Here is a 55,029-nt window from a genome sequence, read left to right on the forward strand (position 1 = left end):
TCTGCATAACAATGAAAGTTTATGGAATATTTCCTGATAATATTGCCTAAAGGAAGCATATATAAAGTGAACAGGATTGGTCCGAGGACAGATCCTTGTGGAACTCCATGACTAACTTTGGCGTGCATGGAGGACTCATCGTTACCATGTACAAACTGAAATCGGTCTGATAATTAAGACTTAAACCAGCTTAGAGTGGTTCCTTTAATGCCAATGAAGTGTTCCAGTCTCTGCAATAGGATCTGGTGGTCAATGGTATTGAATACAGCACTAAGATCTAGTAAAACCAGTACAGAGACAAGTCCTTTGTCTGATGCAATAAGGAGGTCGTTATTGTCGTAATTTTCACCAGTGCTGTCTCTGTGCTATGATGAGCTCTAAATCCTGACTGAAAATCCTCAAATAAACTATTGCTCTGTAGAAAGTCACACAGCTGTTTAGCAACTGCTTTCTCAAGGACCTTAGAGAGAAATGGAAGGTTAGATATAGGTCTATAGTTGGCTAAAACATCTGGATCAAGTTTGGGCTTTTTCAGAAGAGGTTTAATTACAGCTACTTTAAAGTACTGTGGTACATAGCTTGTTGATAAAGATAGATTGATCATATCTAGTATAGAAGTGCTGACTAAGGGTAAAACTTCTTTAAGCAGACTAGTCGGGATGGGGCCGGTTGATGGTTTAGATGAAGAAATTATTGAAGTTAGTTGGTAAAGATTGAGGGAAGCAAAGCAGTCTAAACATATATCTGGTTTTACAGCTGTTTCTAAGGTTCCTGAGTTTGGAGATAAGTTGGTGCCAGTTGAGGGCAGGTCATAGTGAATTTTGTTTCTAATAGTTAGAATTTTATCATTAAAGAAGCTCATGAAGTCGTAACTACTGAGAGCTATGGGAATACCTGGCTCAATAGAGCTGTGACTCTGTCAGCCTGGCTATAGTGCTGAAAAGAAACCTGGGGTTGTTCCTATTTTCCTCTATTAATGATGAGTAGTACACTGCTCTGGCATTACGGACGGCCTTCCTATAAATTTTATGACTATCTTGCCAAATTAAATGAGAATTTTCCAGTTTGGTGGAACGCCAATTCCTCTCAAGTTTCCGCAATATTTGCTTTAATTTGCGAGTTTCAGTATTATACCATGGAGCTAACCGTCTTTGTTTTAGTATTTTCTTTTTTAGAGGGGCTACAGAGATAGAGTGTCATTCGCAGCGAGCCTGCAGCACTCTCAACAAGATGATCGATTTGGGAGGGACTGAAATTAGCATAGGAGTTCTCCATTACTTTGTGACTTGATAATGTATTTAGAGCTGATGGAATCATATCCTTAAATTTAGCTACAGCACTATCAGACAGACATCTTGTATAGAAATTTTTGCCCAATGGCGTGTAGTTCAGCAATACAAACTCAAAAGTTATCAAACTGGTCAGATAAAGAGGGATTCTGTGGAAACACTATTAAGTGTTCAATTTCGATACTGTATACCAAAACAAGGCCGAGGGTGTGGTTAAAACAGTGAGTCGGTTCATGAACACTCTGAGAGAAGCCAATGGAATCTAAAAGAGAGATAAACGCAGTACTGAAGCTGTCATTCTCAACGTCCACATGAATATTAAAATCCCCTACAATAATAACTTTGTCCGTTTTAAGGACTAAAGTTGACAAAAACTCTGCAAATTCAGATATATATTCAGATATTCAGAGTACGGACCAGGTGCTCGGTACACTATAACAAAAAGAATTGGTTGCAGTGATTTCCAACTTTGGTGTGAAAGACTAAGAACAAGGCTTTCAAATGAGTTATAATTTAGTTTAGGTTTAGAGCTGATTAGTAGGCTAGAGTCGAAGATAGCTGCAACTCCACCTCCTCGGCCTGTGCCTTTAGGAATGTGAGTATTAATATGACTGGGAGGGGTGGATTCATTTAGGCATAACATATTCTCCATCACCCAGCCAGGTTTCAGTAAGACAAAATAAATCAATATCATAATCTGATATTAGTTCATTTACTAGTACACCTTTAGATGAGAGAGATCTGATGTTTAAGAGTCCACATTTAATTTTACTATTAGTTTGCACTATTGCACTTGTGATTTTAATTTTTATGAGGTTTTTATGCACAGCTCATCTTCTGTTTACCTTTGACTTAAATCATTTCAATGGTCTGGGGACAGTCACTGTCACTATAGGGTTTTCACTAAGTAACTCCTGAAATGGAGGAGCAGAGAAGTGTGTTAGACTGCGACTCTGCGTAGGGTTTTGGGTGGGTAACTGCTGAAATAAAAGGGCAGAGAAGTGTGTTAGACTGCGACTCTGCCTCCTGGTCTCAACTCTGGGTTGTCATGGATTTGGTCCACTAATAAGCTTGGCCAGATTTCTAGAAATGAGAGCTGCTCCTTCCCAAGTGGGATGGATGCAGTCGCTCCGAATCAGACCAGGTCTTCGCCAGAAAGTCTGCAAATGATCTACAAAGCCCACATTGTTTGCTGGACACCACCTCGACAACCAGCGGCGGAATGACGACATGCGGCTATACATGTCATCACTGGTCAGATTTGGTAGGGGTCCAGAGAAAACTACGGTGTCCGACATTGTTTTTGCATATGTACACACTGACTCAACATTAATCTGAGTGACCTCCTATTGGCGTAACTGGGAGTCATTACCGCCGACACGAATAACAATCTTACTGTATTTAAGTTTATCCTTAGCCAGCAGTTTGAAATAAGACTCAGTGTCGCCCGCTCTGGCCCCAGGGATGCACTTAACTATGGCCGCTGGCTTCGCTAACTTCACGTTTCTCAAAATGGAGCTGCCAATGATCAGAGTTGGTGTGTCGCTGAGTGGGGAAAATCTGTTAGAAAGGTGAACATGTTGATGGTCACCCCGTGGGCTTTGAATGCTTACGACTATTCCTCAGTCACCCAGCCACCCCTTCCTGGCTGCTCAGGGGACGGCTACCACAGGCTAACTCAGGCCATTCTGCACTGACTACCGGGGACTGGCTAGCTACAGTAGCTCAGAACTGATCTACCAAGGTGCGGAGCCGGGCTTCTAAATCACTGAGCCTCGCCTCCATGTCTAAAAATAAACTACACTTATTACACGTACCATTACTGCTACCACCAAAAAGATTACAGTTATTAATAAACATTCCTCTGTGTGTATTGATAACTGAAAATTACTACTATTGGGTGGGATTAAACCTGAGCTGCTATATTCACTAATGCACTGTAGTATTAGCTAGCTAGGCTGACGAGCATGTTCTTACTCATTCTTCCTTGCTGTACTTGTCTTTGGTGCATTATCCCATTATTATTCCTTTTGTTAGCTGTATCTGAATGATCTAGTAAACTGCACTGCTGTGTCAGTCACACTTCTACAACTTGCAAGCAGCGGTAATGGTTGCAACAATTAATAAGCCCTGTTCAGACCACACAGCACTGTTTGAAAAAGCACAGCCTTCATATTCATTTCATTGAGATTACTGCATTTGCAAATGTTGGAGTCCTATGCACATGGTTTTGCAGTTCAGCAAGAAAACCTGGCTCAACTTTTCTCCCAACACAATGTAATTTGGTAATGCGCTGTGTTGGCCAATGAAAAGTGTACATTCTTGTGTTTTATCTTTTTCAGCAGCACCTTAAAGACAAATTGAGTGCAATTACCTGGTAAATATGACACGGTCAAATGATAATATTTATTGACCTCTGTGACAGTGTAGGGATGCCCAAAGTAAACATTGCAGACAACAGAGCCTGAGGGGTATTTCTTTTCCCTCTGTTTTAGAGTGTTATCACCCTGATGCCCTGAGGTAAGTTTCACTTTGTTTTGAGAAGCTTTTCTAAGTGTGCCATTAATCCCTGCTCCTCCCCCTTATATTGCTGACCTTCCTCCCAATGGAGTGCCGGGTGAAGGGGTGGGGCAGTTATGATAAGCTTGTCTTTCCAGGTGTGAGTGACAGCAGTCAAAAGGTCATTTATGTCTCCAAAAGCTCCATCATACCTCAGCTTCCAGGCAAACAAAAGTCAGTGTTAGCAAAGACGAAAGGAGCAAGAATAGAAATCTCGTGTGAATGCTGTGGGATGAAGAGATATTACAAATCATAAATGTAATTGAGTGTTTGCGTTTGCTCATAACATTAATATTGTTCTGTGGTTTAATATGGTCTTATGTATCCCATGAGCTGTGCTTTCAACATAATATTGAGTTGGAGTTGAGCGGCTTCTTCTCATTTACTGCTAACTCCAACGCAACACAATATATAATGCAGCATGGCAGACCACATACCAGAGAGGAAGGGAGCCAAGCATGATAATACACTGCTGCGGGTTTGGTTAATTACTCAATTTAACAATGTAGCTAACATTGTGTTTTCAATTATGCGTTGCTACATATTCAGAGTGGTGAAGTTCATTGTGTTCTTTTTCCACTCAATTTGATTGTTTTAAACAAACAAGGCAAAAATATTCAGTAGCGGTGCAAGGTTTGGCACTGGGCGAGTTTGCAATGTATCTACAAAAGAAAGCATATCATTAACACTGGAGAGTCTGCCATGTTTTAAACAGAGTGATTGTTCACTTACAGATGGCTTTATAGCTACGGTATGTAGTGGAAACTTGAAACAGTGAAGGCTGTGTAGAACTAGATTAGAAACCTAAGCCCTCATTAACAATCATTTAAACCCATGTTTACAACACTCAGAGTGGTCATATTCAATGGCTCCACCATAATGATGATGAAACAAAATGATGCATTTATACGATGTTTCCCAATTGGACAGACACATGAAAGATGCAGAACACTGTGGTGTGATTGGAGATGGCAGGTTGGGCACTCATACCCTGTGTGATCCCGGGAAGCGGGGTAGAGCCACTGAACACAGAAGCCATGGGGACACAGACAGAAATAAAAAATGACTATGCCTGTTGGGACGGTTTGATGAGTCCCTTTGTTTGTGTTTGCATTCAGTCAACAGCATTACCAGAATGTGTCCGCTCACTGTAACAGTGGTTGCCTTCATCTTTGTTCAGCCATGAGTCACTTAAGACTATATATCTATCAGCGCCATGACGAGGCACCCAAGCAGAAGAACATGAGGCTTGATTGAGGATGAGATAAAGGGGTTACGGAAAGGAAGGCTGGATAAATAAGACTTAAACTTGGAGAGCAGTGGCTGAGTTGTGTTTGATGCCTTGGCAAAGACTGGTGCTTGACTAATGTGGCGTGATACACTGGGTACTGAAAGCATGGCCAAGGGTTCCTTCCTGGGCATGAGTTTCTGGGTTGGAGCTTCTGCTTAATTGGACAGCTGGACCATTTTCCCCACATATTTTCACAAAAGAGGAAGCTGTGAGCTTCCTTTCTTCTCTCTCTAATGATTTCTGCATCCCTCTTTGCTCTTCTCCAGGTTTGCTTGCCCAATATTGACATTACTTTAGCGTGGAGTGCTTGCTATCAGTGCTGTAATCAGAGATTGATAGATGGATATGTGTAGTTTCTCTCTTCTCTCCAGGTAACAGCCTTACTCACTAGACCATGACAAGCCCAGCAGTTATTGATACTTTAGCTAAGAGGGTCATACAATAATACCCTCTTCTCTTTCTGCAGCTTGTAGGAGTTCTCCCTACCTAATTTGGAGCAGAAACTCTTCGTAGACAGTGACTGCCCTATATTAACTTACAGGAATGCAGGTTTTCTACTTATGAGCGAAACTAAACACACCACCCTTTCATAATGACTTGTTTTTGTCTGCAGGGCACTCATTTTGATAAATGCTTTATGTGATATGAAATTTGATCTGTTATATATTTTTGTATGTTAAGTGTTTACATCAATGAAATCTTAGGGTTTTAGCAAAGCTGTGATTGTGGTGAGGGATATTACAAATAAAACATTAATCTTAAATGCTACTTGCACAAAGGTTTATTTATGAGCTGGATGTTAAAATTCTTGTTAAAATTATATAGCTGCACCTGGCAGACTGCAGCAGAAGTAAAAAATGTCTTTAGGTGTGTTTAAAGACAATCACGGATGAGGGAAAATATAGGAGGATGGGAATGAAGGGCGGAGTTGTTATTCTTATGTGAAAAAAATGCAAAAGAATAATTCTAGTTAAAAGGTATATACTATGTACTATACTATATATATGCTTTTTTTTATTCTTTAAAAAAATACATTTGAATGTAATATAGCTAATTAAGGTTCAACACCATAGACTGTATAAATTAAGTCGATGTAGCCTCCCTGACATCATCACTTGGTTGACTACCGTTTTGAAACTTAGAGTTTGGCATATTGGCTGTTGCCATATTGTTTTTTGGAACCAGAAGTGACCATATTTGGACGGGAGAGTGGAGCTAGCTAGCTTGGTTAGTAAAGTGCATCCTACGGCGCATCTGTAATTCACGTTAACTGTGATATTAATCGGAATGCTAATTTTGGCTAGCGAAAAACAGGCTTAAAACAAAATGTACTTACCAGAAAAAACTTACAGCCGACTACTTTTACTACAACAAGACATTTTTATAATTGAAATGTTACAATTAACTTTAATGATCTGAAAACACACTGTGAAAGCATCAAAGTTCTTAGATGAAAACACAGACAGCACCCAAAAGCAAATTCACTGCTAGATAAATGTACACAGTGCAGCGCATACAATTCACCTCTATCCTGATTGACAGGCCTCCGTGGAAGAGGCTTGACAATCACAAGGTAGCCACACATTAAATCATACCATTCATTATCATCTATTTCACTCTAAATAGGACCAATATTTACAAAATGAACATACATGCTGCATTGAAGAATATTTGAAACTAGATATAGAGACCACAAACTCATAAGAAAAATGTTTACTATGGTAATATATTAAGTCAAAAGTAGGGTCATTTTGTCATAGACTCCAATGCAATCAGGCTTTTTTTTCAACCAGTGGAGCTGCCCCCTGTTGGCCATTAGAAAGAATAATGATTTAAGGCACTTCTGGATTGGCTTCACTTTTCAGACCCAGAGGTTACAGCTTGGTCAACACCTGGGGTGATTGGGCAGGTTGTGTCACATTTCTTCTCCGTGAGCAATGAGGTGCAATTTCCTCTTGACTAATTAGCGTAGAATTGGTGCTGTTTTAGCAACCTCCCTGGGGCCTCAGCTACGTGAGCTTCTAGCAGAAGCTATAGAACACTGGAAAGGGTCTGAATGAGTTTAAACAGACACAGAACAGACAGGGGCAGAGACGTGTGAAGAAGAAAGAGAGGAGCAACAGAAGACATCAGCTGGAGGTTGTTGTTGTCTGTTGGTTGTATATGGGGCAATGTGGGCTGAAACACAAGCCCTTTCTCTGATCTCCTTCATGTCAAAGCAGCAGCTCATAATGACCTGAGAAAGATGCCTGTCACTTCAGGTAATGTTAAGAGCGCTGATGGAGCCTTTGAGCCACGCAGCACGCCAATAATGACCCCTCTCTAAGATGCTTCTGCACAGTGACAAAGTGAATCAGCATTGTTTGGTGTTCAGTTGTAGACACAGAGTATTCTCTTTCTTAAAAAGCATCAAGGAATGAATGATTGTGTCCTATGGTTCTTTCTTGTCAATGAAATATCACACTTTTGCTTCTTCTTTTTTGTTGCTATCCATGTTTTTTACCTTTACGCCCCTCCCTTACTTCTTTTGTGGCCCTAAGTGATTTAGAGTAGGTAGACTGTATTCAGTTAGGACAGAACAGTCCAAGGCTGAATAGGGAATATTGGGTTTATGTCAGAGTCAAGGTTCTGATTGAAGGTATAAATCTGGGTGGACGGATAGAGGCTCACAGATCCCTTTTGTTTGACCTCAGCTTAACACCAGTAGCCCCATTAAAAGAGGTGCCCCAGATCGATCAATCAAGCCCCTCTTTCAACCAGACTCCCCTGCTATTGACAAGGTCAGTTAATCCAACACTAAATGTCAGAACACACAATGTTTATGGGCTCAACTGACACTGCTGATGTGCACATTCAGGGGTCAGCTGTGGCAAGCAAAGTGATTTGATTAAAATGCACAAAGGACTATTACAAGGACATTCAATGTGTATAATCTTTGGGAAGCAGTGAGCAAGGTAAACATTAAAGCATAAATGCTTGCTTACAAAATGATTTAGTTTCCACCAACGTTCTCTTCGCCAAAGCCTAGCTGGTATTCATTTAGAAAAATGTATGTCAAAGTTTAAGTCTCCCACTTTGACCATAGTTCACAGTCTCCTACTAACAGTAAATGTTAAATGATTTGGTTTACCATGACCAAGCAGTTTAAGGTTTCCTAAACGTAACCACACTTTAACCATGGAGGAGTCAGAAATGGTTATATGAATCATATTTGTAATGGTCATATGGATCATTTTGAAAGGAAGAGACAAACTATGTGGAGTAGAAGAGTTTTGTTCATTTTTTGACTTAACCGATGAGGGATATTGTTTTCAAACGGAGTTAGAGGCTTAGAGGTTAGGCTTAACCCAGAGTGACACAGTCTCTTCACTGACCCCCTTCTTTTCTGATCAAAGACTCAGCAGGGGTATAATCCCAAGTCTTCAGTATTGGTTTTTAATGAAGTCTAACCTTTAACCCCCAATAAGCCCCAGCATACCATGACAATAGCCACTGAGTGGCAACTGAGTTTGGCTGTCATGTTGGCTGTTGTTTAAAATTACAGTCAGACAGTCACATTTTTGTTCCTCATGGAGCAAAACCATTAAACAGTATTGATTATTATTTTTAGACTCTGTATAGGTTGGCAGAGATGGATTTATATTTATTTATTCATTTAGCTGACACTTTTATCTAAAGCGACTTACAATTGCTATTTACGTCAGAGGTCGCACGCCTCTGGAGCAACTAGGGGTTAAGGGTCTTGCTCAGGGACACATTGGCGGATGGCTTACAGTGGGAATTGAACCCTGGTCTCCCACATCATTGACAAGCATGTTATCTACGCGCCATCACCACCCCTATAAACAGAGGAAAATGCCCCTGCCTTAAGAATAGTGCATCAGCAGGTTAGGACTTCTTGAAACTGGAGAAACAGTAGCTCCTGTGTGTCTTGCTATCTACTTTGCCATTGGCACTGCCCACAATGAGGGGAGGAGGGAAGAGCTTTGAATCAGTCACACGTTTGCCTAGAAGAAGTTATTGTTATGTCTATTTCCACAAAGTATACCATTACATGTTGGGCTGTGGTTTTGTGCTTTATGGTTCTTTCTCTCTCTCTTTCCCAACCTTTTCTTCTTCACACCTTGAGCTACATAGGGCTTGCTGTGTTAACCACCAGGGGTGTGACAGTGAGACAGAAAGTGAAGTGTATGGTCATGTCAGTTCAGTTTGTTATAGCGAGAAGGAAGTGAGCTGTGTGATGTCTGGACTGCTGTCACTCTGAGCTGAGTCAATAAACAGCATCAGTGATGATGAGTTTCAGCTTGTCTGTCTCCACCACACACACACACATACACACACACACACACAATGTTAACAGAAACTACCAACACTTTGTAACTCATTCTCCTGATCTTTCTATCATTATACCATCTTCCCATTCCCGAGACAGTGAGATTCTGCTCTGACATATAAACTTTGCAAACCTGGGTGTTTCATTCTCAAGAGATTTATTACTTTTGTACAGTAAATCTGTAAAACGGCTGCAGTTTTTCAAACCTTGTAAAACATTCAATTTATGTGACAGATGTTAGATTTAATGATTGAGTAAAACAGCCTAAACAACATAAGTTATGAAAATAGAGTATCCAGAAAGAGCAGGCTGTATTTCAGGTTTAGTTGTGTGAGTCTCACTGTTGTTGTATTGCTTCTTGGCCACAGTGTATTTTTGTTTTAGACTTTCTATTTGTAGTATAAAACAGGGCTTGCTTTGGTTTGATAACATTGAATTTCTGAATATTCTGAGACAGAGCCACAAAGTCACACGTGTAAAATGTTTCATTTAAAGAAAAGTATTTTGTGTGCCGTCAGGTTCAGCATAGATAATCATCAGCAAGCCATTCTGTAAGAGGAATAGTTTACAGTTGCCAAACTCAGTTTATGACAGGATATTTGGAAAAGTCTAGAGGATAATACAAGTGTGATGGTTTCTGTCTAAAGAAGCAATAGCACTAATAGTCTTCTCCAGTTAATGCATTAACAGATAGGTAAGACAAAAATGGTGGATGACTTAAGCGGCAATGCATGTCTGGTTTGTATCTACCAACCATAAAAGCTAAGTTGGGACAAATACAGTTTAGAACAGAAGCTGATTCACCATGATAGCAGATCACTGTAAAGGGAACAACCCCAGAAGAACCCAAGCATGGAAAAGACTGTCAGGGAACTTAAATGAGTCTGCCAAGTGGTCCTGTACAACATCACCAAGTGATTTGGAACCACAAGTGGAAAGGCGTTTCTGCCTATCTCTAGATACCATTACTATATCTGAGAAAAGTTGGAACTTTAGTGCTTTAAGTGCTTGGAGAGGATATCCTGCAATGAGTCCATGCTGCTGAAATATTGAGCAAAACCCTGAAACGCTACCAGCTCCTGGGGCAGTGTACTGCAGCTGACCCTGCACTCTAACCTCCAAGAAGGAACACAAACAAAATGTCTCACATTACATTAACACTGTGTGGCTTTTAGGTTTTTTATAAAGTCATCAAAAGTTCACAAATATCACACAATCTTCTGACATTTTCCACACGGTGTCTTCTCTAACACAAACACACAGTGTATATTATACACCAATATGTTTCGAATGCCTGGTCCATAGTATGTGGCATTATTTCAAGGAGTACATGACCTAGAAAGATTCTACCACAGGCCCTGTCCTGGTCTGTGTGATCACTGGGTGGCTACATGTGAGTCAGACAGAGGCTGTGTGTTTTTATTGTTCCCTGTGGAGAAAGCAGGTAGCCTGTAGGCTGAAATATTGATAGATAATGATAAATTTATGTGACTGGTGAAAGAGTGAAGCACATCCAAACGGGCGGGTGTCTTCTGATCTCAGTGTTAATGCCCTGTGGCAAACTGGTATTGTTCTCTAGAGAAGCAATGTTAATTAACCTGAGTTTGCATTGTCGTCAATATTTCGTGAAATTAGAGTCCGCTTCAACTTTTGATGTGCTTACAGAATGTATGTTTTCCCAGCATCATCATATGAACTGGCAAAATGCACACTCTCTGTTTTTCCATAGCGGGTCCTCTACCACGATATGGGTGTGGTTGCTTTGGTGTTGAAGACCATGCACTGTTCCTGGTAATTTATTCATAGCTCTGAGGTTTTTGCTGTTTTTTTCATCCATTTTTTATTAAGAAAGAGTAAATCACCAACAGCATGCGGTTTATTCAGTCATGAATAGTGCACGGCATCCTCTGTCTATTTATGCCATACTCTCATGAGTCTGCTTACATAGAAGAGTTGGAGTGGAAAATAGTTTTTGCACACTTTGTTTGATGACAGCGATGACAGATGCGCTCAAGTCCGATTTTACTCTGTCCTAACTAGTGTTCTAAATAGTGCTACTAGTGTTCAGCAGTGGGAAGACTTGATATGTTTTTCTTGTACAGATGGCCCTGGGGTAAGTTGGTAAGGACTTGAGCTGATCCCAGATGCTCCCAAGGTGAAGAAAGGCCATCACGTTTTCCTTCATACCCAGACCTGCCGGATCACACAGCTGGCTTCCATCACTGCGTGTTTGTGTGTGTGCATGTGTGTTTTATGCCCATAATAACCACAATGCCAATACATCAGTCCTGTCATAGGTAGCAACCCAATATCCATGGCAGTGGAGCAAACTGCATCACTGCATCATATATCTCATCTCATCTGGGGAATGGGAATAAAATGTCATACAATGGTATTTAAATTATTGTATGGTAATTTATTCCACTCAGAGGAACTGAAGGCAGATGGAACATGAATGCCTTGACAAATCATTTTCTAAAACCCTTCTTTATTGTTTTGATTTAGTTTTTGTTTTTTGTCGCATGCTGCCTGTTCCAGTCACTCTGTGCTGCCCTCCATGAAGCTAATCTTAACTTCAGCTGGGTGGGTGGATGCAGGGGTGAACTATGCAGGCTGGTATTGTAAAGGGTAGGTGGGCGGCAAATGTGGTTAATTTGCTTGTTTTGGGCTTGTGGTTCATTTTGCTGAGCCAAATCCTCTCATTTAGAGGATTATGTTCCCAGGCTTGCAGAGTGTAGGTGGGGGTCAGAGAGGATGAAACAGAGAAAAGGAGGAATGGACAGAGGAACGGAGAAAGTGATGGAAGGAGTTTTTGGTGTGGGGTATAGGTGCAGAGGGATGGAGAGACATGGCAGCAGATGGGGGTCAATGTATGTACTGGTGTGGAGTGGGGGGAGGTGATGCTCAGAGAGAGGCAGAAGAGGAAAGCAGCTTGTGTGTGGAGAGATCTGAGGGTTGGGGGTATACTTTTGTAGGCAGGAGGTGTGGTAAGATGTGGAGAGTATTGTTTAAGGAGGGCTGAGTGAACTATGATGGGGGGCTCTAGCTTTCAATGGGTATTGACAGATCTCCTCCGCTGCTGTTCTTATTCTACAGCTCTCAACAGCCCTACTTCCAAACATACCATACCTCTCCACAAATTAAAGAAGTCCCCCCTCCCCTATTGCACTTGCACATACGAGTTGATGAGCACTGAGATGGCCAGAGTCATCTGGGCCCTCTGTCTGAATGGAAGTGAATAGAAGAGTTTAGACCATGAGGCTCAATTGGTACTTCAGAAGGGGGCATTCTCCTTGAAACAAACAACTACCGTTAGGCTTTCTGTAAAAACCCACACATAGTCAAGGACTATATTGGACCAATGTTATTCAGTTTATTTGTGAACCAGAGCTAGGCTGAGGGGTGAGAAGCAAAGGAAGATGCTATACAACCAAAGACTTCAAAGCTGAAGAACATTTGGAATCTGCAGGGTAATACACACCTTGTTTCCAGGCCATTCTGAGATAACATTAATTTTGAGTGTTTTTTTAATCAAGAAATTAAAAAAGATCAAGAGAAAATTTTGCAGAGAGAATACAAAATGGATGAGTTAGAATGCCCTCGGAATTGAGAGGGTTCAGAGGAAAAGTGGAGAACTCTTGAGTTGGTGGCTCTGAATACCTCCCTTATGTCAGGAACTGGGACATTCTCACCACTGTCTTTTTTTCTCTTTGAAGAGGGGCCAGAAGGATTTAACTGCCAATTTTAAAGTCTGCATAATGTATTTTAGATAAGAATCAAACTGAATCAAAAGTGACAGTATCTCAACTAAGGGCATAGATGGCAATATTGATGTGAAATATTGTAAAATAAGCTATAGTTGCAGTTATCCACTTAACACTTGAACATCAAATGCATGAAAACACAGCGATCAACATGCAAGGAGTATGGCCGGTAGAAGTGTGGAGTTACATTCTCAAGTGGGCCATTCAGTCCTAATTCACCTCAAACAATCGCTCCGTCTGGCCTTAGTTATGGCAGATTGTGTTACATGATCCTTGGAATAATGAACTGGCACGTCAACACTGCCAATCCCACATAGCCAAGAAAAGGATCTGTCTGTTCCAGCCCCTGATCCAGTCTGTTTGGGAAGCAGAGACTGTGGCGTGACACTTGTTCCTCATAGTCTCCAGTGTTCTCCCTGGAACCTTCAAGCGCCAGTTTACATTAGCATAACCGTGAGGCCCATCCACTCACTACAGGATTAGTTCAGCTCTCCTCCCACTGTCTGATGGCTCTTTATCCAGATGGATAGAGCCTGTTAGAGGTCTTAACCACACCATTGCCACTAAAGTCATTATCATTCACCACGAGAAGGAATCAGCTCACTGAGGGTCTGCTGTTTAGAGTAAGATTGACATCTCATTTGGGATGGTTTAAGAGAAAAAACAGGGAACTCCCCTTCAGACTATGATGGAATAGCCAATAATTGCCCAATCAATCTGCCTTTATGCTCAAGTGACTATTTAAAATTCTTAATCTGGTTTTATAGTGTTTTTGTAACACTGTATTTATGTAAAATGTGGATTATTTGCATGGTGTAAGCATTTTTACCCATGTTCATGTCATTACCCAAATTAGTTAAATTTAATGTACTGTATCCTGGGATTGTAGTTATTTGCTCAGAACTTGAACTACCTCTTTTTCCACAGAGTGAGATTTGTCACACTTCAACCCATAAGACAGACTGTTCAGTTTGAAAATGAAGTTAAGCTTGAAAATAAGTTCATTCTAGGAACTTGTGAGTTCAAATATGTGATTGCTGAAACTTATGTGGTGCCATCACCAGATAGATTAACCTGACAAGATGTATTTGTCTCTTATCCAGACAGTTCCATATAAACCATGAACAACAACACTGTAATGTCAGCTTTACCACTTATCCATCAGACTCAGGTAAATTATACTGCTGATGCTTTATGTGGAAAGGCACCAGTTAAATAGCATGCAGTTGGTACAGTCTCGTCGCTGTCTCCCAACAGAGAAAACTATATCTAATGTGTAATGGAATCACTGATATTAAATAACAGTACATTAAACTTAGTTGACTTTTAACCACTTTTCTTTTAAATTGCTTCAAGAGCATAATACATTTGAGCAGAAGTGAGATCATAAAATATGTATAAATTAATTTATGATACACTTAATATATCATTGTGAAATGGATTTCTTTCACTATTATGCAGGTCCTCAGAAAAAAAGAACATATAAGAACAGTGCAAGAAAGAAACAACTGAGGGGATTCAGCTGACTTAAAGATGATTTCCGCCAGTTGATACCTACATAAATTAAAATGGGAAAAACATTGTGTGAAGGATAGAGGAAAGAAAAACTGGAGGCAAAGACCATGATCTTAAAGATAGATCTAAAAACAATATCATGTGTGGTAAACAATATAAAGCATTGATTTAATACAAATTCACTGTACTTCACACCTTGTGGGACTAGGACTCTTACATTTCTATTTGTGATCCTCTGTTTTGTTAATTGTTTGTAAAAGTTGCAAAATAATAAGTAGTATTTTAGGGTATCATGTATATGGTAAAACAAAATCTAACAAATTTTTGTAATAACAATGAGTTTTCCAATGTTCCACTTTCATGTTCCGCTGTGTTTTCCTGTTTTCATACTCTTACTAACCTTTTGCCTTACCCTAACCTTTCCTCTCCTTCTACTTTTGCTTTCACTCTTTTTTCTCATGCATTCTATGCTCTCTCTCACCCTTTCTCCCTCCTACACTGCACTTTCTTTTCTCAAGCCTTCTCTCTCTTCTCTCTCTCTCTCCCTCTTTCTCCCTCTCTCTCTCTCACTCTGAGTATGCTGTCTGCCTCAGCTGTTCTCAGTTGCACTGTGTGCCTTGTGCTGTGGGGATAGGGCAGAGCTGTGCTGAGTGGGGCTGAACTAGTCCAGAGCAGTGTTAAGCAGAGAGCGAGTTGATAGAAAACCAGAGTGAAAGAGGGAAGAGAGAGAGAGAGAGGTAGTCAGTGCAGACTGTGCTTACCAAGCAGACTGGATTAACAGCTGAAACAAACTGGACCTGTTTTTCTCTCTTTAGCTGAAGGTAGAGACTCAGCGATTACGTGGATGGCTATTCAGACAGAGCTGCATGCTGGTTAGGTACCATGACAGGAAACTATGGCAGTCGTTACCAGACCCTTTCATTCTTCCTAGCATTTAGTAAGGTGAAGATCTCTTTTTTGTGCTTAGTTTGGTTATGTTTGCATTGGAATTAGCGGTGTGGCAGGCTCACTTGCAGTACCATTGACCCATAACCCACAACTCTGCTTTGCAGGTCCTGTCTCCCCTGGAGTTGGACTCTAATTTTGGCTTTTAACCTTTGGAACAGGAAAGGGCTTTTGATTTGGTAGGTGACGAGACCTGCTGAGAACCAGTCTGGACTGAATCACCAGCATTTATTCATAATCTTTGGACAGGAAAAAAAATTTTCGGTTTCTTCTACTACACCAGATCTGACACTGACCGCACTGGAGGCGTGTATTTAAAAGACCTCTCTGGCCTCTATTGCCCTAGGACCATGGACTCTCTCTGGGGCAGCATTATGCTGCTGTGTGGGGTGGTTCTGCTCAGGACAGAGGGCAGCGAACCCCAACAGACCAAGAACAACGTCCCCCGGCTAAAACTCTCCTATAAAGGTGAGTTCCTCGCATTGGTATTGTCATAAATGGTAAATCTCTAAATGATTCAAGCCTGCACAATGAGGTAGACCCCATGTCCTAGAGCATTGCCTCTTGATCGTGTAGATTGAAGTGATCACTAGAAAAACAGCTTGTTGTAGTAACTGTGAGATCCTAGATGTCTCTGTAAGGCAGAGAGACACTTTCACTGTGATGACTTGTAAAAAATACCAGCAAAGTAAACTGCATTCAAAAAAATAGATTCTTTACAAGACTTGTCAAGCATTATGGCTTTTCAGTTTTTGGCTGTGTGACAGAAAATAATACAAATCTGTTATATATGATTTTTTTTCTCTTCCATATATGGTATCTATGTTACATTATGTTCTGTTTAGCTGGAAAAAATAAATGCCATCCTCATGGAAACCTAAATAGAACTAAATTCAGTAAAACAATTAGTTTTGACTAATAAATATGAATTAATACTTGTTATATATACTATTATGCCAAGAAAAGAGCAGTTTAGTGGTATTTAGAAAAGTAACTTCACTTGCCAAATCAGAAGTGCTCCTGTCTAACAGTTTATTACAGAAGTCTTTGATGCACTTTCTCCTCCTGTCTTTGTCTCTGTTTTGATCAACTGCTGTTGTCAGTTTTGCAATGAAAAGTGGTGCCAGACATAGAATAGACTCACTGGCAATTGAGCGTCATTTATCCCTCTATCCCTTTTTCTTTTTATTCCCCTGGATGTCATTTTTCTGCTCCGTTCTTTCCTGCATGGTAATTATACTCAGGATGAATGGCGCAGGTCTGTTTCAGCAGATGGCTTTCCCAAAGAGAAATGTTTCTCGCTCAGCACTGGGGGATCCATAATTATACACACAAGCAGGTACATACACACACACGTGTGCGCGCGCACACACACACACATAAGCACATGGCCATCTGTAGATAGCTAATGATACCTGTGAGCATATCAGTCATTTAAAACAACATGCTGTCAGTTTGGTGAAACACGCCCATGCAGTGATATCTCTATTAGAAGTCAGGCCTTCAGGTAGCAGCCCAGCTCGGTTATTTGGCTGCCATCTCCACATTCAATATTTCCATTAGACCTCATTCGCATTTTGGCTGGTTGGGACAATATTTGGCAGCATTAGCCAGAGGATAGTGGGCAGGTATAATTTTCATGCCTGCAACATAGTGGAAATATTATTCACATAATACTGTAGAATTTCATCAAACATTATCCACAGTAGGTCCCATTAGGCAAGTGACATGGGATTATTGCATTATGAATCATTTATATCATCATATAAATTATTTATTACCCCTGTGATAAGTGAAGCAGACTCAGATTTACTCATGGAGAGGAGGAAATCAGATTATTCTCTGTGAACAGTACCTGACTAGACAGCCTGAGACGTTGTCAAAGGAACGCTGAGCAAGAAACGTCTGATCAGTCACACGTGGGACTGTGAGGTGAAGGAACTCTGACCCCTACAGGTCACCATCATCATCGTCGTCTCCAACCTCCCCGCTGAACCCCAGGAGATTCCAACAGATCTTTGAAAGCGTGGGTCGAGGGGCAGAAGGGTAGTGGAGTAGGGGGAAAGATAACAATGGTACCCCATGGCTACCTAAACATGAGCTAAGGTCCAACTGTATCAACAACTAAGTGACTGGGTGATGATGAGGTAGTTGGAGGCCATGTATTTACAGTGCACCACAGCACCAGGAATCGAGTCATTTCACAGATGTTATACTTTGACATTTACTGATATGAGATCAATTCACACCCCCAGGGTAAATAGATCCTCTGGGGAGTAAACAGCGATCCATATGGTTTGCAAGTTTAAGGGCCACACTAAGTAGAGCGCATGTTGTTTAGTGTCCAGGGAAGGGAGAAGGTACTTAGTTTTATAGGATGTGGGTGTACTGCCAAAAGTACTCCTTCTCTTTGACCTGTCCACCCCTTCCCCAAGCAGAGCCAAGGGCCTGCACACAAGCACATATACACACACACACACACACACACATACAGGCAAATACATTCACAGCAGCGCAGCAAAATTCTTACTCCTGACTACCAAGCAGGAAAAGAGCAGAGAAAACTGAGGCTTCAGTAGAAACTATTTGGTTTCACTGATCATGAAATTTTTTGTCTAGTATACATTCTGCTGTTTTTCTTTCTGTGTTGTTCTTGTTTTTTATTGTGGTGTGAAATTACTTTTAACTAGAGGTGGAGACTTTTAATCCAGAAGTACGTTAAGAATCTTCAGAGCGGAGTTGGGTTTCTTTTGGTGTGTACAGTATAAACCCTGATTGCCCCTGAATGGCCATGGGAAGGTGTCTAATACACTCTGGATGTTTGGAGGCTTCTCAAAAGCCGGTTCCCATCCAACTTCAGGCATGTTCACTTTTTGTTTGATTTGTTTCTCCAGGAGCTCTAAAGGGAAATATATGTAGTCATTTGACTTAGTCACCAGATACTCTGAAGAATGAATTCACTTTGTTTCAGCAGGCCTATGTCTACTTATGTAATCTCCAGTGCCCATGACTAGTGGCAAATAAACAAATAGGCATGTATGTCGGGGCAATATGGTTGAAATCGTTAAGAACACTTTCTAATATTGATACAAATTGCAATAAGGGAAATGTATGAAAAATCACATTTAAAATAAAACTAAAATGCAGCTTTCTTCCACTATGACACAGTAGATCAAACAAAAATGTATTAAACAACAACAGAAATTTATTTAGACTACAGGATTTTGTTAAACAATGACACAGTAGGACCATGTCACCCCAGTGTGATGACACATGGCAACACTGAATGATTGTCAAACTGCTAACTAACAATAACTTTACTGTCTGAAAAATGCAACTATATGAGTATACCCTTTTATTTATAAGTGAAACAATCACCTTAAACCTCAAACCAGGCAAATATACAGGCAAGTCTGCAATATGTAAGAGCAGTTGAGGAGGTGTTTTTCTGCATTTCTACTTGACACTGAACAAATTGCTTGACTGATGAAGCTTTGTGTTATTTTCCCGCAGGCATGGATGAGTCAGTGACTGTATATAAACATAAAGTGACCCAGTCATACATTGTGTTTTGTCAATGTGCAATCATAGAACGATGAACGTCACTACTGAACTGACTACTGAACCAGGGCCAAACGTCAGTGTTCCTATATACAGGGCTGGCCACACGTGGGTTATTGTTAAGGTGTGTTTCTGCTTTTTCTTAGGAAGCACTTAGATAACACTCCCTGTGCCCTCCAGTCGAGAAAGAGAAAGACGGAGAAAATGTAGGGTAAAAGAGTTTATTTTTATCAGTCTCACATGGGACTGTTGATTCTTTGCATCCATTCCATCTGCCCCCTTATTTCTCTCTCACTCTCACTCACTTTCTCTCTCACTTTCCATTTTTCCCTCCCACTTTTCTGCTCTCTCTGTCCTTCACTCACAAACTCATTGTAAAAGAATATAGTAGTGGTGAGAGAGAGAGAGAGAGTGGGTATTTTTTACTTAAAATAAATGGGGGGAGGAAAAGGATGTGAAAAAGAAAGAAGGCCAAAAAACAGCTGGTAAAAAGTGACATTTGCAGGATATTTGACAGGCATACTTCAACAGTCACGGGGTAAAAGGCAAAATTTGTAAAATATAGCAGGGCGACAGCTGACACCTGTTACAGGCCACACATTTGCCTATCCACCTGTCTTTCTGTCTGCCTGTCTTCTTCTGTTTGTTTGTCTGCCCGAAAGAGTCTGTATCTCTTTTAACACAGCCCAGTATGCCCAACACAATGTAGCACAGACAGGCTTAAAACATTATTACTGTAAAACCTTTGTTAAGGAGCTTGCAGTGTTTCAAAACCACTTTGCAGAAACATTGGGTTTTCGGTTTTAAGTTGCAGGAGATGGATAAACTGTTGCCATTGTCAACCCGTTGTATATTAAACCAGAGGGGACACCAGTTCAGACTTGTGTAGGCTACTACCTTGTGGCGTGGCTTGGAAACATCCTGTTTCTTTCCAATAACACACATCACAGCATGCTCTATAAACACATATCTAAACACACAGATCCACACACAATACCCATAGAGTATCTGTCTCTGGATGAATTGCTTTTAATAACTTAGCAGTAGTCTCTGTTGAATGGTCTGTTGCCATGGACACTACTCCCATAGACAATTTCCACTATGTGTATGTGTATGGTGGGTGGATGTGGTGATGCTGTTCTCCATTCTCTCACACAGGGATGTGGTTTGAGGAGATGTGAAGTGCAGTCATCGTGTCTGTGCAGGTTACCCACAACTGCCTGACACCTTGCTGTTTAGAAAACAAGTGTATAATTTTGTGGGCAATTACTTATTTCCTATAGAGAAACAGATTATGTACCTATTACACAGACACTCTGTATTTTTGGTGGTTTAAGGGATCATTTCTTTTTGCTTTTAGGTGACTCATATATCTGTATTTTTGTGTATAATTTCTTTGCTGGATTTGAGGTAGTAGGCAGGGATTTGCTACAATATGCTGAGCCACATGTACTTCCTAGTTCTGTGGAGCAAAAATAAAAATATTATATGTGGAGGATGGCTTCTCTCTGTCTTCATCTTTCTCTCCCACACACAAATGCAGCCTTGGTGCAGGTGAAAAAGGGTCAGGGGTAGCAGGCGGGTGTTATTGTGCTGTCAGTGAAGGGCTTACAGTGGATCCACTAATGATTGATCACCAAGGCTACAGAGGAACATAAATCTGGGACACAGCTTTGGATTTGGTTAAGCAATACTTTTACAGCAACTTTTAATGACCTTGAGCTTCTATCCTTAAGACAGTGGCTGTATTAGCCCAAACTTGTAAATGACTAATATTCCAGTTTAATTTAATCAATAAGATTAATATGTAATATGTAACATCGCAAATGCCCCAAATCAAGCAAAACACATGAATATCTCTCATACAAGTTTATACTGTAAATATCCATCCATCCATCCATCGTCAACCGCTTATCCTGCATACAGGGTCGCAGGGATACTGTAAATATCTGAATCATAATTTTAATTGTGTAATGTATTCATGACTGAATTGATATAACTTTCACTGTCTTAACCAGCTTTTGGGTTTGGAACAAGTCCCATTGTATGTGGCTACAGACAAGATTTGCTGTTTACGACTTCAAAGATACTTTAAAATTCTTTAAAATGTCAACTTCTCAGTGCTGATGTACTGGTATGGGAATGAAATTAGACTCAAATGTGTTTTACATGATCTACAAATGAAAAATAAGAAATAATTTCTAATTTCTGCATGATTTGGGGTATTCACAAATGCATATTCCAGTTCAAACCAATACCAGGTAATTTGAACACATGTAAAACACATCGCAATAAATATTTATAAATATTTTACATTAAACAGTTTTACATGTGTTTTGGTGTATGGATTGGTATACGCATTTGTGAGTAACCAAAATTATGCACAAATCGTTGAACACATTTGTAAATTGTATTTTTCATCTTTAGCTCATCTGTGACCATTTTGAGTCTAATTTCCTTCCATACACAGGAAACAAACTAAATCACTGAGACAGTGACAAAAAGACAGGGTGTCAACCAATTGTGTGTTACTATCCTGTGTGTACAGTGGTGGGCATGTGAGTGATGCATTCACATGTTTGTACATGAATTTATGTGAGTGAAAAAAAGGTTTGTGCTTGACAGAATGCCAGAGCCAAAATGTTACATGAAGACCAGGATGTTTTTTGTAACTAGAGCCAAGAGGTTCTCTATTGTTTCCTTTCTCTCCCACAGCTGTGTTTTCGTCAGCTTTTAACATTCTTTCTTTATCAAATCCAGCTTAGTTTTTTTTCCATTTATCTCGTCACCCATTTTTTTTTTACTTCCTATTAATGGCTATTGTTTCAAGCATACTGACCCCATAAAGAGTGTACCTGTGAACTCAAATCTCCAAAGCCCCTTCATTTAACACTGAATCATATTATTATATACGTACAAAATAATAATTTTTTATCAGGCAATAATAATTATTTTCTGTGTGTATGTAATAAGTATTTCCGTAATAAGTATTCTTTTACTATTTTCACCCATGACGTTTTTATGATATTGGTTTTAAAATTATAAATTGTAAACAGTGAAAAGTAAAAAATGTTGAATGCCACCATAGGTGCTACAAACTACATTACTCTTGTAATTTCTATTATTTATTCCTATCATTTCTGTTCATTTAGCTTTTTGTCTGCTCACTCATGCAATTTTTGCACAAGAAACAAAATGCTATAATGCAGTCTATAGCTGGAAATCACATCATTTTTTTTTTATATTTCTCAGATTACAGTTGCAGCTACCTTTTTGTTGGAGTACTCTGATCACCCATGTTTCAACCTGGAAATTCTTATTGAAATTAATCTATTATTGAGTTTATGAACGAGTAAAAGCAGTCAGTGTGATGCTCATTTTTTCCCCCTTATACCAGCCTTGCTCCAGCATGTGTCCTCTTGTTCTCTCGGGTTCTGACACACTTCAGAGAGGGGCCATTCTCCTTGCTAAAACATTCATAAACGTTTTTGTTATTTACTCCCCAAGAAAGCGTAAGAGAGAGAGAGAGAGAGTCAAGTGAGAGAAGAGAGGGAGGGAGAAACAGAGAAAGAGACCAAAGAAACAACTTTTCCTCTGTTCCATAACTCTCCACCCTTTTGTGTGGGTGGTCAATGGGAGGGGGTCAAAGTGTGGTTAGACTTTGCGGGTGAGAATAAAATGTGAGAAGGACAGAGCATGAATGTGTGTGTGTATGCACGTTACACAGACGTGTTATAATGCCATAGCCATAATGCCACCTTTAGAGGTCGTTAAGGTAATGAGATCCTCAATGTCTGTTTGTGACAAGTTCTGCTTTCCGCTGTGAAAGCAAATGTCGCTTCTTTGCCAGGCTTGGCAGACCATTGCATAACACTGCAAAACGTGAGCTGTAGCCCATAGTAATGTGTCCCAATAGCTGATGTGGTTCAGAGTAATCTCGCAGTTTGGACTATGAAATATTAGCAGAGTCATATGACATTTCATATTCCTCCTAGTTTTCCACTGTGAGCACACCAAGTTCTGCTTGGCTGCTCTGGTCAAGGTCATTTCCCCATGTTGACAGTTTGATCATTGCTTCCAGTGCCAGCATTACCTGCCCAGTCCAATTTGGCTTGGCAGTGGTTATTCACTATCTGTCAGTTGCCTTGCTCGGCCAAGCTGTAAAATGTCTAATCCTGAGATCATCGTGTAAAGGAAGTAAAAGTTATAACATTTACACAAAAATAAAAACACCAAAAAAAGCTATGAAGGAGGCTTTTACAAAAAAGAAGAGGACTAGACTACAGCCAAACATCCAAACCATAACATTTTTTAATCTATTCAGTGTACGCATAGCAGTGATGCAATAACTGTCAGTGTATGTGGCACATTACACTGAGCAGGCAGAATCTAGGTGATTGGAAATGTTGAAAGCTTTGTAAAACTAAGGCTGTGTCTCTCAAACAGTCCCCCGGAAATTTAAAAATAAATTGAAATAAATGTTGACCTTTTTCTTCGACTTGCATGCTGCCCGCGGTTTGTGATTTTCCCAAAGTGATTATCATATTATGCTTATCATCACTTTTCTTTCCATTTTTCTCTGCAGACATGCTGGAGTCTAACAACCTTGTGACGTTTGAAGGCCTGGCCAACAGTTCGGCTTACCACACGTTCCTGTTGGATGAGGAGAAAGGAAGACTCGTGGTGGGAGCCAAGGACCACATCTTCTCTTTTAACCTCCTCAATGTCAGCAGAGACTATACACAGGTAAAACTACTGTTTGATTTTCAGTCTGTCTGGTGGTTTCATCGATCTATCCATTCATCATGACCGTAAGTCTGTTTGCTTTACTGACCGAATTGATATCTGCCTTGAGTGTGCATCCCCACCCAGAGTGCCCATCAGGCCCTCAGGTGTCTCAGGACATTCTTTTCTGTTTCTACAGAAAAGTACCTCATGAATATTTCAGACTAGGGCTGTCGCACACGATCACACGCTGTGCCAGGCATGTTAGCTGCTCTCTGCACACCTGGATGAATAATGGAATAAACTGTAACAAAGTGGATAACAAATCGCATTGTGACCCTTCAACCCTCATATATACACATGCGTGCACACAAGCTGTAGCTGGATTGACTCACTTTGTAAAATTGATTCTGGGAGAGAGTGATTCTTTTTTAACATATACAGGAACTGTTTTTGTGTTGCAGATCCCTTGGCCAGCTTCTCCCACCAGAAGAGATGAATGCAAGTGGGCAGGAAAAGATCTCTCGGTAAGAGCTAAAACCATCCATCTTGCAAGTGGGTGTCAGCAGTTGGAGCCCCTCCACTCCCACATATGTTTTGAAAATGTCTTTCTTCTCTTGTACAATGAAATGAAAACTCTGCTACTGCTTTTAAAGTAAACCTCACACACACTCTCTCTCTCTCTCTCTCTCTCTCTCTCTCTCTCTCTATATATATATATATATATATATATATATGTGTGTGTGTGTGTTGACATTTCCAATCTGTCATATGAACAACACACCGCCTTGCTCACCATAGGCCTGATCATAATCTCAGAGCCAAGACTGAGTCCATCATTTGACCTTAATCACTTATCAAGCCTCTGGGCACTCCATTTAATAAAGTGATGCCTGGGAATCACTGTGCTTTCCACCAGACTTACTGGTATAATAGTATGAGTAATAACTGCTGTCATATATTCAGGGATCAAAAGCATTAGTGTTCCCATGTTATTAGACTGTCATCTTCCCATGTTTATCCCTTTGTGCTCTTAAAATTATGTGTGTTCATACATCCCCGTCTTTTATTATTTTGGTATTTTCAGACAAACCTCAGGGAGCACATCAAAACTGGCCTTTATTGGTTTGCTGTAAAACTGATCCTTTCAGATAGAATCATTTGCTGTATTTGAAATGGAAACATTAATGTATGCCATTTAAATTAGACATTGGTGTCACCCAACCAGAGCACATTATTGTGGGTGACATACCTGTAAGGACTATAGTCTTCAAACTCAGTCAGTTTAACTAATAATATTAAAGGGACAATATGTATATGGATGTCCAGTCATGTTGATGGTAAATATAATCAACTGAAGCAATAAATTGACAGAGAAAGCAGAGTTCCCATGCTGGCAGTGGCTACATGTTCCAGGATGCATTGCGCCCAAGCTTCTGATGCACAGCTCTGAGCTTCTGTATAACAACAAAGTTAACATAGCTGACATAGCACTGCAGTATAAAGTTCCACAAAAAGCAACATGAAAAAAAAAACAATTATCTGCATCCAACCTATTGCTCTTATTTAATTGGCTTCTCTTGACAGTCCCACAGTGTTACGACCAGTGTTGGGCAGTAATAATATTACTTTTCCCAGTAACTAAGTAGTGTAACTAACTACTAGTGTAATTACTTTTCTAAAACAGTAATATTATTACTAGTTACTAATGCAAGTAACGCTGCGTTATCCTTGACGTGAATCCACCACTGTGCAGCAGCTCAGCAGGACCGGACTTTGTTGTTAATGTCGCTGATAGCCAAAAACTAAAGGAAGAATGGAGAACAAGGGAGAGAGGCGTTCTTTCCACAGCTGTAAGTAGGTACTGCCATTATTGTGAAACAGTCTAAGATGCAAAGAACATTGTCGTCTAGTGTAAACCAGCAGAAAGTTTTCAACCGTGGACACTTCTACATCTGATTTATTGAAGCATCTGCTGAAGCAGCAAAGCAACGTGAAACTTACAGAAAGAAACTCTGGCAGCTTCTGTCACTGATGCTTGGACTCGTCGGGAGAGAGTAGCGTTAACGTAACGTTTTGTAACTGCTGAAGACTGCTCTTATGCGGCATTCAGACCAACCGCGAATTTTCGTCTAGCAACACTTTCCTCGCGTGAGTACATTCGCTGCAAGTGTTCACACACAACGCGAGAAGGCGATTTTAACGCGATAACGTGAATAAACACAACTCGCCATTACTACAACTGTACATTTTGCTGTGATTAAATAGCAATAAACGGATTAAACTGATGCCGAAATAACTACAACATGATGCAGATTTGTTAAACATATGAATTCATGCTTTGTCAGGTCTGTCAGCAAGACAGCAGGACAACTTCTAAAAAGTTTTTTTTCTGAATGAAGTTTGGATCGATCAGGGCTATGCTATGCTAACTTGGTCACAGTAAAGTACAATGATAGCTGGAATAAAGTTACAGACACATGTTTTCTGAACTCACCAGGTAGTTCAACCTCCTCACTTTCTTTTCTCCAAGTCCAAGTCCAAGTCTTTCTAGTCCGACAGAGCTAACAACGATAACAACAACACTGGAACCGGATGTACACGGAAGCTAGCGACTGAGAAGCTCCAGTGACGATAAATCAACGTTGAAATCCCAAAAACTAAAGTAAAAGGCTAATTTAATAAAAGCAGTTAACTCCGAGCTCCTCCCGCGAGTAAACGGCGTAGTTGTGGCCTTGGTGACGTACGGACATTCTCAACACTGATAGGCTTTCGCGACTCAGCGTCATGCGACTTCATCACTTGAGTTGATAATATTCAACTCACGTGAATTCCTTCACGTCGTTGGCTCCGCCCCCTTCGCGTCGCTTCGTGCCGCCCGACAGGAAATTGCGGCTCTATGGGTCTTTGCATTGACTTTGTATGTAAACTCACCGCCCCGAACACTCGCTTCGCTTTTGGTCTGAAAGCACCATTATCAACAGGCTACATGTGCAGTAAATCAGCTATTTAAAAGTCAGGATTTACTTGCTTTATTTTTTTATTTCAGCCGGTGGCGTTAAGAAACGTAAGGCCTATATGCTTTGTAAAAACCATACTCCTTTCTGCTGTTATGAGTATGATGTTAGTTAAAAAATCTGGAGAGACTGCTTGGGGGTGAAGGGGGTGTTAGTGAAAGCAATGTTTCCCATAATTAGCCTATAAACTTGCCCAACACTGGTTACAAACAACATGGTCTTTCCAATATATCTTTGGAATCCTGAAGAAGGCATCCAACAAAAACTGTCCATGTTGAAATTCATTGCAGCAGAATCATTCAGTTTGTGTTGGCTATGGAGGGCAATTTCAGCAAAGGCACCACCAGTCTGTTTGCTGTTGGCGGCTCAGGTTCTGGAGGTTCCCTGCCGTGGCCATATCCTCTTGCACAGCTGCAGATGCAGTGGCAGCCTCTCTCTGCTGCATTTTTTCATGGCTCAAATAAATAAGGCTGAATATCCGAATCAGCCAAAACATGTATCCTCACTCACTCAACCCTTGCATGACAAGCTAAGCATCACATCTTCCTGTATCTGTCTGAGTGCAGTTTAAGAGCAGTTTATGTGGTGTAGTGAAACTCTATGTAAACATGCTGAGAGGTTGCCTCTTCTCCCTGCAAGCTGTGTTTTAAATTCTAACTTCAATAGGGCCTAAGGCGAATGTCAAGTCATGGCAATGCTGTTTGTGCCTCAGTTCACTGCATGGGCATTGGCAAGAACAGGGCAAGCTCTCCTTCCCATCCCAGGCTTCAGTATGGCTGATTTGAAGCGCCAAGAAGTCCTTTGTGTGTTTTCTGTAAACATTGTGTTATGGATGAATAAGATGCCCTTGCGGGTGGTCTCTGTGTTATAGAGTTTGAGAAGAGTGAGAATTAAAGTGAGGTGGAAAGAGATGTTGTGAGTGAGTCAGCTGATGTCCCCTGATGTAATGTAAGCAAACACTTCTGGAGATGAAAAAGAGAGGAAAGAAATAGATGGGTGAGAAAAGTGTGACAGCAAACCCACAAGAGAAAAAGGAAAGCTGCAGCTATGGCATGGCCCAGCAAATGTGCCAAACCATAAAAATGATAAAATGTTGACTAAGCAGGTCGAGAGAAAAATTAATAGGTGTTTAAGTATAGTATTTTTATTTTGTGCTTCTTGCTGCACATGTAGTTCCATATGTCCGATTATACTGCTCATTTTTCTCATCAAAAGGCAAAATCTAAAATCTGATCAAATTCTGGACATGTTGATTCAATTGTAAGTGCAACCCTAACCAATGTAAGGTGAGACATGGTGGACCTGTGTGGTTTGAGTGATCTTGTCTGCTTTACCATGCTAAGTATTCATAGGTATGGCAGATCATGCTTATACTTACAGCAGTGTGTTAATGCTTGTGACCATGATGTTTATCACCCACCCACACAGGCCATTTAAACACAGCTGCTTAAATGACAACAAAAGCTTACACAAACAGAGGCTGCTGATGACCTAGTAAATCCAGATTAATTTGGTCAGGCATAATTTGTGGTGTTATTCAGATTTTTTTTCCTGCTGTTTTTTTCTCTTTTTGAATATGTGATGACAAATTCAGTTTTATTCGAGGTCAGATCTGCTTTGGCACGAGGAAATATGCAATATGCAGAGCAATGCATACAACACATTCTGTACGGATGTTTTTTTTGCCACACACACACGCAAGGAAATTTACAAGATAAACTACATCTGCTACATTACAAAAATTTAAAAACTTCAATTAAAAGCCTAGTCTCATTTTGACGCCTGTCTGGTTTTTAAAGAAGTTCTTTGGATGTGTAAAACCTCTTAAAGCCCACCGGGTCACCTGCTTCAGCTAGTTCTAAGCTGCTTGGATCCGTGGTTCTCAAAGTGGGGTCTGGGGACCCCCAGGGGTTCCCCACCAATAAGGGAATAATTTCTTTTTACTATAATGCCATCCATAAGTAACATATTGACCAAACGTATGTCTATTTTGGTCATGGGTTTCATACACTTTCTGGAATAAAACATCTAAAAGCCAAAATCCTATCAGATGGGCAAAATGTAAAACATTTTGAGTGCCAAAGTATTATTTATTCATATTTACATATTTATTATGGTAAATATGGAATTAAAAGCCTATCCCATGTAGCTACCTGTCCCAAATATAGGGAGATTGAGTTCAGTGATTTCAGCAAATAAAAAATGATCATAAAACAAAGTCATAAGAGCCCAATAGATTGTAGAATCAAAAACTGACAGAATGATTGTAATCCAAAGTTGGCCTGCATTACTCTGATTGGTATAGGATTATTATGGCAGACTTTTGTTAACTGCCTCTTTTGTTATCAGCCAGCAGTGAAATATGTCATTGATTTCAGAGAGAAGGTGGAAATGGGTGGGGAGCACTGTATGTAGAGGAAGAGAAAAGAGTCAAGAATGATAATGCTTAGTCTGGTCATATTATTTTATCAGATTTATTACTCAGCACAGTGCTGTGGTTGGTAGGCCATTATCTGGGGGATTACAGTAGATAACAGGTTTTGCTCTCTGTTCATCACATCATCATATATCTCTCTATTTAAATAATAGATTTTCTTCTGTGACCTGTGCTCTTAATGAGGTCTGACCTGTTTATTTATCCAGCAGTTTTGCCACTTTTTTACTGACCCAAATGCCCTAGGTCCTATCACAACAAGCTTCTGGACAACCATGACACTAAAGACTGTTAAAATTGTGGCTTTGAAATGGTTTTGTTGATTATTCATCCTGCTCTTTTTTTCTGTCTCTGGTCCAACAGAGGGAGTGCTCAAATTTCATCAAGGTGCTGCAGCCGTTCAACCAGACCCATCTCTATGTGTGTGGCACAGGAGCCTTCCACCCTGTGTGTTCCTACCTGGAGGTGGGCAAGAAACCAGAGGTACAGGCAGATGTCACATTTCCTTTACTGCCTCCAACTGTCATACACAATAATGCAGGTTTGCGTTAAAATCTAAGAACTATTCTGAGTTTCATATCAAAGTAAAGTTTAAGTATTTACAGTTGTGAAAGACCATGTCTAGCTGGGTGTGCATTATTTTCTTTACAAATGATTTGATAAGTACATAAAAATTATTTCGTTCAGCAAAATGAGGTGGAAAATTAAACACAGGGTTTCATAGCCAGGAGGATAGGCAGGATTTCCAATTCATCACTCTAATATGGAACTGCTTCATGTGTATGTGTGGGTTCATTTGAGTTTGAGTGAAGGAAATTGCTCTCTTCTCCTCCAAATGTCACTGAGTCAGACTTATAAATGTGCGTTTCCTACTCATTAGACAGCTATTTACAGACAATTAAAGGCAGGAAATATCTCTGAGAAAAGCCATTGACTGTATATAGATCATAACCTAGAAATGTAATTCATCTGATGGGTGTCCTACATGAGAGTCACAGAAAGATTTATCGTTTTCATTCTTAAGCCTTTGCTGTTAGAGGTTTTAAGCTGCACCATTCAGACAAATTTAGTTTTTAATACATGTTTTCCACATTATATGGCAGTGTCACATACGGTATTGTTTATCTTCTTGAAATGTTGAAGCAAAATAGTATATATTTAAAATGCTGCACCTTTTTTTTTTGATTCACTATGAAACTTCTGACAACCTCATGCTTTGGACTAAAATTTAAATATAAATATGTGGGTTGTAACAATGCTCATTTTGATGAAATACTAAAGATTTCTACCAATGTGGATGCTATGTTGTGCTGACAGAAAATTGGTTCCCCAGAGAAAATTCCACTTATTTTCACCTGTGTAATTTGCATCCTCAACGCCAGAAAAGAATGTGTTCCTCTGCATGTGATAGTTCACTACAACTCATGTGACTTTCTGTCTGTTGTCCAGGACAGCGTGTTCAGACTGGAGCCTCATGTAGAAAATGGCAGAGGGAAGAGTCCCTATGATCCCAAGTTGCTCACTGCCTCCATGCTAATTGGTGAGTTTAACTTACACTGTGCTGTTCTTTGGTGTGTTAGAGCAAGGTCATATAAAAACACGAGGGTCCTGAAAACACCCTCTGCTTTGCTCTTTCATTTCAGCTGATATATAGGGTGTAAAGTAAATGTGAATAACAGAACAGACCATTCCTGCCATTCATTACAAGTGGATCTGCTCTGTAGTTTGCATTTACACCCTGGGAACCCCTCATTGGCAGGACTATAAACTCTATTTCAATCTCAATTTACCTCATTTAAGTGCTGGGCGTGAATTGCAGATGACACTTTATTGAGTTTTCTTTGCACTGAATCCCCGTTTTTGGCAAGTAAGTCAGGTCTATGTGAGCATGTCTTCCCTCTTTACCCCCAATTATTGCCAGTCACATTGTGTTATGTCACACAATTTAACCTAGCAGATGGCCATTTTCCAGTCCATCACCCCTCATCTCCTCTCCCCCCTTTCTCTCCCCTCTCACCAGCATTATTATGTACTCCCCCTGTCTCACACCTCTGTCATGTCCCTCCTCATCTGTCCCTCATCCGTTGATCCTTCCCTTGCTTCGCTTCTCAGCCCTGCCTACTGTGTTAATGTCAATTTCACACTCCTGATGTTCATCACGTCCATCACTGTCTCTGTTCTCTCAGGACTCCAAGACTACATGTACTTCTAAGTCCCTGAACAATTCCTCAGACTTATACACCTGCATCCCTGGGGGGAAATCATCTTAGACTGTTAGTGTTACTACACTAACACACTTTATTCCTCTAATTCTTAGATGGGGAACTATATGCTGGGACATCAGCTGACTTCATGGGGCGAGACTTTGCCATCTTTCGCACTCTTGGCAAGCATCACCCAATCAGGACGGAGCAACATGACTCCCGGTGGCTAAATGGTGAGAGAGAAGAGGAAAATCACTGGCCAACTCTTTGGTTATATTTATGATTAGTTGAAAAAATGCAATAAACTACTAATAAATACTTTGCTTTACTTTATTTTGCAAACAACTGTTTGTTGGTTTATGTATCTATCAAATAGAAAATTTGCTTATCAAACAGAAATATTTCAGTGGTGGCTGGTGATGTCCTGACTGCTGTTCTGACTTATGGACTGCCTCAAGGATCTGTTCTTGCCCATGTATATCTATTTGCTACCATCAGGCCTTTAGATTAGTTGTTTTAATATTGCTTTAAAGTTTCATGCGGATGACACTAAACTGTATTGTCTGTCAACCACAATGGTCTATGCAATCTAACTAACCTAAAGAACTTACTGGCCCACAGATGACCATACAGCAGGCTCTGGTACTAATACCAAGCTGTTTATATAGTAAGAATTTAGGTGTCACATTTTACTTCTCTCCATTTTTCTGTTAAGAAAGTGTTTGACCCCCTGACCTATTGTTTTTACCTCTTTAATCTACTAAGTCTTAATTGGGTGGCCAGTCCCTCCCGTATTTTGAATCCTATCTACTGAATGCTTTTATTCTAAAGCAAGTTGTAACTTTAAAAAAAGTGGAATAAACATTTTGAGATAAAACATAGTCACTTAAAAATTTGATTTATTTTATCTCAAATGTGTGTGTCTCTCTCTGTGCGTTGCAGACCCCAGGTTTGTGGGTGTTCATCCAATTCCAGAGAGTGACAACCCAGAAGATGACAAAATCTATCTGTTCTTCAAAGAGAACGCTATGGATGGGGAGCATGCTGGGAAAGCCACACATGCTCGCATTGGACAGCTCTGCAAAGTACGCATACAGACATTAACACATATCCATGCAAATACACACTCACACAAGCTGACTCTCACAAAGGAAAATTCAGACACACACAAAAGGCGAGAGACAAAGACACACACACAGACATTATACATGAAATAGCTTCTGCAACTGAAAAAAAAAACACTTGACGGGTGTCTGAGTGGCTTTTATAATGGCAGGTTTCAGGGGCTGTTATCTGTGATTATTTTCAGCCTGGAGAAGAGTGAGCTTTGTTGTGTGTGGTACAATTGCCCCCAAAGACAGAAACCTGAGAGAAATGTTAAATGTCACCAGAACCTGAGAGGCAAAGACGCTGTCAATGGCAGCACTGTTATCCTAATGCCAGGCTTTGGCACTGATTGGGTCTGCTACACCCTCCAGCGACAGGGGGTGGTTATGTTAAATCACTGGCCTCGTATCAGATTTCCCGTTCCAAATCCTATTCTTATTCATTTAGCAGGAATCCACCAAGCTGACTGCAGAGCAGTGACTGGTGTCCAGCCTCAGCCTTCCATTTAGCGGCATAGCGTGCGTCTGTCGTAACAGCCTGACTACCCATAATGTCAGGAATCTGCTATGCTCAACACAAGACAAGCCATCCATTATGCAAGATGTGGTATTAATTTTCGCCTATACATATTTGGACACACTCTAATTTATTGTCATAAATCAACACCAAGTGGGAAATGTTTTTATGAGCCAGCACTTTGTGCATCTGTGTTTGTGCGCTATGTTCTGGAAAACAAACACTATACTGTGAGGCTCACATTCAAATATTATTAGGGTGTGTACTGGAACACACAGTACTTTTGAGGCAGTCTTCATTCTTCACAACATCTAAAAATCTATTATTCATTATGGGAAATGCATTTTAAAGAGGCAAAAAATGTTTAGTTGATTGACAGGCTTGTTTAGTAATTAAGAGAAAAGACATCGCATACTGGAATTTTTATGTCACCATCAATGAAACGATTCTGTTTTATATAATCTGCCTAATGTTTTTTTTTAAATAAGCTTTCTGCAGGATATTTTCTACACTGAGCTGTCAGTGTAAGTATGTGTCATGTGTAAGTTTCAAATCTAGTTAGTGGAAAGAGTCTGTCAATGTAAACACAGTTAAAGGTACTTCATAGATTTCTACTGTAAATCTATCTCAATATGGCCAAAAAGAAAATGTATATTATCATATAGATATCACCTCACGATCTGACCTTGTAAACAGTATTAAAAACGATCAACTTTATATGAAGATGTATCTGGAGGTCTCTAAAGGTTCCTTGATCCATTTCTCTACAGAAACTACAACTTCAGCGTTTTATAAAATACCAGTTCTCCCCAATAAATAAAGGGATAATGTCCAGACTTAGAAAGGGTTTTCACATTCATTTCCATAAATGTTTTGTAATATGAATGGCAACACTGTGTCTTTCATGATAAAAGACATACAAAAACTTAAGATTAAAGGAACTGTGGAAAATAAAACAGTATCAGTCTCAATATTCCTGCTGAACATGTGATCTGTCCAACAGAACGACCTGGGAGGTCACAGGAGTCTGGTAAATAAGTGGACCACCTTCTTAAAGGCTCGACTTATTTGCTCCGTGCCTGGCAGTAATGGCATAGACACACATTTTGATGAACTACGTGAGTGATTCCACCCACTGCTTAAAACGAGTTTCGCACATTATTTCCTGAAGATGCAATGTTATCTTTTCAGCAGAGAATACGTCTGTAACATATAGTGCCTTCTATTTGGCTTTTTAGAGGATGTTTTTCTCATGAGCACAAAGGATCCTAAGAGCCCGATCATCTATGCAGTGTTTACCACTTCCAGGTACAGTGCCTGACATTGAAATAGTTTCTTCTTTAATCACTGATTACATGACCCGTGTTTTCAACAAGAACCTGCCCTTTCCTTATCAGACCCATTCTTTCTTCCTACTAGCAACATCTTCAAAGGTTCAGCTGTGTGTATGTACAGCATGACAGACATCAGGAGAGTATTCCTGGGTCCTTATGCTCATAGAGATGGACCCAACTATCAGTGGGTGCCCTTCCAAGGACGTGTTCCCTACCCGCGGCCTGGCACAGTGAGTACAGTCTGCTCTTAACTGGGATGTCAGTATGTTATGAACTGAGCTTTAAAGTTTATTCTCCTTTATGTCCTACAATGTAATTGTTACGATAATGTTTTTTTCTCCACAGTGCCCAAGCAAGACGTTTGGAGGATTTGATACAACTAAGGACCTTCCTGATGAAGTTGTAACCTTTGCCAGAAGCCACCCAGCTATGTTCAACCCTGTCTACCCCATTAACAATCGACCAATCATAGTCAAAACAGATGTGGACTACCAGTTCACCCAGATAGTGGTGGATAAAGTAGAAGCAGAAGATGGCCAGTATGACGTCATGTTCATAGGGACAGGTATACACATTGTCACAGTAAATAATTGATAGGCATATACTACAGAATAGATTTTATCTCAAGACGTGTTCTTCCACTCTGTGCTAGACATGGGGACAATACTGAAAGTGGTATCCATCCCTAGAGGCTCCTGGCATGACCTGGAGGAAGTCCTTTTGGAAGAAATGACTGTCTTCAGAGTAGGTTATTCTCTTATCAGCTTTACTTCTTCTTTTAAAAGATGCATGCAGAATCCTCAAATGTTGTCTCATCAATCTGTTTTATTGTCATTTTTGTTATTTCTTACAGGAGCCAACATCCATTACAGCGATGGAACTTTCAACAAAACAGGTATTGATTGTAGTTCTTATTTTATGTAAAATGAAACTGTAGCAGCATGTGTAGCAGAAAAAGCACTGTAGCCAAAGAGGAGACCTCAAGCTTATATCAAGAAAGATACATTTTACTGTCCCCACAGGGGAAATTTGCTTCCACAGAATGCATGTTTGTAGGTGACACACCTTGCTGCAGAGCTGAAATACAGAACAAAGATATGCTTGTCTGCACATTTTAAACACTCTGAGATGAAACACTTTATCACACACAGATCTCAATTGTTGGCTTTCAACAACAGTTAACTTGTCAGCCTAAATGGCAGTGAGAGACAAAATGAGTCAGTTAATTGACAGGTAGGAGGGTTCTGAGCACCTGTAGTAAGATGGTCTGTCCACATTCCTGACTTCCTGACAAAAACTGAGCCAAACACAGGTGTATTCCTCAAAGCAAACCTCCCATCTGGACATAAAAACTAAATTGTAGCTCCTAACATACACACATAAAATAACATAAAATATCTGATATTTAAAATTGTCTTTCTTATCTGCACAGCAACAACTGTACCTGGGCTCAGACATTGGTGTGTCCCAAATGCCTTTGCATCGTTGTGAGGTTTATGGGAAGGCCTGTGCTGAATGTTGCCTGGCCAGGGACCCTTACTGTGCATGGGATGGCACCGAGTGCTCCAGATACTTTCCCATGGCTAAGAGGTACTGAATACATGCTCAACATTCATACTTGTACTTGTACTTCATACTCACCATCCTGCCATTGTGTTTTACAAGCTGCTCAACACCTTGTACACAGTCAACATCAACATAAAGGCTTATTTGTGTTGTGCATAAGAGCAACCTGCTTTAGATATATACGTACATAAATATTCAATATAATACAACTCAAGTTTGAGTCGTGCTTGTTTAATTACTTTTGTTTAACACATTTTGCAGAGGTAAACCAAAATTATGTTGAAGGGTTTTCAAAAACAGATTGAGCACATATGCAGTCAGGCTGGAGTTAAGGCACACTTATAGTACAGGCTTTGTATATTGGCCAAAAACCCCTAAAGGTACAGGGTCATGTTTCTACCAGATGCCAGAAATATAACCTGCCTCATGTGTTTACTGTAAATGAGAACCAATGTCAGTGATGTCTGGAGGCAGTCTGGGTGAACCAGGGGTGAGGTAGGTGCTAGAGGTTCTGTGGTAGTGTGGTTGTAGTAGTGTACTTTGTGGGCTGCCTCCTACTCATAGGTCCATGGGGCTTATTGATTTGAATGCAAGCTGCACACAATCTTGTTCTTGCTGTTCATTGGACTCCAGAGTTCTACATTCAAAAATACAACAGCCAGAGCAAACTCATACCTCCAATTACCAGCCCACCAATGCTGGGTTAGAACAATGGAAATGGAAGAAGTTACATGTTTGCTTTGGTGTCTCCATAGTTTCTTCAATTGCTTTTACAGAAAATATCCTTAGGGTAATGCACTGTATTTGAAACTCCATATATTTTGCATCTGCAACACAGGGAGATGACAGGCTAAAATGATTGATTAGGTATGAATTCCTCTGTCACACACACCCTATAATTAAAGCTTTGTTATGATACTATGTGCTGCCTGTTGTTAGTTTATCTATTTGTGTTGGCCTCCACTATTGCTGCACATCCAAACCACCAAATAAATACCTACACACAAGCTCCCAGTACACACAAACCTTTTCTCTCTCACACACACACATACAAAGAAGCTGATGTGTCTGATGACTCACAAAGGTGTATATTTGTGTTGCAGGAGGACAAGGAGACAAGATATCAGGAATGGAGACCCACTCACACAATGTTCAGATCTGCAACACCATGGTACATAAATGTAACAATGTATTTTACAAATTGTGGTATTATCAAGGCAATGTGTAATAAAACATTTGTATGATGCTTTTAGTTGATAGATAGATGGATAGATAGATGGATGGATAGATAGATAGATAAGCAGCAAATAGCTGTCCATTTTCCAACTGCACAACACAAAGAGCTTTTGTTTTCACTATTTATTTCTTCCTTAAACATAGAACTGGTCCCAAAATTGCTGCTGGTCTTTCCTTAAGCGATCAAAAAGAGTAGAGAAGCCAGTTGGATGTGTTTGGTGTGCCTTTGTGTTTTATGTGTTTCTGGTGGTGTGAAGATTAGAGTCGGCCCATGAGAAGCTTATAATTAACGTGGTCAGGATTCCTCCAAGCCTCCTCTCTGTCGCCAAGCCCTCCACTCTACTGCCCTGCTAGTGATCTTAGTCCAAAAACAGGACTCATACAGGACTCGGCTGTGTGACACACTGTCTCATTCTCTTAATTATACATTTCTTTCATCATATGAAAAAGAACGAAGGGAAAAAATTGCTTTATCAACATATCATTATCGAAAGCTGTTGATTTGAGGTGGAGAAACTCATACACACAGAACACATTGTTACCTGTTGCTACCCACTCAGTAGGCAGCAACACTTTTGATTGCACATTTTAGGCAAACCCCCAGATGCGAGACACAGCACTCTATAATAAAGAATAGAGTAAAAAAAAAAGAGTGTTTCGTGTTTCATAATTTAAAAGAACAATCAGAAGGACACTAGCTTTACAGTGCACAAACTCTCTGACTGAATAGATTTGCATGTACTTTACTATTTGAAACCCAGATTTTAGTAACAGCTCATTTCCTCTGTGATGGGAGCTGCCTATTCTGCACATGATTGAGTGTGATAAGAAAAGAGACAGGATAATGTGACAAAATAATGTAAAATGCAGTCAAGAAACTAAAACCAGGTCCCTAACTCGTCATCAAAATCATTCAGATCACAAAATCTGCCTTTAGGACTGTCTCCAATTTTTGGCCTGTTAAAGAAATCACAAAACTTTCAGCCATTGCCACAACTAATGATACCAGCAACAAATGACAAAAACTTATTTACTTCAACAAACATGTGTGACTTATATATTCTGATTTTTCTATCTAGATGAATTAAGTGGGCAGACGACTCTCCTGGATAAAAATGTGTATGGTGTGGAGAACAGCAGCACTTTCCTTGAATGCAGTCCCAAGTCCCAGAGGGCCCTGACATATTGGCAGTATCAGCGCTCTACTGATGACCGCAAACAAGAGGTTGGCAGTACCTCAGCTATTTTGTTGAAATAGAATCATCATTTAGAAATGTTCAATAGCAAATTGAAATACATTTTGTGTAATCAAAAGAGCCATGAGGCATAGCTGATTCAATTTGTGGCAAGTGTTCTCAGATCTTTCCCATCTTCATCACTGTCTCTATCGCTTTCAATTTTTTCATTCTGTAGATCAAATCAGAAGAACGTTTCATCCGCACAGACCAGGGCCTACTTATTCGCACTCTTTCCAAGAAGGATTCTGGGATCTATCTGTGCCAGGCGGTGGAGCACGGCTTCATGCAGACGCTTCTGAAGGTCACCTTAGAGGTCATTGACACCGAACGCCTGGAGGATCTGCTACATCGCGATGGAGAGGTCGCAGCCAGTGTCCCCGCCCAGGACCGTTCTTCACCTCAAGAATCTCCCAATCAAAAGCTGTGGTACAGAGACTTCCTGTCTTTGGTCAATCACCCAAATTTGAACAGTGTGGACGAGTTCTGTGAGCAGGTATGGAAACGAGAGAGGAAGCACAGGAGGCAGAAAGCTCACCTGGTGCAGCAAGTACAAATACAGCAGCAGCAACAGCAGAAGGTTGTGGTGAACCCTCACACCCACATGCATGCTCAGGGGCTGGCCGTCAAGTGGAAACACCTGCAAGAGAGGCAGAAGGGACGCAACCGCAGGACCCATGAACTGGAGAGGGCCCCCCGCAGTGTCTGACCTATAAATCTTGACGTTTAACACCCTAACCTGAAACCACAGCCAGTTCTCATTCTGTAACCGCGATTAACTTACCCACTTATCTCCATCATACTGAGATACAGACTTCTTCCACAAAGACTGGACAGAGAAGCTAAACTGGAAAAAGGTCATACTATCCTGATCTGCCGGCTGGTGTGTTCTGTGCGTGGGCATCCATGTTTACAGTACGCCAGGACAGAGGACTGCAGGAAACAGGATATTGTATCGCGCCAGACCATTGGAGCATACTATCTCAGCTGGCCTCTGTGGCCCAAACACATTCAGAGGGATAGTGTCAACCAGCACAAGAAGTGGATACATTTACCCACCCTATAGACATGACTGACACCATGTTGAGATGGCTATTTCAATGGCATTCTCTCATTTCATGCTAGTTAGGTGTCTGTATTAGTGTGAATCTAAGTAGATACCCAAAATACCTGTTATCTTTTCTACTCCACACATATGAAAGAAGAGGAGGTGGGACTGTATTAAAAAAAGTGTGGATAGTAAATGGACTTGGAGTGGAATTACAAGAACAAAATAAGTGAAGCTCGCAGGAAGCACAGGATGGGATATTTGGTCATTTTTTGGTATTGTAGATGGTTAGATCAGTCAACATGAGAAATTAAAATGCCCATGCACTGCAAGATACAGTCACCACTTGTCGACAAATATAATTATGTAGCTGAGATGTGTAAATACTGTATACTATAACGTATCCTCATACTAAAGGGAATGGCTTGCAGTTGTCGTGTTTATTTAAGAAAGTCTTTCAAAAGCAGTTTGTACTAGTCTGCGTGTCTACACTCTAGATAAGCTTCTCAAACAAAGTCAGGTTTTAGTATTCTGTTTTGTTTACTTTTTTCTGAATCATCAGATTCCTTCCAGTGTCAACAGTCATAACAATGACTGTCACTTTTTAGGGATGTCTGTCAGCTAAATGCACAAAATGTCATGCTGAGTTCTTCCATGTTCATTTAATTTGTATACCCTTTGTTTCCACTACATGTGTATTTATTGATATACAATTATGTACATTGTGAAAATATTTTTCGATACGCTTTTTTTTATTATTTGGTTTGATTAATTTGATCATTAATTTACATCACCAATCTCTTAAAATAACTGTATTATCACAAATATTATAGTAAGACTGGAAGTTATTTATCAGTAGTGGTCATTATTACATGCATCACATATCAAATGCACTAAGCAATAACACAGTATCCATACTGTATATTTCTTCCACATTTATTGTCTCATTTCCATATTCTTCACAGGCAGCGCAGTGTAAAAACTTCATTTCACTGCATGTACCATAAAAAACTTGATTGTTATACAATGCACACACAAACACAAACCTGGAATGTAGCTGTGAACCTTATGTAAATATAAATACTATGGTCTGTATGTTTGACGAGTATGACACTGTGTATTAGTGCGCGTGAATACTATGATAGTGTTCCTGTTTTGCTATAGCAATGATATACTAGTCTGTTGTTGTCAAAGTTATTCTGTTGTTTGCTTATACAGTACACAATATTAAGTAGTTCAAAGATGTACATAATATTTCTGTTAGGACTCTAAACTACATAATTGATAATTCCTGGTAGGTACTCAAAACATAAACAAGACCTAAACAGGAACTCCCTGTGGATTTAAATGTCCACAGACCAGTTAGCAACAATGAACAATGTGAGTTGAGTATTGCAACACATCAGTATGTGAGATGACCATGTCGAGTGAGTGTTTGCAAACCTCATCTGCTTTTGGAAGCCATGATGGACAGAGATGAGAAACAGTTGGAGACGTCCTTCAGAAGATGATTTTATTCTGACAAGTTAAGTTGAACAACAGAGTTGTGGTACTTTCAGTAGAGATGGGCACATGATAAGATCATCATTATAAAGAGAGAATATAGGGTGCCCCACTGCATCTGTCTTGGACACACAATTAAAGTAAGGAAATGAAGTGCTGCTGCTGCTGCTGCTGCTACTTTTTGGCATGATGATAATAGTGGTGATGTATTGTACTGATCTAATAAATGTCTCTTCATAAAGTCCTGGTTTTATTAAATCTGTTTTTAATGTTATATGTCCTGCTGCTATCATGGCGTGTGGTTAGTGAAAAGAAAAGTTTCCTGTAGCTCCGATGATCAGATTAGATTTTGGAGTACCTTGCTGCGTACATTACCATATTAATGAGAAAACATTTATAAACTTTCATAACTTATCCTTAATATTGGGATTTATTTAATGCTTTAATGTCCTAGGACATAACAGACAAGTACCTCATAAAACACAGAAAAATGGGCCAATTAATTTTATTAATTTGATTAGCTGAAGTAATTAACATAACTGAAAATATATTAAAAATAAAGTGGATAAGGCAGAATATCAGCCAGCTCAAGTGTGTCTTGTAATGTTTATTGAAAAGTGAAGCTGTGTACTACGGTGTGCCTCAGGCAGGAGAGGAATTACTGTAAGTTGTTATTAAGACCTTGATGTGTGATGTGATATGAATAATACATGAGGTTTCCTACAGTCTCCAACTGAAACCCAGTAGTTGTATTTGCATTCCGACAGGAGTTGGTGGTAAAAAATACAGTATAACTTTGGCTTTCAGTGTCTGCAACTGAAGCGGAACCTTTTAAAAAAACGAAAACCAACATCATCAAATGTATGTTCACTTGCCAGAGCAGATCCTGCAACAAAACGTGAACTGTGTTTTACTACTGCCCTCTGGCGGTTATGATAGAAAAGCACATATTCATCCCCACAGCACATTTCACATTTCCCTCTGTTTATATAGCATTATAGTCATTGCTATAGGAGCTTGGTATAGATATAGTGGTCCAGAAGCTGCAGTTCAAAACTCAACAGACTTGTTTTTATCTTGATAGAGCTTCTGTTAACACTGCTGATTCACTGATCCAAGGTCAAAGGTCAGTCAGCATCTGTCTTTCAACTTGACCTCTATACTCAATTCAACTGCTGCTGTGGGAGCTCATGAGTATCAGTCCGAACTGCCTCAGAGGGAACAATATTCAGAGGTGTCCGTTGGGAGAACACACACACACACACACACACACACACACACACACACACACACACACACACACAAAATCAGTAGTGATAGAGATAGATACAGCATATAAGCATCAAGCGATAAATCATGATAATCCTAATATTGAGGCACTCTCATGAGAATATTAGAAATGAGCCACTGTTGTTGTTGCAGTAAGACACAGTGCTATATGTGAGCTGGCTGTATTTGTGGGTATGTGGGCGTGGCTTGAAAAAAAGATAAGTCTACCTGTCATACTGATGGAAAGATGCAAAATAAACCCAACTTGGTTGCTGTTGGTCATGACCTTGCTTTGTGACCATGGTTCGACATTTCTAAACATCTATATGACAAGTAGGACACAAGTGTATGTATTGTACCATATTGTACTATGACAATATTTAAATGTCACACTAACATTATATAAGATTTTGGCAGTAACATTTAGCTATTATATAAACTTGAAATGCTGAGAGTGATTGAGCAGAAACTCAGAGACAAAGAGAAATTGCAGTAAAATGTAGTAAAATTGTAAAATTGCAACATACAGTACTTACTTCATCATAGTTTCAAAGCAAAGTAGAGCATTTCAGAGTTTGCTGCCACCACCCACAAAGGTCTTTGGTGGGTTGCTCTTTGGCATCGCAGTCATAACTGCAACACAGAGCATGACTGCCCTCCAGTGGCTGAAGGGGCCTCTTTTAATACGGTTCAACTCCAACATGCCACTGTGTGATGGAAAACAGCAGCTCCCCTTTTGACTCCCAGCCAAGGCCATGGATGAGTGAGAAGGACCGCCCTGACACTCACACAAAGGACCACTACACCCAATGGAAAAACTGACACATAAGTGACAGAGTGGGAGAATGAGAATACAGAGATTAGGGAGGAGTTAATAACCTACTTGCTGCTGTTTTTATTGCACTGAAACTGTGCAGATACTGTGAGAGTTTTTGTTTGTAAGTCAGTAATTCAGTTTTGTATCAGGATTAGTTACATGTATCACACATCTTCACACTCAGTTCAGTTCAATTCAAAGAACTATGGTTTTCTTTTGGGAGCTCCATTTGCGGAGTTCAACATGTAACACCTAAAAATGCACATTTGCAGCATTTAAAAATATACTACAGTCAGTGGGTATGGGTAACACCATAATACATGATGTGATAAATGGAACTCTGACAAGATTGCATGCAATGTAGAAATGGATTTGGTTTCATCATAAGAAACTCATCTTGACAAGAAAGCTGTGGATTAGGAGTCATCTAGCAGGCAGCTGAGTGCATACGTAACAGCATGTGTTGCATTGCATACATACAGTGTTTTAGACTCTCCCTCAGACATTCATCATCTTTGCATCTCTACAGCTGCATCATTTACTGCAGCTGTGCGGAAGAGACATGAGTGTATCTCCTATCAGGAGGCTTGGTAAAAGTGAAATGGAGCAGAGCTTAAGTCATTTATTTTACACTAGTGACAATAAACTGGGTTGATTCTTCACTAGGCCCAGTGGGGTTCTGCATGCACACACATGCCCATATCACTGGTGCATTCCAGCTGGTCTGTTCTGGGTCACCTCGAGAGACAACACATTGGTCTATCTGCAAGATTGATGGTAAATTCCTAAAGCATAACATTCAGCCCCAAGTTTTAGCATATACAACCACACATACATTTGGTTCATAATGCAATCCACAGACACGGATAGTGCGCTTTCAATAGAGTATGGCTAAACAGTTTAGCTTCTTAAGCGAGGACACGCCACACAGCTGGGAGGCGTGGAGAGATTTGCATCACCCTCAGAGCTCCAGTGCAGCCAAACACAGCCCAGTCAGCCACAACATGTTTGACATTCACCCACTAAAGAACGAACCCTGACAGCATCCAGCTCATTAGTCAGGCGAGAAATAACATTCATGTGTCATAAGTGGATTCTGCCACCTTATAGCAGAGTATGGTATATCACAGCACTCTCTGGGTGAGGTAATGATCTATTCTTTTCCTTCCAGCTGTCATTTATAAAAAGCTTGTAGATTTCTGGCACTGACCCTGTCTGAGTCATAGAGTCAATACTGGTGATGGAAGTGTGTATGTGACTATATGTGACTATGAGTGTAAGTGGGGAATATAGAGTTATTTTATGAGAGTTATTCTGGAAAACTTAATTTTGCAGGCTTGGTGGGGGTGGGGGGTTGCTAGATCATCGATGGATAATGGCTTGGAGTGCGGTCAAGTTCGTGTGTGTCTGTGTGTGCTGATCTCCATCATACTTTGCAGCGTTGTGTTAGCATGCAGGGGCAGATCCCTTGCCTGGGGTAAAACAGAGGACAGAGTGTTTAGCTGTGGCTGCTTGGCATTGGTAGTGCTGGTGGTATGCTGAACAGTTGGCAGGATCCTTGAGTTCCTCTCTGCTATGAGTGACAGAATGGCACAAGAGGTTTAGACTAGAGAGTTATGAGAAGACCTGTAGCCTGTTTCCTGTGTGGAAAAAACCTGCACTAGTGTTATTTTTATGACTGTCACATACTTAGAGTTTAGTCTGCTTAGTCTTATGGAACGCAAATGTACTGGTATTATGGACTTCACATTTATTTTACAATACATGCCAATATATCATAACTTATACTACAAAACATAATCACCTATTTCTTTTATTCACATTAATGGGAAATGTACTGGGCTGCTTCTTTACAAAATATGAAAAGAGCACGCAAGCTGAGCATACACACAAATGTTTAACATTTAGACTAGATTAGATTAGATAGACATTTAGATACATATATATTTAAACCTTATATAAATTGCAGCGCTGAATAGTATTTTCCCTGAAGTACAACAAAATTACACTGTAATTTGGAGGTTATCATCACAAGCGTTAGTATAAGAGTTTTGACAATTCACTGTAAACAATATTTTAAACAGATGATCTGTCAATTTTTTCCCACCATACATTTGATGACTTAAGACATTTTCACAACATTTGACAGATCAAGTAAATAAAAGAAAAGTCTTTTTCTTCCTTCACCTTTACTAGCTCACACTCACACGCAGTAAAGGTTAGTGCACTTGTAAACATACAATTATTGTACATTGAAATGAACTTCACCATGAAAGGTCAATCTAGTCTGTTTGTAAGCTCCTTCATATATTTTATTTTATATATATATACATATATACACTGTATATATGTAAGCCCAGTTAATCATTGTATGTGTACAGTACTGAGTAATGCAATTGTCTAGACAGTCCAATATTAGCATTTGCAAGAATGTGAGTCTGGGTGGATTTAAATGACAAAGTGAAGTTTGTGAGTGTTTATCATCATGGTTAACCTCATGGTTAGATTGATGGAGGAAATTGTTAGTCCGGTGTGAGTTTACAATGAAGAAACATTTTCACAGTTTCCATTTCTCGTTTACACATTGTGTTGTGTTATCGGTAAAATGGGTTATTGGACATAAAATAATGCAGAAAAAGGCAGAATCAAAGAAATGATGGCTGATTATCCTCTGAGCCTTTAAAGGAAAGGCTGTTGGCTAAAGCAGCTTTCTGACTAAAAGCGTGAGAGGGGGACAACAAAAGCATGAAAGCTGCTGAAAGGAGCGGATGAGATAGGATCAGACAACAGATGAATGAGGCCAGAGGCTTGACCTCAGATGACCCAGAGACGGGTCAAAGGTCTGTACACCAGAACTGAGGTCAATTTATCCAGAGAAATGGGTCTAGGTAGTTTGTCGTGTGTCTGACTGTTGCGTGGCCGCTCACTTCCACACTTTTAATCTATAACTGATTGAGATCTGCTTAAGCGAGGTTTGGCTGGGGCTCCTGGAACACATCAACCAGTGGACGGCTTAGCTCTCTGTCATTCTGTCTTGGCCCTGCTCCCTGAACATCAGAAGGATAAAGATCACTAACTCCTCATTTGAAAACAAGAGAGCCTAACTAAAATTTATAAAGGTCTAATTCTTTTTTTTGTATGGTCATATAACCATGAGCAAAGACTTTCACCAAATTTAAAAAAAAAAAATTTTTTTTTTAAATTGCCAAAACTTTGCGAGAATTTGGAAGTATATACAAATAAATCCCCATCTCCATCTCTGCTCCCTCCCTTGTGTAACCCTTTGCTCCACCTGAAAAATGTGTTGATGTAATTTATAATACTGGACATGGAAACTTAAACATTCACCACCGAAATTCATCTCTGTCAGCATAGATTAGCCATTGCAGCCATATACTGGAGAGAAGGTGCACTGAACAGAGTCTTCACCATTCATACAAAACACTGTTTTGCTATCCCAGCACAGATGTAATTAAAACCTTCGGCAGCAAAATAAATATTTTTATATTATATACTAGTCATTGGCATCCATTTATGACTCCACTGCAGTAGAGCAGAATGCACATTCATAATTTATTTTCTTTAATGTCTGTTGCGTCTTCAATTTTGGTTCAAGCCAGTAAAAGAAAAACAACATATGGGAAGACAGTGATCAAGTCTTATTCCTTCAGTGTTGAAAAAACAAATTCCATACATTGCTAACACCCTTGTGCTCGCTCAGTTGTTACTGATACAGTACATATGCCCGTAAAATAATTGTTTTTTCTGTACAGTTACAAAGCTTTAGCATTTCTATCTTGATTCACAGGAAAAATGTGTGATATGTTTAAATGTTTTCTGCCACCTCTTTGGACATTGTTGTTGTGTCTCTGCAGTTAGCATCACAGGACCAGAACTACTTACTTTGCCAACCTAATCTCCTCCAGCGAATGCAATCCTCAAGTTCTGTTTGACACCGTCAACAGCGGGATTGCAGTAACCTTTTGTATTTCTTTGTGGATAAGATTACAAATGTCAGAGCTAGCACCACCCCCTCTTCTACTCCCTTTTATGCTTATTCAACTCGGCCATGCAAGACCTCATTGATCTGGTGGGCAGTATGAAACCTTCCTCAAGCACTGTAGACATTCACCCAACTTCCATGCTCAAAAATTTACTGAAATAAAACCTATTAGATATCTCATATCACTGTTATGCGGATGATATCCAGCTGTATGTTTCTTAAATATGCATTCTGTACTATTCCCCCAAACCACCACAAAGAAAAAAAAAAGCAATAAAAATTCTGCCTGTCAGCCATACCTTGTTTTGCACTTTTGAGTTTAGTTTATTATCTGTCTTATAGTATGTTGAGTTTTGGGTTCTGTCCTGTCTAGTGCCCGGTGTCCAGTATCTGTTACATAGTCCGTGTTTTGAGTTTCAGTTATTCCTTGTGTCCAGTTACTCTGTGTGCTTGTGCTGGTTGGTCTGTTACTGTCTGTGTGTCTGATTGTGGGGTTATTATCTGTCCGTGGGTGTTTAGTAGTGGTTTGGTATTTTCCTGATTTCAGTTCTGTTCCAGTCTCATGTATTAGTTCTGTACCTTCATGCTTGAGTTCTGTCTGCTTGTCTATTTATGTTCTCTGCCAGCTTCATTAATTAATCTGATTTTGTTCATTCTGCTCCAGTCTCTGTGTAGCCTTTATTATTCATCCACATCTTACTTAGTATCTGTCTTGTCTCGTATCTTTAGTCCTGTACCTTAGTTCATGTCTTAGTGTTCACTCCTGGTCTGTGTACTCCTGTGTTTTGCCCATGTCTATCTGAGTTCTGTTTTACTTTAGCTTCTGTCTTCTGTCTTCTGTCTTCTGTTTTCCCTGTTGGTGTTAGTTTTGTGGTGATCTGTCTGCTTGTGTCTTTATTAGTTTATATTTCTTCCTCTGGTCTGTTATGTGTTCAGTAACCTGTGTTCCGTCTGTTCCCCCAGTTGTCACTTTGTCTGCCTGTCTCTCTCTGTTTTCCCTGCTGTCTCTCTGTCTGCCTCGTTAGCCTCATGCTCCTCACTTGTGTTGCTCCCGCCCTGCTCGTTAGTCCCTGTGTATATATACCTGGTGTTTCTGTCTTGTCTTTGTTGGGGCATTGTATGTGGTATACCCTGTGAACCTTGAGTTGCAGTATGTTGTGGTGTTGCCTGCTCTGTCTTGTGCTTGGATTTTGGTCTTTAGACTTTCGCCTGTTTCAGGATTTCACCTTGGATTACTTTCTTTTTGGACTTAGTTTTTCAGCCACTGAACCTGTAAGTGTGCTCGCCTTGTGTTTTGTAAATAAACCCTCTGAGCTATACCTGCTAGCCTGCGTGTCCTGCATTTGGGTCCTCCAACCTGCTTACCTGCCTGACTACACTAATCGTGACATTGTGTAGTAAGTGCCGTGGAGAAGTGGACCAGTGCAGTGGACCAGTATACTTGGTCGCTCTTGACTGACTCCCTGGTGAACAGAGGAAGCTATGGAGTACACAATATCCACACTCAACTAGTCTACAGGTTCTTGTTCCCCTCTGCCTCTCACCTCCTCTGCTACCTCAACAATCTGATGTGACTAGACAATTACATACTAAGAGAGGGAGAAATTATTACAATTAATTGGGTGGGGTATTAACACGATTATAAATTCAAATCCAGAATTTTTTCCTGACAAAGATGCAAAGTAAGGTGCCAAATTAAACCTTATTGCTGTTTATTCAATTAATACATGAAACTGTTCCACCATATTTCATTGGAGCCTAACTATTCAGTTTTTACAGATTTCAAGTATCCAAATGATGATGATTATTACATAAAGTGTCTAATAATACATAGGTCATCTTTTTGTTATATTATAAGTACTAGACCTGTGTATGTGATAGGGCAATGGAATCATAGGTGAGCTTGTTTGTTTGGGGACTGTGAACTACAGTTGACCTCTCTGCACATGAACTGGTGCTCACGTGACTCCACGTGAACGCGCATGCTTAATGGACAGCAGCACCAAACAGTTTTAAATCTGCAGCTCTGCTGAGCTAAATGTATGCCTGCTTATTTATTAGCCTAGTACAGGGGAAATGTTTGTTTTCATTTCCAGCAACATGCAACAAAGTTGACCTGTCTATTTTAAACTACAGTATGTGGTAACTGTTATGATATACATGGTATGGATTACTGTTAATACTATCTGTGGGTACACCTACATGTGGCCAACGCCACTGAGATGTGTTAATTATACACTGCGTGCACAATTATTAGGCAAACTGCATTCCTCAAGATTCATTTAATCATTGAACAAACACAATGATCCCAGTCATGGAGAATGTATCAGTTTACAGAATTATCAGGCAACTAAATTACCAAAATAATGTATATCAAAGGACTTGTTTATTCTCACTTTAAGTGAGTTAAGTAAGCGTTTCTTTTAAATAACTGCCATGAGCCTTACATCCATGGAGTTTCTTGATCTGTTCACTATGAACTTTTGCCGAAGCAGCAACCACAGCCTCCCAAATGCGGTTCAAAGAGGTGTATTGTCTACCCTGACTGTAAATTTCACGTTTGAGGAAAAACCAACAAGTTCTCAATAGCAGCCAAGTCAGGAGAGGAAAGGGGCCAGGTCCTTGTCATCACTGTCCTGCATAAAGATCATGGCCTTCAAAACGGAGGGCTTCTGCCTGTACCACTGCTTGAATAAAGTATCATCCAGAAACTGGCAGTAGGTTTGGAGTTCAGTCCATCTTCAACCTGAAAACGTCCAACTATCTCATCCTTAATGACACAAGCCCTTAACAGTACCCCTCCTCCACCTTGCTGGCGCCTGAGTTGAAGTGGTGCTGTGTCCATCAGTGATCCAGCCACTGGCCCATCCTTCTGGTCCATCAAGAGCCACTCTCATTTAATTTCTCCATAAATGTTTCTGAACACTTGGCACCTTGTACTTCTGGACACTCCAGGAACGTTTGCAGTTCTGGAATATAGTGGCACTGGAGGATAATGGGCTCCAGGTAGCTACATGTTTAATTCTACTCAAGTCTTTTGCTGTTACATTTTGTTCTCCATGGGCTTTTTGCACCCCAGTTGACTATTCACATCAAAATGTTTGATTGTCCAGTGGTCACGCCTCAAAGGTTTAGCTATTTCAAGAGTGTTGCATCTGCCTGAATAGCATTTACCATTTTACCTGACATAATGAAGCTGCCTAATAATCATGCAGACCTTGACATTTGTGTTGCCCCTTCCTCCTTACATAAATACATATCACCTGAAAATGATTGATTACATTAACGTTAAGTGACCACAATTAGATGGTCAGAATGTGAAAGCTGGCTGAAAATGAAATGTGAACACCCCTGCATTATCGAAATTAAAACACAGTAGGGCGTATCAATTTAGCACTCACAAGTTTATTTGAATGAGGATAACGTTGTATTGTTTCCACTTTATGCTTCAATTAGTGATTTTGAGAGAGGTTACTGGTTCAGTGAATCGGTAGAAGAGAGTGATTAAGATGCTCTCCATTAAACGGGTAAGCCTCCTGCAAATTACTTGCACAAAATCTTAGCCTTTTTGGCAGGTACGCCATCCCCCTCACCTTCATCCATCACTGAATCCTCGCGCTGATGTTCTTCTTCAAAGGCTCTTCTCATTCTTCTTCTTCATGTTTTATAGGCGGTGACCGTCACTAGATGTTACAGATAATATTCTACATACTGCCACCTGCTTTACCGGAGGTGAATGTAGCAAACATAGCAAATACGCCCAGCTGGGTTTTTTAAAGGAAGGCTGGAAGATTTACGGAAAAAATTTTAAACGGGACAACCGCGGGAGAGAATGGTAAAATACGGGAGAGTCCCGGGAAAAACGGGAGTATTGACAGGTATGTATTCGTCGTCATTAATTTAAATAATCATCATATATGACTGTCATGATGGTATGGCACACGAACCGCCTCCCTGGGAGTCTTTTTTTCCCTGCATGCTGCTCCCTGCTTACGGCTTCAACTACACTCTCCTCCTGCTCCCCTCCTCTGTTCCCTGTACCTTCCTGTCACACGCCTGCTCCAGCCACCTCTCCTCTTTCCACCTGTTACTGCATAACAATTACTGCCGTCCACATAGAGGTTCTGCTCTGACCATCTGACCCAGATCCAAAGCATCTGAAAAAGAGACGCAGAGAGGGGAAGAGGGGGAGGGGTGGGGCCGGCCCAGTAAGATATGTGATTGGGCCAGCCTATTGTCATTATAGAAAAGGAACCAATGGACTGCGGCCCCTGCTTTATAATAGGGTGATCGTTAGAAATTAAAATATATCTATTGCTATGCAACCGGCCACCAAGGTGCGCAGGCCTACCAGGGTATTCCAGATTACCAGTTCTTTTAAGCCTGATGAGACTGACATAATGGATGTCCTGCACAATTGTCTCACTGTACCCTAAGGACTGGATAACAACTTTTTACAGCTCAATGCAGATAAGACTGAGGTTCTTAGTATTGCTTCAGATATCATAGCTTCCATCGTTGCCTGAGTAGTCTGAAATCTCTGTTTTATATATTTGCTCAGGCCATGCACTTTTCAACCATCATATCAAATCACTGACTCGTACATGTTTCTTCCACTTAAGAAAAAATGCAAAACTCAGATCTGTTGTTTCATAACCTGACCTCGAGATGATAATTCAGGCTTTTCATCATCCCATTTGGACTAGATTAGACTTTTAATTCTCTTTTCACCTGCCTCAGCAGGTCTCCTTGGACCGTCTACAAATGGTCCAAAATGCTGCTGCAAGGCAGGTCCAGCAGGTCGACTCACATCACACCCATCTTTATCTTTAAGTTGGCTTCCCATCAGGTCACCTGCATGGCCAGGCACCTGTGTGACCTGCTCCATCCTATATCACCAGTACGTCACTTAATTCTTCTGATTAAGGCTTACTGGTCATTCCTCACGTTTGACTAAAATGCAAAAGGTAATCTTGACTTTGAAGTGATCGCTCCGAAACTGTGAAACGCTCTTCCTATAGACTTGCGATTTTTAGTCTCTGGATTCCTTGTCTCATTCTTTCCAGTGTTTGTAATCTTGTGTGTTTTAAAGGTTTTTGCTTATGTTTCATTGTTTGATTTCTAATCATTTTACTAATTTGTGACCTTGCTCTGTGAAAGGTGCTATACTAATTTAACTTTACTTACTTACTTTACTTGTTCATATGTTATTGACAGGTTAATAGATAGCAGTAACCGTTACTGTACACATTGTATTTTTGGGATACCTAAGTTTATCATACTAATTTACAGTACTATTTAAACTGTACAGTATAATGGTGAGATATATATTGGGGAAGGAATAACTCCACAACATTAATTGGACTTGCAGAATTAAGTATACATCCAGTAACTTTAACTCTTATATTATTCATAAATTGATATGTGTAACATTTAAGTTGCTATTTCATGTCCCCTTTGGGACAAAAATAAATAAATAAATAAAAAAAGTAGACATGCCATCTCACACCGATTTGATTAGTTGTAAATGCAGGTGCTGTGAAGTTATCAAACATCTTACTAAACTATATGGCTTTGATCTTGGCCATTCAGAAGCTAGGTTGGTTTGTCAGAATACAAAGTTAATTATGCAGCAATAGTGCACTTGCAACCGCTGGCTTCAAGGTGTTTTTTCTGTCTAAATTTAACCATTAGCTAACATTTTCATGTGGTGAACACATCAAAATAGCACATCTGTTTTATGCTGTTGCAACATTATCCAATTAGTGGTCGAGGAAAGGAATTTTCTAAGCCACCGCATAATCTACTTTTCACAGTTCATGCTGGTTGTGCGAGACTATGTTGATGAGTATACACTGGTGGTTCAAAATATGTGACCCCAAACAAGTGTGTTTTGTTCCAGGAAATGTGTTTGTCAGTTCACACAAAGTGTTGATTTTATTGACTTAAAAAACCCCAGTGTTTACCTTCAGTTCTCCTCAAAGCACATCTTGCCATGATTTTTGCGGAACTGTCAGTGCAGTAATTATGGACACATGAAGTGACAAACAAAGGCAGTGGAGGTTACAGAGACATGAACCAGTCAGACAGTGCAAACACCAGTCTTACTGGCATTGCTTAGCGCCTCACTGGCGTCAGTCTGAAACTATAACTTATTAATTGTTTTTTGGCTCTTTTATTTGTAAGAATTAAATGAATTGGGACTTTGGGGAACCACGAAAAACTACTGGTTTTAGGTGGAGTGTGGCACATTAGTGCCACAGTATTTTGAAGGAATAATATGACGGTCTACACATACAGTATAGCAGATTGCTTGTGTTTGTCTGGTATAAGTCTCATGGTGATCTAAAACATAGCTTAAGGTCATTAATCAGAGTTAGAGAGAAATGTAAACATACTGACATCTTCAGATGGATTAATAGGAGACACTGACACCGTTCACTGTATCACTGCCATTTTAAGAGTGATACAGCGTAGGTTATCAGGTTAACTGATTCTGAGGAGCAACAAATCTGTAACAAGCCTTAGCACAGATACCTTACACTCAGTTATCATTTTCCCATTCGTATTATAACGTAACGTATTATATTGAATGGTCACCTCACACCTCTGTCCACTTGATAAGTAAGATGTGAGTTCAGACAAGGACAAGCTGTTGATGTGAAGCGTGTCTGGCATCTGTAGGAGGAAAAAAAATGCTGGAAAAGACACACACTAGCCTATAATTTACCAAGAGAGACATCCCAGCTTACAGATACACCCAAAGTATGACTCACACTCTTAATTCATGGATGTGGATACTGTATGAACTACTTTTTCAAGCATTTGGTTTCAATTAAACACATTTTGTTAAGTTTATGTGTACATCACACAGGGGTTTCTTTTTTATATGGTTTATTTGTCAGATTGGTTGAGCAATTAATTACAGGCTTTAAACACGAGAGCTGGCCTTAATTGGTCACAGACAGTCGTACTATATAAGAGGACTGCTTCTGCGCCACTGTGGGGAAAAAGTGCCACAACATAGCCTATCCCTTGTTGCAGTGGCGCATGGTGGTCATGCCCTGTAGCAGGATGAGAGTTAATTAAATTTACATGTCACTATTCATATTTTATGAACACAAACATACATCTCATGCACAGACGTCATGCACTCACACAGCGACGGACACCACATACACACCCACAGTCACACTGAGAAAAGTTGTTTTTCCAGTTTAGTGAATTATACGTGGAGAGATTTTCCTTCAGCCAAACCTAAAATGTTGTCAGAATTGATGCAATGTGCAACACTGTAGTTTCCCCATGTGATTCAAACTCAGTATCTTTTCCACGTATCCACCCTTGTTTTTTGGCTTTGGTGCTGAATGAAATGTGACATTTCCGCGTGGGCATAAATCACAAACTAGTGAGCTAGAAAAAAGTTGAAGTTGAAGGCAGATGTTTAGTCAATGCTTGTCACCATTATTATTATATCTATCTCTATTTTGTCTGCTAACAGTGATCACAGCTAAGTGTGTTTAAGACAAATTGTCCAGACAGATGACAAGACTACATTAAAAGAGCTTTTCAAACGGCCTGGTTTTTCAATCTTAAACCTTTCCCCATAAATACTCTCATGTCACTGTGCCAAACATGACGGATGACAATGCACAGGAAGTGAGCTTTTTCGTCCTGTGCACACATGAAAGCACATACACACAGGAACACAATATACATAAATTCACAAGGAACCCCCCCCCCCCCCCCCCCCCCCCC

General features: G+C 40.1%; 1 protein-coding gene across 2 annotated transcripts; it reads left to right on the forward strand.

The window, feature by feature from the left end:
• The first annotated feature begins 15,422 nt into the window (after window positions 1-15,422).
• Window positions 15,423-41,423, forward strand: sema3ab (sema domain, immunoglobulin domain (Ig), short basic domain, secreted, (semaphorin) 3Ab). Of its 2 annotated transcripts, XM_046036915.1 has the most exons (18): window positions 15,423-15,693; window positions 15,804-16,164; window positions 23,843-24,003; window positions 24,447-24,509; window positions 29,797-29,916; window positions 30,883-30,973; window positions 31,751-31,870; window positions 32,580-32,722; window positions 34,264-34,378; window positions 34,499-34,568; window positions 34,680-34,824; window positions 34,940-35,159; window positions 35,247-35,338; window positions 35,448-35,489; window positions 36,027-36,184; window positions 37,264-37,331; window positions 38,476-38,621; window positions 38,810-41,423. In XM_046036915.1, the coding sequence occupies exons 2-18, from the start codon at window positions 16,047-16,049 to the stop codon at window positions 39,338-39,340; spliced, it is 2,403 nt and encodes an 800-aa protein (XP_045892871.1). In that variant the 5' UTR covers window positions 15,423-15,693; window positions 15,804-16,046; the 3' UTR covers window positions 39,341-41,423. The 2 variants fall into 2 exon arrangements, with proteins under 2 accessions (XP_045892871.1, XP_045892870.1); XM_046036914.1 differs by having other exon boundaries at window positions 15,423-16,164.
• Window positions 41,424-55,029: the final 13,606 nt, after the last annotated feature.

Source organism: Micropterus dolomieu, linkage group LG22, assembly GCF_021292245.1.
Source record: "Micropterus dolomieu isolate WLL.071019.BEF.003 ecotype Adirondacks linkage group LG22, ASM2129224v1, whole genome shotgun sequence".
Lineage (NCBI taxonomy): Eukaryota > Metazoa > Chordata > Actinopteri > Centrarchiformes > Centrarchidae > Micropterus > Micropterus dolomieu.

Bases quoted from the DNA above. Each gene is read 5' to 3' on its own strand.
- sema3ab (XM_046036914.1), top strand. From the start codon at position 16,047: ATGGACTCTCTCTGGGGCAGCATTATGCTGCTGTGTGGGGTGGTTCTG. The intron at 16,165-23,842 runs GTGAGTTCCTCG...TTTTCTCTGCAG, and splicing joins GCTAAAACTCTCCTATAAAG to ACATGCTGGAGTCTAACAAC. The intron at 38,622-38,809 runs GTTGGCAGTACC...TTCATTCTGTAG, and splicing joins CTGATGACCGCAAACAAGAG to ATCAAATCAGAAGAACGTTT.